At 43.6% G+C, this 72,089-nt stretch overlaps 1 protein-coding gene across 1 annotated transcript; it reads right to left on the bottom strand.

Moving 5' to 3' along the window:
* Positions 1 to 41,894: 41,894 nt before the first annotated feature.
* On the bottom strand, positions 41,895 to 67,651 carry LOC138521594 (keratin, type I cytoskeletal 47 kDa-like). Its single transcript, XM_069634541.1, has 7 exons — positions 66,709 to 67,651; positions 62,580 to 62,662; positions 59,074 to 59,230; positions 57,023 to 57,184; positions 56,151 to 56,276; positions 50,165 to 50,379; positions 41,895 to 43,676 (listed from the first exon to the last, which is right to left on the bottom strand). The coding sequence occupies exons 1-7, from the start codon at positions 67,513 to 67,515 to the stop codon at positions 43,172 to 43,174; spliced, it is 2,055 nt and encodes a 684-aa protein (XP_069490642.1). The 5' UTR covers positions 67,516 to 67,651; the 3' UTR covers positions 41,895 to 43,171.
* Positions 67,652 to 72,089: the final 4,438 nt, after the last annotated feature.

Below are 72,089 nucleotides of genomic sequence, written 5' to 3'. Positions count from 1 at the left end.
TAGATATCACTAATTTTTTGTGACCTACGTTTTGGTTGTTTAAAAAAAAACTACTGGACAGATTTTGACTGAATTTACAAAAGCACACTTTGGGGACCAAGCCGCTGCTCCTGCCGTAAATTTGGTGAAAATCCATCCAGCGGTTTGTGCTTTAGGCATGAGCCAAGTTCTTTCCCCATTCAGTCTATGGGAAAAAAATCAATTTTGGGACCCCCCTATAACTTTGCCCCCCCTCTACCAAACCTCACCAAACTTTGCAAAACAAATCCAAATGGGCCATATACTTGATTTGCAAAGTCTGGTGTGGATTAGTTTTGGGGGAGCGAAGTTATAAGCCGCCCAAAAAGTGCTATTCATATGGGATTAGCAATTTAACCATAACTACACGCCCACTAACGTGGCCGTGTAATTTAGTGAAAAAACTTTGCTAAAGGGACGTTATGGTTATTTGTTAAAGGAATGTTCTGATTACAAGTAAAATTGAGAAAAAAAAGAAATTTGTCAGTTATAGTAAGGTAAGCAACCATAACTCATGTCAACACTGCGCACTGCTAAGACTAACACCCAATATAATGTAAGCACCAAGCATAAAGCTTAACCGTACACCTAATAGTATCACCTTGGAGGAACCTTGCTAACACACTGACAAGCAGCTGGCAGTTATTTCAGAAGAACCCCTTTCTTTCTGTAATATTACCATTTATTACATATTCATAACGTGTAAGAAATATCACTATTGTTTTCTTTGAACAAAAATGGCAAGCACACTGGAATGGTTGGAAGAACATTTCCCCATTGACGAAATGAGTGAAGAAAACAGCTGTAATGGTACAGAATGCATTTTTTAAAGCAGAAAAGGTGATGTAATTTGTTCAAATATCACTATAACATGGTTTTCTTTTTAACAGTACCTAGTGGGAATGAGGAAACCAGGCCCGAATTACATTTGAGTGAACCTAAAAATGCGCACAGGCAGCCCCTAACTCCAAATGCACAGAACGAACTGAAGAAGTTATGAGCAAAAATGGATGAACTAAATATTAATGTTATGAAATTGATGACATTTGTAAAAAATCATGTGAAGTAACATGTTTGATATTACTTCCCGACTTGTACCTGTATCCATTCACCTTGTCCCAACCAATCATCCCCATCAAATTCCCTAAATTAAAGACGCTATGATGAAACCTCAATCCCTTCCTCCCCTCATGAACAATGTGTAGAAAATCCCAATTCTCCTATTAATGTTTCTCATTCCAATTCCCCATCTCTTTCCTCATCAAATGTAAGTTTTTGTTTTCATTAAATATGTGTGTGTGTGTACTATTGCTGCTTTTTTTTTAAAGCCTAATTTTGAGTCTGAGTACTGCGCGGCTGGCTGGGCTGTCCGTAACCAAAATGGAGGTGCCCCTGGACACTGCACCTCTCTGGGCATGTCTGCTTTGTTGAGGCACATTTTTTATTAGTTCGGGGAATCCGCCTCTGTCCTGCAGACACGGGCACGCATGCGCACCTGATCTCACTATGCCCCCGGACATCGCGCCCATCCGCACATGTCCGCTCAAACGTGTCACACTTTTAATTAGTTCAGGGACTCCACCCCTGTCTTGCGGACACTGGCACGTATGCGTACATCATCTCCTGCCCAATAGGTGTCTGCAGTACAGCTGCCGTGTCCCCAGACGTCATTATGTGACTGCACCCTCGCAGCATGATGGAAGGGTTTGCGGACAGTGTCTGTACCCCTGGACAGGGTAAAACTGCATTTTTAGCAAATCTAGGGTGTTTCAAGCTGAAACATTACCCTTGCAGAGCTCCGATACCATGTCTTAGTAGATCCGGCAACTTTTAATATCTTTTTAAGAGCCTTTTCTGTCACAATAGTTCGCAGACAGTCGCGTGGTCAGCTGACAGCCCAGGAGCGTGTGAGACACATAAAATCTGGGGTGGACAGGAGACACCTTGGGGACTTTGCTTTTTTAATTTATTTAGTGTGTTTTAGTCAAAGAACATAACTTTTCACTGAGCTCTGATTTACCGCTCCCCCACCCCCCTTTAGATGGATGAACTCGACACTGCGATTAGCAGCCATATGAGCTGGCAGGATAGCTAAGGGGCAACACATTTGTTTCGAAGCAAGATAACGGAGAGCAACACAGATTTGAATCCCAGTCCCATTCTTAGAGACTGGTCTCTGGTATTGAGCATTTATGTATGTATTGGATATTTATTAGGCACTTATACAACAAAAACAGTGGCCGGGGAGATACAGGGATAGCCACAGCATGGCCATGGGCAGGGGATGGGTGGGCTTATAACCAAACAACACCTATACACTGGGTGTCCCTCGTCATATGCCCTTCTTCCCTAGCTGTACAAATCTGTACACAAATGCAATAGTTTGGGTATCATAGGTGTCACAAACGGCACCCAATAGCCCAAACTAATGTTTACACTGGCTTTCATCAAGCTTTAGATCATAATTCAAAGTGGTCCATATTAGCAGCAAGGCAGCCACCAGTGTACACCCTATCTATAATAAAACCTCAAAGTTTCTGCTCCTGCTTCATGACCTCTAACCAAGAATCCTACGGCACTTACCCCTGGACCCTTTATCCTAAAAAATAGCACTTCCTCCACTATCCTGTTCCAATATCATGCTTTGCTGCCTTGTCCCTGGTACATGTTTCTACCTGCCCTGCATCATCTGGTCTTACAGACACATCCTCTCACCCATTGTTATGGAAGTGGTGCTCTGCTCTGTAAATCAATGTTAAAAAGTTGTGTAAGCATTTTTGTGAACAAAATCTGGAAATACAGATAGTTAGATTCCATGCTCCTGAGGCATACAACTGTACAGAGAGATGTGGATAGGAAAAGCTGGGAAAGGAACATCTCCCCAACATGCACAACAGAGGAAGAACTTGAGTGTGTCACTTACTGTGTATTTATTTAGCAGTACCAGCCCAATCCACTTTTTCCATCTCTTAAAGTTTATGTGCTTTTAGTTGAAGGAGATCACATCCATCTTTTCCGGTGAAATTACATTTCTCCCCTGTAATGTTTTGTACGTCTGATGAATTAGTAACAGCCCAGTAAACAGCAGCAAGCCGTCCTTTACAGCCACCTTAGAAAAGACGCTAATGCTTTCTAATGCAAAAATAAAGCAATGCCTTGAGAGACGTGGGTAGGCGAGCGAGCTCTTTAAGCACTTTAAACCTCAAATCAGTGTCATTGCTCCTGTTTCTGTCAAAAAGTAAACAGTCCACTACTTTTTCATTTCCCTGGGATTTTTAAATCTTGCAGCCTTAAAATCTTAAAACCTGTTCAGATCCACCCCTCATTAACTTTTTCTTGGGTTCAACCCCCACTGCACCATTCCTTTCACACTGAACGCACCCCACATCAACACCACCCTAACATCATTTCAATGCACCCCAACACTGTGTCTCCCCACCTACATAACTATCCCTCCATCTGCTTCAAAAACAGGATGACCTTTTTAAGCTTTGCATAAGATATTTATTTGAATTATTTCATTAAATAGAGTTTGTGAAAAAGTTATTTCGGTAATGAGTAAAAAGAGAGTGCAACATAGCACCCCATTACTGCCTAAGAGAAACACTGCATACACGGCATCGGATTGACATTAGAATTGAGGTTCTCAGATCCACGAGATGACCCCCAAAGGTTTTTCCAAACCCCCCAACTTATCCACATGGACCTTCCCAACCCCAAAAGTAGGATGAGAAAAGTTTTCAAACATCCGGAAAATAACACACACAATGGCACCACCTATGCGTATTTTAAAACTGTCGACATTATCACAGATCCTTCCCATCACTTGGAATAACCTGCCATCCCCCAATTCTATTCTTTACTGAAGTATCAGTCTCTATTCCCATAGAATCAAGATCTCTTATTGAACGAGTAACACCTGATTGAACCCTAATACAGCTTCGCAACACCCATTCACAGGGTCAATAATCTTCAGTATGATGTTCTGTTGATAAGCAAATCATGGCTGAAGCCCTGCTCTCGCTCAATGATAGACGAATAGAACCAGGCTGGCCCCGGAATGTTGAGAACCATTCACCTTATGTATGCATCAGGGTGCAGGTGACGCTGCTATGTGAAGAGCACTGCTCTGCAAATACATTATGCAGATTATTCCTAGGATCTTCCACTTTATATCAATCCCTCGGAAAACTTCATCAATTTCACACGTCATTTTAATCTCGTATACGTCGCCGCCCACTCTTAAAACATAGCTTCTGAACATTTTCTTTGAGTTATTTAAGCACTACAGTTCTAAAATGCTGTCAGCATGTGTGTAGGTGCTTGCTCAAAGATACTCCTTTACATCTTTCCACTGTCACTGACATATGCAGTAGATTGTGCAGGATCTTACTCAAATGTATGGACATATTGTTTTTGTCTTCCACCTCAGTTGGTCTGATAATCCATTTCACTTCTTGTGTTTCTCCAGGTCTCCCAGCGATGGACCTTTAGAGGGATCTTTTATAATACTCTCACCTGCGCTTTAAGTGCACATGCTTTATGGAGTTTCACCAACCCATCCTATCCTATTCCACTTGAACCCTCAACGATGGAACATGAGTGTGCCCCTTTACAACAGTGTATGAGCTGCAATCATACCTCGGCACCAGGGTATTCACTGGATTTACATGGATAGCGGAAAAACAAGTGCTGTTGTGAATCTCAAGGCTCTCCTTTATTTTTTTCTGGGTCACCCAGAAGGCTCATGGTGACCTCTAAAACTTGTCTACAACTCATAATTCAGCTGGTGGTGGGTACCAACAATGCTGTTGCATCCCTATTTTAAAACAAGCTTTGGCAATGCCAACAGTTTGTGCTTTTACTTTAGGCATGGAAAAGGCTCTTGCCAGGCACCACCATAGTGGTATTAGGTACCCACTGATGGTAGCAGCTGCAAAATGGTGCAATTACCTGGACATTTAAGAGCAGTGCCTGGCAAATGCCCAATACGTATACACAAGCAAACACTTGCCAATGCTGTTTTTTAGCAGGACTTCAGTGAAGGAAATGCATAGTGCTAATAGAGTGGCTGAAGGCAGCCCTGGATAAGACATTTGTATTACACCAGTAGTATGTTCCCAGCTCCAATTAAGTTATTAACTACACAGGGCTTTGTAGTAAACATGCCTAAGTCAATGGCTTTATCTAAACCAGAACTGGCACTTTCTATGCCCTTTAAAGATCAATCGATTGTTTTTTTAAAAGAATAGGTTATGGTGTAAAATGAGTCAGCGGCCTGCGTGGCGTCCATCAAGGATTTATAAAATAAATGATCTTTTTATACACAGACACAGCAATAGGGAATAAATAATGTGGCACTCTATGCTCACCAAATCAACACCAAAATAGTGCTACTGCAGGGTTGTTTGTTTGGCGCACATCCTTTTAATTTATATATGGTTGACAGACTGACAAGACATTTTAACTCTCGAATGAACAGTGCCACCCTTCCCTTACGGTGTGAGCCAGACAAATGCTGCTGTTTTATAAGCAGACATTTACCATTTCTCCAAGAGACATATGGTAGGCACCAGCCGAGAGGTCACAGCAATGGGGACTGGGAATTTAACGCTGGGCTCTCCTAATAGACGGCAGGAACGCTTCCCGCTTGGCATATTTCTCTGCAGCTTTCCTCAGATAAGAGTATTCATTTTGTGCCCTATTTCAGCTTTGCATCAGCTGTGAGGTTAGTGATCAAGAGCCTTTGGATCATGTAAGCGAAAAGGACCCATTTATCATGCACACTGTGCAACATCGGCCGGTAAATCGAATGCATGAAAGTCAGCTGTGCTAGTGGGATACCTCTGTAGCCCGAGGAGGAAGCAACACATGTGGTTTTCCAGGACCTGGGAAGCATGAATGCAAAAGGCATCAGGATTCACAGAGCCGCGCATGCTCAGAGCAAGAGGAAATTAAGATAAATCAAGCTCAGCCACACAGGGCGGTGCCTGGTGCAAAAATAAAGAGCATTTATTGGTTTGCCTTCTATCTCACCGTCAGCCCCAGCTGATCACTCTGACCCGCCAAGGGTTAAATCTCTTAAATATGTACCTCGTGCCGCTGCCGCAACGTTCACTGATGTGTGTGCACCCATAGTCAGTCAGGCGCCCGTATTGCCTTCTCTAGGATCTGCTGCGAAATCTACCGTAATACGTTTTGATATGCCTGTTACGTTGTCAGTATTGCATGCGCCTTTGTGTAGTCAGGCACTTGAACCTCCTACTACTTACTGCAAATACCACTTACACCCATGATGTACACCCTGTTGTGTTGCCTGCCTTACATGCTCCATTGGCCAGCCAGGCCATTGAATTACCTACCGCAGTGTCCATTGAATTGTATGGGGCTCTGCTTGCTGCATTGCCTGTTCTACATACACCTCTGTCTAGACATATAATTGAACTACCCACTCAATTACCCATTGAAATGTGTGATGTACTGCCTATGATGTTGCCTATTTTACATGTGCCCCTGCCCAGCAATGCCACTGAATTACTTAGCTGAACTGTATGAGGCTCTGCTGCTGCACGGCCTGTTTTACATACGCCTCTGTCTAGCAATATATTTGAAATGCCTATTCAACTACCTACTGAAATCTGTAATGTATTGCCTGTGATGTTGTCATCCTGACCTGCGCTATCTACCCAACCACCTATGGCTGTGCCTACAGTAACGTATGCGGCATTGCCTGTGGCATTGATTGATCTACATGCACCTCTGCCTAACCATACTACTGAACCACCCACCCAATTTCCAACCACACTGCCCAGCGCACTGAAAGCTGCACAGCCAAACCTACCACACATGGAACCTCCCGTCAAAGCACCTGCTTCCACACACAGACACACTGCAATCAAGCCTAGACCTCTGCCCCCCATCCCAACTGCTCAGTTGCGCCCTCATCAATGCCCGGTCACTCACAGTCCATGCCCTTGACATTCAAGACCCTATCACCACAAATAACCTCAACATCCTGTCTATCAGTGAAACCTGGCTCTATGAAGCCTCTGGCCCAGCACTAGACCTTCCTCCTGGCTACATCATCTTTAGGTAAGATTGCCCCACCTCAAAGGTGGTGGAGTCGTCCTCATAGCAAAAGAATCTATCCGCATCAGAAAGGATGACAAGACAACTGAAACAAATAGTGACCACCTACTCCTTAAACTTAACCCCTCACCTTATTGCACCATCTCCCTCCATGTCGTCTACTGCCCCCCTGGGCCCAAAATAGACTTTTAAGCTGCCTTGACCCACCTCCTCGCAGACAACCAAAATAAATCCACCAATGCCATCCTCCTAGGAGACATTAACCTCGGCATAAAAAATAAGAAAGATCCCTCAGCCTCCTCTCTAGACAAATCCTTAGGAACCCTAGGGTTCCAACAAGCCATCGCTGACTCCACCCACATCAAGAGCTGCACCCTAGACTGGATAGCCCATCACTACTGCCCTGTCACCATCTTGGCTAAGAAAACCCCTGCACTGTACTGACCACCATGTCATTCTCTTCGATATCCCTACGGCTAAACAGGTCCACAAACCGACGACATGCCCCCCGCCTTCCCTAAACAGGAGTGCACATCAGCTCACCAAGGAGAGACTCCTACCTCATCTCACTGCCCCAGACCTCAGGCCACCCTTCTCCAAACACCCAGAATCCTTATTTCAAACATTCAACCCAACCATCTCCCAAGCTATAGAGTCTATTGCCCCACTCACCATTAGAAAAGCCAAACGGACTAAGCGTTCCAATGCATGGTTCACCCCTGAGCTTCTCCAAATTTGCACCGAAAAGAGGGAAGCACTTTTCACCTGGAAAGCCAACCCTTGTGACTTTACTAAAAGTGAGTTCAACAAGATAGCTAAAGAATATAAACTCACCATCATCAAAGCCAAAGCCACCTCCTTTAACACCAGGGTTGACTCAGCTAACTCAAACACTAAACAGATCTTGTCAATCTGTAGGTAGCTAGAAACCCCTACACCCCCTCCTCAAATCATCACAAAAGATGATGCATGGTGCAACAGCATTCAATAGGCTATGCTTAGTAAACTGGACACACTACATAACAAAATTCAAGTGCACCAACAGTCACTGAATCTTCAAACGCCTCACACCCTTATGAGTGTTGATGAAAATGTACCCTCTCTTTCTCCTTTAAAGAAGTCACCAAAATCAAAGTCCTAATACTCCTAAACACCATCAAGCCATCAAATTGCAAAGGAGACACCTCAGCTATGCTAAACAACAAATACACCACCACCCTGGTCCCCTTCCTCATGGCATTTATTAATGCCTCCTTTTCAACAGGGCTTGTCCCAGCAAGCTTGAAAGAAACCTAGGTCCACCCTCTCTTAAAGAAACCCACGCTAGACCCAACCGCACCAGGTAACTACATGCCCATCACCATGGTACCCTTTCTACCAAATATACTAGAAAAAGCAGCCTATCTGCAAGTCCAAAAGTTCCTAGAGGCTAACAATATCCTCAGTTTCCACCAATCTGGATTTTGCCCAGGTCATGGAACCGAAAAAGCACTCTTAGACCTTAAGATCCAAATGGATGACATCAGAGACTCTGGTAAACCAGCCCGACTACTTCTCCTTGACCTCTCGGCTGCCTTTGATCTCATCGACCATAAAACCCTATGCCAACATCCCTCAACCATTGCACACATCTCACCCAAAGCGACAGCATGGATCACGTCGTTCCTCCAAGGCAGAGCCATGAAAATCTTTTCAGACCTAGCATGTGCAACCCCAGCACGATCCAATGTGGAGTCCCCCAGGGCTCCTGCATCTCGCCAACCTTGTATAACATCTTTACAAGGGCTCTCTTCAGCATCCTTGACGCACTAGGCATCACGTATACCAACTATGATGATGAAACACAGAGTCTCCTAACATTCTCTGGCAACTACATCGTTGACTCCAAAGCCTTAAATGCATCTACTCCACAATCCAAACTTGTATGGCACAGAACTGGCTTTGTCTAAATGGAGACAAAACAGAACTCCTGCTGATTGGGTCACCAGAAACTCTAACGAAACTTGACAAACAATACGATGCCTTCACCATTATAGATAACATACCAATCAAAGTCTCCCAAGCTGTTAAAACCCTGGGAGTCGACCTATACTCCAAACTGTCTATGACTAGGCTGCATACTTAGCAGCCTACCATTCCAAACTCCTCCCTGCAGCTAGACCATTCCTTACACAACAAAACTGCCTAACAATAGCTACAGCTATCATTGGCACCTGACTAGATTACTGTAATGCCCTTCTGGCCGGAACCTCCCTAAAAAACATGGACAAACTACAAATTGTCAAAAATAATGCACTTTCGGCGGCCACGGGTATCCCTAGAAGAGAACATATATCAGCTGCCAGAAAACAAGCACATTGACTACCCGTCAAAGAACCCTGGCTCTCATCCATAAATGCATCCACCACCAAGCACCACCATACCTTTCACAGAGAATCACCATACCTTCGACAGTTAGACCTACTAAACCCCCATACACAAACCTACTTTCGGTGCCCAAGGTCAACAGAGCGCAAGACGGAGGTGCAAGCTTCGCTTTCCTCGCGCAACGGAATGGAATTCCCTTCCAACCAACCTCAGGGGAATCTCCTTGCACCTAGCTTTCCGCAAATAAATCAAAACACACCTATTCATTTGAACTCTCACCAATTACTCCCAAATCACACTCTAAGCACTGAACTGTTCTGTATGTACCATCGTAGTAACAAAGTCATGTTGTAATTAAGTGGTGCTGTTGGTTTGGAGCTTATAGGAACTGTGGATCTCTGCGCTATTTTGTGAATCTCTGTGTTTGCTTAAGGTTGGTTTTACTAGTTATCTCCTGCTGCCAGTATCTTGGTTTCCAAAAGGACAGATCTCCTGCATTCCTAGTTTTGAGTTTGTTTTTGTTGCTTGGATTGGAACCCTTTGATACGTTGGCGCTGAATATGGTAATAACCCTTTGTCATATGTCAATACAATATTTTCTTCTTCAATAATGTAGGGCACTTGTAGTGTTAGGTACAGATGTTGATTTTATTTGGTTGTATCCTTATGTGACAAACGTTCACTGTTGACCTTGGTTGTCACTGTTGTGACATCCATCCTAGTGCGTACGTTGTTCAATATGCAAGTCATGAAGCTACATGTTTAGGATTTTAGGGTGCCGACACATGTTTTTACCAAAGGATTCTTTCAAGGGAGTAAGTTGTAAAGGAAGGTCCTGGTGAATCCTTTATGGGGTGTATACAGGTGGTCGGCTCAGTAGCATCTGTAACTGGTTGGGTTATTTGCACTCCGAAGGTCTTGCAGCGATCTGCTTGTATAACCCAACTAACTAACTAACCCAACCAGGCACGGATGCTACTCAGCCGACCACCTGTATACACCCCATAAAGGATTCGCCAGGAAAATGGAAACGATTTGTGAATCATTTGGAAATAACTCTCAGTGGGCCCATTACAAGTTTGGCGGTAGCCTTGCCGGTAAAACCGACAGGCTGCCGGCAAATTTGTGAATTTTTCTGGCCACTGGCAATTGGGAAACAAAGGACCATTACAACCCTGGCGGACCCTGTTTTTCCCCATTGCCAGGGGCCAGAACTTTTACTCCCCGTTCCCATTGAGCCCTGTAGCCTGTAGGGCTCAATGGGAATGGGGAGGCCGGTAGCTACCGGCAGTGTCGGCTCGCGTGTGCCGGTATGCCCGCCAGGTCAGACCTGGCAGGTGGAAAGGCACCCACAAGCAGAACTCGTAGTTTGCCGGTCCGGTAACAACGGTACCGGCAAGCTTACCGGTACCATTGTTACCTGACCAAAAAACTTGTAATGACTGTCAGTGTGTGCAATTGTATTAACTTTAACTTACATGCATACTTGTTAACATTCCCCTTTCTAATCTGTATGTGCTTATTGGCTCCTACCTTTTTCTCTGCATGCTGGGACTTGTAATGCACCTTTCAGAATGGAAAAAAGTGCAACCGCAATGCCCACAATACAAACAAAGGCACCAATACTTAATAAGCAACTACACTTTGGAATGCATCACCTTGGCAAGTATGTATGCACTGAGAACATAGTAAACATTCACACAAGTGCCACTTAAAAGTGTTGTACAAATGTTTTCCATCTCCACTTCTTTTTTTTAATGAAAAAGTCGCACACAGTGCTGCTATAAATCCACAACACAATTTTTCAACTTTCATGTACAGCCTCCCAAAAAGGACAGCTTTTAAAACACTCAGCATTTTCCATTTTGCATTCTATAAAAATGTCAAACTTTCTTGCTGCAGTCCTGTTAGGCATACTTATCATGGGACCAACAGCCCCATTACAGACAGAGTCAGTGCTCCCATGTCCCCATTCCCGTAGAGTCCTATGGAACTCCACGGAAATAGGGAGCAACAGTTTCCGGCACCATACATTCCAGACCAACAGGACTTGTAATTTCCTGTTGCACTAGGAAGCTAGGTACCAAAAAATGATTAGGAATCTGACGGCAACCCATCTGCAGCACCGCCAGGGTTACCACCAAACTCATAATGAGGGCCAATGTTATAAAGTCTTCTTTCCAAGAACTACTCCTACATTCATAAATAATGTCTTCCTGTGCTAAAACTACTTCACCACTACGATGTATAGCCACAAATTGTCTTCTTTCGCAATTACAGTGAACAACAACCTCCAGTAAGGTAGAAATCTGAATTAAAATACTCGTCACATACTACAAAGTAAGTGCATTACTGCAGTAAGATTATTTCTGTTACTCGTACAGTATAGTTTAGCTGCATAGTAGCCTACAAAATTCCTTTCAAAACAACAACACTTATTTGCTGTTGCTTACTACACCGCAACATGTACACTCTTTCTATGGTCACCTAAACACCATTATTATAACACCCACTATTATCCTGAAAACATTGTAATGTCCTCACTTATTCGTTGACACTACCACTGTCTTACGCGCTAACCAAAGCCCTTCACATATCTACACACACAGCTACTCTTACAACCTTCCCATCCACAAGTATCAATCCATTATACAGTCAGACAGCCCTCTAGTTGTGTCTGCCATCATACTCACACAGTCATTCACAATACACGCATATATATTCCACAACTTTCAAACCGACCCTTTCCTTTTTTTTCCAGCAGCCAGAACAGAATGCCTACTGAAAACCAACTACATAGAAAACAAAGAAAGAATCGAGCCAATAAAAATAAAAGCATGTCAAATACTCATCCACCACTAGAAGAATTTATAGCAAACATTGAAACAAAACTGCCAATACAATCAGTCAACAAAGGTAAACCAGCAACCACTAAAAAAAATGAGGGCCATCTTCAAAAAAAGGAAAACTAAAAAATGCAGAAAGAAGAAGAAAACTGCTAATGACCCTACCTCTATATCTAACAATGTTAACATAGCCAGAGTGAAGTATTCCAAAAAAGTAATTTTTCTAAAAATGTTACACCACAGGGTACTTCACAATCTTATGACGACAGCTGAGAAATCACACTCTACCCTTAAGAATGACTGCAAAAGACTAATACCAAAAGCTCTAATTGACAGTGCAATTCTGCTGAAAAGATTGCTGAAAAGAAAATGGTTTATATTAATTTTAAACAGAATGAAACCACTAACAAAATTAATCAGTAAACTAAAAAAAGTACCTATAAACATGTGCAATGTCAACATAGATAACTTTTCAAACTTCTGTGAAGGTGAATGGATTCACACAAGCAGCACACAACCATATTTCAATGAATTTCAATGAAGAGGCTTATAAACAAGAACAGAAAAACCCAATTGCCATACATAATAATGGCTGAGGATATGAAATGGTAGAAAACACCATTATGGCATAAGAAACCCTTATCAAAAACAAGTCCCCAACAAACTTTAAATCAACTGTTCCTTTCACGCAACAAATCCTTTCAGTTTACAAATGGCCATGCAGCTCAATGTGTAACGTACGCCAACAATCCTTCTAATCTTTACAATTCCTCAATCACTACATGAAGTGAAAGACAAAATTAGAATAACAACTTTACACACGATGGACTCCTGTCCAGTGTGCAAATACACTGGACTGCGAGGACATTCATTAGCCTGCATTTCGGGAACTGCTTGCAAAAGCACCTTCCACCACATGAAAATGTTAGGTAAACACCATTCCACTATACGGAATCTACAGCAGAGACTGTAATATGTAAAAACTCCTGCTTTACAATTGCACCATTTTAATAACATTCTCCTACATGGAACAGCCAAAGAACTCCTTCAACAAATAAAACACATCCAAAGTAAATATTTTGAAAGTGAAGATGACTTAGAACATTCAGTAACTTTAGAGAACATTAGCAAAAATCGTACAAACACCAATCTTCTAACAAACACATACATTAAAAAAAACGCAAAATTTAAAGCACATCTGCTGAAGTACCAAACCAAGTATGTGTGTGTTGTCGCAGAACATTTTATAAAAGGAGCACAAAAATTGTAGATATGACTTAAAAAATAGAGGACAACAAGGAATCCCAATGGTTTCAATTAGCTTTATATCTTATAACAGAAAATAAATACAAAATAACTTACCCCTCAATACTTTGCACATACTGCAATACAAAGCTTGATAATAACCAAATGCCATCACGTACTGTCACTAATACTTGTAAATATTCCCACTTCCAAAACCACTCCAACAGCTTAATTTATATGAGAGAATTATAATCCAGACAGTACACCCATTTCAAGCTATAATACGCCTTCAACCCAAAACAGTCAAATTGCCTCCTTCTGAATTAGTAAAAGGCATTTGTGGCAAAGTAGTATATTTTCCATTAGATCTGTAGAAACTCTAGGAGTGCAATGGCCAATAGATCAATCTTTGATTATTCTAGTTAATGGTGTGCCAACAAAAGACAAAACAGTTTGGCAACAACTTGTAGACTTAAGCAAAGTCTAGAAGAGTGTAGAAGCACATGCCTTTCCTCTACTCTTTACTACAGAAAAAGAAGGAAGATATGAAGAAAGATCCACACAAATAACAGTATCAGAATATCACTCTTTGCAAATGTATTCTGAAGAACCTAGATTCAGAGAAAATGTAGAATACAAATGTACCTCCTGTTCGAAAGTGAACTGGCAACTCTGTGTTACATAGTTGCACACACATTAAAAAGGCTCCTAATTTTTTAAACATGTCTGCTATCCAACGGCTTCAAAAGATGAAAGACAAATATTAAGTTTTGCAGTCAAGTATCACAAATCTCTTGGTAAACATGCGTGGCACAAAAGAATACTGGTTCCCACATCATGCTGATGTACGGTGTATGCTAAGGAATCTCAGCCCACCCACATGGTTTGTTAGTTGGAGTTGTGCAGAAAATATGCATGGGATGACCTGCACAACTTCTTACGCATAGCAAACAAAAATAAAGAAGAACTGGACATAAACACACCAGGAGAACTCTGTTCTATTGACCCTGTAACTGTATCAAGATACTTTCACCACCACTTTATTACCATGCTGCACTTCATACGTAATAAAAGTATCCCTCCCCTCAAACAAGTGGAACACTTCTTTTGGAGAAAAGAATATCAATCCAGAGGAGCACCACACATCCACATGCTTTTGTGGAGAAAGGATGCTCCTAAATTTGGTCATGACACTGATGCCACTGTTTTGCAAGTCATTCACAAATACAAATCCTGCTACATCCCTTCAGAAACCACCCATACTGAGCTACATAAACAAATGTTACGCTTCCAAAAACATAAGTGTGTTAAATACTGCTGACACAGATATAAAAACAAAGGTAAATACTACACCAAATGCCACTTTCATTTCTCTAGACCAGTTTCAACAAAAGGACACGTAAACAGCTTGATGTCTTCTGTTAGACACGGTGTGAAAGGCAAATCACCTAAAACACATACAACATTAAAAGAAACAAACTTTTAAAGTATATCAATGATTGCAATGCAATCATTGCCCTCTTGTGGAATGCATAGATATACAATCTATTGCAGACAAGTCCACTGCTGTTGCAAGCTATGTCACAGCCTATGACACCAAAGCTGATAAAACAGAGCTAAAAGACCTCTGGGATGACATATCATCTGACAAATCACTGTCACATTAATTGCACAGTTTTTGCAGATGCTACAAAGCTGCATACCGTTTAACAGGCACAGCAAATTAACATAGTATAACACATGTCAATTTCAAGCAATACAAAAACATGTTGGCCAATGAACGCCAACAAGGGGAAGATGTTAAACACAAGTAGATGAAGACACTCCTGAAGGCAGTCAACCTTCTCTTACAGGAAGCCAAGAACCATTGGGAGAGCCACTCATTGTGAACAAAGCAGAAATAGCCATGAATGAAGTAGAAAACTCCATGTATTAATATTAACTATCAGAAGAAAACCTGTCAGTGCTGAAATCACAGCTAAATGATGAGCAACTTAGTATTTACCTAGAAATGATGGAAGAAATTGAACATGGTTTGAAGCATGAAAGTAAAACTTGTAGCTGTCAAAATTATAAACCTCTGTTCCTCTATGTAAGTGGTGAAGCTGGTTCTGGAAAAACATTCTCAATTCAAATCATCAGCAAGTTCCTCCAAAACTTAACAAACAACCTTTCAGCTGTTGTAGCAGCCCCCACGGGTTTAGCTGCCTACAACATCGGAGGTGTTACTTTACACAGACTACTGTTCCTTCCAGTAGAACACCAAAACAAATTAGAGTACTACAAATTATCAGCAGAAGCTGCTACTGAAGCACGCAGAATTCTGAAACAAATAAAAATGCTCCTGATAGATGAGATAAGCATGGTTTTCATCCTAATGTTGGCTTAAATTCACCTCAGATTTAAAGAAGTCCTTAAAATGGACTACGAAGAACTCTTTGGAAGGAAAACAGTTTTTTGTTTTTGGAGATCTCCTACAATTAACACTAGTGAAAAGTGAACCTATGTTTAAAAAGTGAGGACACAAACAGCACCGCAACACACATGGCAGCATAGAAAATGTAAATTTCTGGCAATATATCCAATACAAAGAACTTACTCAAAACATGTGTCAGTGTGCAGACCTCACCTATGCTAACATTTTAAAAAGCAGTAAAACTGGTCTTCTTTCTAAAGATACATAATCTGTCTTAAATAGTAGACTCATCCATGAGCTATAGGTGCATATCTTCTCCTGATGTCATGGAAAAATGAGCACAAAGAAAAGTATAATGTAAGTCCTTAATGCCAATCGTAGCAAGCTGTACTCAATACAACGAGACAATGTTAAAAAAAGAAATGCAACCAATAGTGCATATTATCTCGACAAACTGGACGTGCACGACATGACACCCCCTATGTGTCAACAAGCACCAGCATGACTAAATATCTGAGAAAAATGTATCTACAACACAGCTGATTTGGAGAAAATGCTAATGTTGTGTTTAAACTACAGAGCAATTCTAAAATGTAACCTGGATGTGGAGCAAGGTTTAGTCAATGGAGCAATTGGTACAGTTGTTAGCTTCCAGATGTATTCACATGACGACAACATTCAGTTTGTCAACATCCATTTTGACAAACTTTCACAAGGCAAAAGGATAGGATGTGCAACAGGACAATTCCGTCTTTTCAAGGACATGTATGCATGCAGAGAACAATTCTCTCTGTCTCTTGCATATGCAGTCACTATTCACATTTCGTAAGGTCTAACCCTAGATCAGGAATTGATCGACATTGGCAGCACAGTCTTTAAAGAAGGTATGAGTTATGTAGCACTTTCACGTCTACATACACTTGAAGGACTATTTCTAGTCAATTTTTATGCAAACAAAGTCAAGGCTGACATGCCTTAGATCCTAGAGTACAACAAACTATGTGCACTCTATACAGCCCATCTAGCTATGTACCCTGTTCCTCAAAAAGGTACAGTTTTAAAAAGAAAATGAATGCAAACAGAACTTATCAGTGATCTCCCAACAGTACCACCAAAGAAACAAAAAACAACTGCTACTCCATCAAGCAGTGCAGCCACAAAAGTATCTAGGGTAAAAACAACAGCACATTCATTAGCAGATATACAGAGAAACATTTCTTCTACAAAAAAAAGTGGAGCTCCTGCAAATGACACAGAGACAGAACTCTCTGGTCCATTTACATTTTCCAACACAACCAGTGTAAATTGCTATTCAAATGTGCAATCAATCTTCTGTTCCAATTGCCACCAATTGTTCAAAACATTTACTTGAATGGCTCATAACAGTTGTGTTTGTAAATGCCTGTCCTTCATAGAAATGCCACAAATAATCTGGATAACACTTACAGGGCCTCATTACGAGTAGGGCGGTAAGGGATACCGGGCACCGGTAGGGACACCAGTGCCGGTAATCCCTTACCATCCTACTACGAGTTCCCTTAGCGGGTCCCTCCTTTAATGCCCGGTCTGACCAGGCGTTATGGACGGGACCTGTTAAGGGACTTCAGAGCTAATAACGGTACCACAATTTGCGATACCGTTATTATTGACTTCCCCATTCCCATTTGAGCCCTATAGGGGCTCAAATGGGAATGGGGAATGGCTTTTTCAATGGGGACTTACCGGTCCCGCAAAGGTCGGACTACACCGGTAAGTCCCTATTGAACCATACTGGTGCCGGACCCGTTAATGCGCCATGACTACCTCCAATCTCGGAATGAGGCCCACAGTGTCTCAGGAATAAGGCAAGAATTGGACTACTGTGCAGGAATGGTAGAATTCACCATAAACACACAGGAAGATCCACAGGAATTTCTAATGTACTCACTGCAATTACTGAAAACCAAAAACATACCTATGAATGAAATCTTATAGATTTCATACATGTGGAAACATACATGCACTCTCTGCAACCATGTTTCACAAGTGCACATCCCTAATGAACAATTTGTGTATGTATTTGTACCAAATTGTGAATCTATTCCATTTCATCAGCTGGTGAAAAATGCAAATCATGCCATATCATGCACTTTGTGCAATTCAGACAATCGTTCCACATTGCACATAAACTCACATAGCCAATATCTGATATTAATGATTTTAAGGTACAGCGTAGATTGTACCAAAAACAACTGCAAGCTTACTAGCTTCACACACAGGCACATATCTCTTGGCAAGAAAAGCTTCACAACAGTAGGCATAATCTACCACACTGGTTCCACAACCACTGCAGGTCACTATTCTGTATACATTAAACAATGATGCGGTTGTTTTGAATGCAACGACACTTCAGTTACTTTAAACAGAGATTACCAGCAAATCTAACAAATGCCTACTTAATATTCCTTAAACCTAAATTTAGTCACTGACCTGTGAAACTATCAATAGTAAGTGCACTTTAAGCAGTCCCTTAAGTACTGCACACTTCAAACAAACAAACTGTGAAAGTTAAACTCATATAAATGTAGTACATTTAACTTATGTGTGAACGGGATGAGGGCGTGGAAAGGCAGGGGAATCACCTCCATGAGGAAGGAAGACCGCTGGGGAGCCACAGAGAGGTGAAAGAGCAACGCGCCTTCCAGGGCTGAACCCAGCATCACATGGAGCCAAGGAGACGGATTGTAATGACCCGGCGGTTCCCGCTCCCTGGTCGCGTGGAGCCGAATTGATGACAGAGACAAACAGTAATGACCCAGCAGTTCCCACTCCCTTCATTCACAACTGGTCATTTTTTTCCGAAATGGACACGGCTGACAGGGAACCAACGCGTGTAACTGCGAGTTCCGACCGGAAGGAACGTCAGGCAAGGGAATACAGTCTCTTACACACACCCGTCTCCCGTTCAGCCATGAACCACATGGCTTCCCTCACAACCAAACAAAATCAAGTAACAGAAGCCGCCACGATAAGGAACGTGTCCCGCTGTCCATTCTCCACATTTTACTCATCTGCCTGTTTGAAAAACAACGCTCTGGAAAGTTTATGTGTGTCAGCTTGCAAGTAGGCAGAGGGACTCCGCAAGTTTCCGGTGTTGACGGGAGAGGCTGGATGGCGAACCGCAGGCAAAGAGAAAGGGGGCGGGGTTTCGCTGAATATTTATAGAAAAAGAGCCCAGAGCAGCCCTGATTGGTCCAAACAGCCCCAACCCCTATATAGGGGTGAAACTGATGTCAGACTGTTTGTGTCTTTCCGAATCTCTTTCAGAACACCGGAGGAAAGAGAGAGAACTGCACCTGAGACGCTCTGGGCATACGAGGACTAGGCGTCACCTTTTCATTGTTCATCCATATCACAGAGGAAGAAAGAAGGTTAATTGAGAATCTTGAGCCATCATTTATTTATTTTTTATCCTGAATATAGGCTATTTAAGTTCCTTCAACCCAGCTGCTGTCTGCTTCATCATTACATTATGTTTAGTTTTTTTTTTCCAATGGCCCAATGATTATGCAGAAACACAAACTGTGCAGAACACACAGTAGTGTTGTTTCAAACATAGTACTTACAATGTACTGATTATGAGGGTCTACAAAGTTTAGTCACTGACCTGTAGAACTATCAACAGTTAGAATACGCCAACTCAGAACTAACTGTATCCATACTACTGCAATGCTACTTTTGAATAGCAAAATAGTTAGAATGCACCAACAGGTTTCAAACTGCTTCAAAAAATGCCCTTCAAAACTATAAAACTATCAACAGTTAAAATACACCAACTGGTATTTTACTGCATCCATAATACTGTAATGTCACTTTTGAAGTGCACAATAGTTAAAACACGCCAACAGGTATCTAACTGCAACCATAGTACTGCAATGCTACTTTTGAATAGCAAAATAGTTAGAATACACCAACAGGTATCAAGCTGCTTCAAACAATACCCTTCAAAACTATGAAACTATGAACAGTTATAATACATCAACTGGTATCTAACTGTTGCCAAAAATACCCTTCAAAACTATCAAACTATCAACAGTTAGAGTATGCCAACTGGTATCTAACTGCATCCATAACACTGCAATGCTACTTTTGAATATCAAAATAGTTAGACTAGACCAACAGGTATCTAACTGTTTCAACATATACCCTTCAAAACTACAAAGCTATGGACAGTTAGAATACACCAACTGGTATCTAAGTACTTCAAAAATATCCTTCATTATACTTCATTGCAAAAACGCCATTATGATTCTTCCTACTGCAACACTGCTTGTAACAACAAATATACTTATTTCTGCACTTTAACCTTCCCTTAAGTACTGCACACTTCAAAAAACAATACTGTGAAAGTTAAAGTCACATAAATGTAGTAGGGATTTTTAATCCTGTATGGATATTTCTTTCTCACAATGACCCAATGACTATGCAAACAGAAACAGCAACTGTGCAGAACACACAGTCATGTTGTTTCAAACATAGCACTTGGAATGTACTAATTATGAGGGTCTTAAAAGTACATGTATATGTGACATTGAATGCAATGAGACATTGTACACTATCCTGCCTAACAGATTATACTTTGTTTGTTTCGCACATAAAAATGCAAATAATTCCCCTTCATTACGATGTACAACAAACTCAACCTGTACCGCCAATGGTACAGAAATCATATGTACTATTTGCACTTCAGTTGTATTATGTCACCATGTTACAAAAACTGTATGCTGCCTGTACACTATCTGTAATTACTAAACACATATTATTATAATGGTTGCATCCAGTGGCCAGATTCAATTTCTGTATGCATATTATTATAATAGGTGTGGCCAGTGGCCAGATGGCCAAGCACACAAGAATCTAGCTACCAGCCCCAAGCACCACAGCATAATACGACCATGCACCCAAGAATCTGGCAACTGGCCAAAACCACCACACCACAATTCGCCCTGAACCTCCCAATTCAATGGATGTCTGCAGACATTGAAATGGACCAACAACCCTATTTTACCAATGAAAATATCCCCATATTTTCTAGATTCCACTCCCCTTCCCTGACCAAGCCCTCGTTCAGTCACAAAATGACCACAAATATGTGTTTCAAGCTGTCTGCCCAAGCCCTCTTTTAGTCACCAAATAACCCAAGCTGTCCACCCAAGCCCTCTTTCAGTCACCAAACAGCCCCAAATGTGTATCTCAAGCTGGCCGGTCAAGACTCTGTCAGTGGACTAGTGCTTTGTCTGCCGCACCGCCCATACGCTCTTCTTCCACCTAAACAAAGAGCCCAATATCATATTTTTTCCAGTTCCACACCCTTCCCAGTCCCTCTATCCAACACCAAATGACCCAAAATGTTTTTCTAGACTTTTCCCCCACTGATCCGTCCACGGTCAGTTGCGGCTGTCAGTTGATCCAACATGGCTGGTTTTTCGGAAAATATTACGCACCTCACGCTTTTCACCAACCAATCAGCAGGTGCATTCGATGATCGCGGACCTCATGTCGAAATGAACAGGGAAGTGGGTCTGCTGACTGAATCCAGATATCACTGATTGTTTCTGACCAATTTTTGGCCCATTTTAAAGAAAACTACTGGACAGATGTACACCAAATTGGCAAAAGCATGCTTTTTGGGACCAAGCTGCCGCTCCTGCCACAAATTTGAGTAAAATCTGTCCATAGGTTTGGGCTGTAGACGTGTGCAAAAATCTGTTTCCATTGCGTCTATGGAAAAAACAGACCCCCCTTGATGAAACATCACTGAACTTCACAGAATCAATCTGACGTGGCTATATGCTTTCTTTGCAAAATTTGGTAAGGATTTGTCCAGGTGAGGCAAAGTTACAAGCTGCCCAAAAAGTGCTCTTCCTATTAGTTGAGCAACTTAACCACTACTACAAGGCCGCTACCGCAGGCCCTGTAATGTATATACTATCTTAAGTACCTGGCTTCACCTGGGATGTCCATCCTCATATTCTTTTTCAAATTACACTGAAAAAGATGAACAAATATTGTTGTTTGCCACAAAGCAAACATGTGATACATGTTAGTTTCACTAATAAATTTAACACCAAATTTTCATTCATCTCCAATTTAAATTCTTACATAAATTTCATATTTGTATACTTACTCTAATTATTTGCAGTGTTGTGAGCAGTGGTGGCCATTTTCGTTGCTAAACACACACTGTAAATAATCAGAGTAAGCATACAAATATAATATTCATGTGAGAATTTAAATCAGAGGTAAATAAAAATGTGGTGTTCAATTAATTAGTGAAATTAACATGCATCGAGTTAATTGCAAAACAAATCAATGAAAAGAAAGAAAGACTAACTCTCTCCTAAAAAGATTTGGATACAAAAAAAACACAAGACCGGTTTAGCACAGAAAGTGCACTAATGAGTACTTTCTACAAATTACATGTAGATGGCGTGTGGCACACCACAAAACGTAATGCTGAAAAACCAAAAAAAGTGAGTTATCTCGGGAACGGGATGACCTATTGAGCTAGAAATATTTGCATTAATTCAGCAATAAAATAAAGCATATTCCATGCTAAATACCACACCAGACATCAGTGTTCACGGGGAGTAATGTCCCCAAAATCAAAGCCATATACAAGCCCACAAACAAACACAACTTTCTTTACATATAGATATATATTGTTATAATTATATAATATTAATAATGCTTAGACCTTGAACTATTGCAGTTCTCAAAACACACAGGATCGGGTTGTTTATGGGCGGTTTAACTTCCACTGCTGCACCCAATGAAATGTCCATTCATACTGAATCAGAATGAAAATAACAACATCCTTTTCTCTGACACATGCAGATGTTAGAGGGTTCCTTCCTCTAGTGTATACAGATCGCTATAATCCATTTGAGCCTCGGTGTACGTGACTTAACAGGGAAAACTTGTACATCCATTAGAATAGGAAACAGAACCTTGCAGCGTTGTTTCTTACGTCGTCAGGAGCAGGGGGAACACAAGTGCATGTAAGTTAAAATGCATGGAATAATGAAAAGTCATTAATGCTTCATATTAACAGGATGGAAATACATGGGGCCTCATTACGACCCAAGCGGAGGACCATGGTGCTAATAGCACCATGGTCCATGCCGGTAATTTACCGACTCCGCCATGGAGAAAGGGGGAATTACCACCCCATTACAAGGTTGGCGGGGCGGTAATTCCCCCTTCCTCCATGGCCCTTCCCCATTCCCCTTTTTGCCCCATAGGGCTCAATGGGAATGGGGAAGGCGCTAAGTACGGTGCCGCAAACCAGCCGTTAAGGTCGGGTCCCGCAAAGGGACCTCGTAATTAGGCGCTAATAGGTTAACGGCGCCGCAGCCTTTTACGGCGCCGTTAACCCATTAGCGCCTGGGTCGTAATGAGGCCCATGGACTTTACAAAAGAAGAACTGCCTTTCAGAGCAGCAGAATGGCTGTGTAGTTTTGGATGATGTTAAGGAAAGTTTATTTTTATTTTTTAATGGAAACAATGACATGGCACTACACATTTTACTTATTAGGAATGCTTCATATTGATAAAAAATTCTTTAGATTTGAGAGCAGGTAATATGGCTAGGAACTATTTATGTGTAGCTGTATGTAGGTTAGGTGTGGGTAGGTCTATATAGACATGTATAAATGGTTTATGTAGAAAACGCATTTCTATGTCTGCAGATCCTGATTACTGAATATGGCTGCTACAACTCCAATGAGTTGGGGAGAGAGGGTCCGACACTTTTGCAGACCCTCACAGTGTTCCTGTGGGGAGATACATGTCATATGGCGCTAGCCTCGTATACTACAGGCTAAGTAAGGATATTGGTGTAGCGGGTTGTTGAAGGGGACTGAGGCATGCATTCTTACTTAGAAGGGGGATATCCAGCCACAGGCACCAAGGCATCGGCTGTAGAGGAAAAGAAGAGGCAGAACATTGCCATGATTGCGGACTGTGTGGATCAGAAAGGCATTGGCAGCAGCCACTTCTATTCTGTTAAAGAAGACGAGGAATGAAGGCTTCCAAATACAGTAGGCACTATTATGTATGTGAGCGATTGATTGTAATGATTAATGCATAATTGTTATTAGTAGTGTTAACTACACAGGAAGCATCTACAGCTCCGGTATTGCTCTAGTCAATGAAGGGTGCCTCAATGTGCCTGATTTTGAGCTGCATCACTTGGCATTTTCAGTCATTCCTTTTCGGCCATTTCTTTGTGAGTCACCTAGCGAATGGGTAATATCTGAGTCAAATAAGACCGGACCAACTGAACCCAGAGCCCTACTCACAATGGTGACAAAGTATACTGACTTCCGTGAGTTTTTAAGATGGTGCTCGAGGGAATTCTCCCAAAGACGCTAAACCCATATTTAGTGGAATTTGGCTTCACTATGGTTTAATCCTAAAATATCTAAAAATAGGAAACGCGTATATATTGGCCGTGTTGGCATTAAGCAGGCGTTGACTGGATAGATGTATTTTAGGATAGCAAGTGGATTTTGAGATATTAAAGAAAGCGGGGGGGGGGGGCACATCTATGCCCCCCCCCCGGACATTGTTTGGTCTGTATAGAACGATAAAGAATCTTGTTACAGGTGTGTTCTGGAAGACATGCAGACTCGTCAGCATACTCTTTACTGCAGAATTCAGCACAGTTGGACACAGGATTGAAATCTAACTGATCTGAGGTGCTAGATTTGTGAAGGTGATTAGTCTAAATGTTGTGGGTTTATTGCACTGTGTTCTCTACACTTAGGGGATAGAGCCTGTCAGATTAACTAAAACATTTAATAGAATTGTTTGGACACAAGCTACAATGTAACCCTATAGTCCCCCTACCTGCACTTTTGGACACCTGCCGTCTGCACTTACCCTTGCACGTGCCACCTGCTGGCTGCAATTCTTGTTATTGTTTTGACCTCATGTACAGCACTGCCCCCCCCCTTCCCTTTGGCCTGGAACTTATCCCCTTCCCCCTCAGCTGCACTTGTGCAATCCCAGTGTCACTTGGCTTAGTAAGATCGTTGTCTCTGTCCTCTCTCTGTTCCCCTTCCTTGCCTTGTCGCACCTTGAAACACTTCTTTATAGGCGCGTTACAAAGGCCATATCATATAATATCAATTCTTGAAAGAGGATTGTGTGATTCAAAAATATGATGGGGTTGTAAACATAGAATAGACACATTGGAATACATGCTCTGGGATTGTTCCCAGATCAGCAATTTCTGGCTAGGGGTAACAGGTGATATCAATACGTTGTTATGCACTGACCTAGATTTCACATTTGAAACACTTATAGCAGGTGGGGAAACACAACTTGATGATTAGTCCTTCACACAGAAATGCTGTTTTGTTTACAGCCGCTATGGTGGCAAAAAAGTTGAATGGGGTCAGGAGCTGCAAAGGGTGTCTTTAGTTGAAAGAGGGGAGGATAGCACAGGGGCAACGCACTGGTTGTGGAAGCAAGACCATGCAGGTCAACAGAGGTTCAAGTCCCGGATCCGTGCTTCGAAACAATATTAGGTGCGTTTAAAAAAAAAACTATTCAAAAAATAAATATTGTGGAAAACTCGTGAGAAGCTGAACCTTTTTAAGGATGTGTGGTCTTGATTCTTGGAGCTTGACCTGTGAGATGGGAGGGGGGACGGGTTATAGCCGGTGAGGTTTTGCTAATATTTCCACTTATATAATTATGTACATTGTTTTTATACGTAAAATTAAATATGTTAATTAAAAACATTTAAAAAGATGTCGCTAGAGAAATCTCAAGAAAACCTATCAGGAGTGTTGCACCATCTATGCATGAAAGACCATTGCCAGTGCTGGATCGCTTTTGAGGATCCGCTCCCTGTATGATAAATCAAGTCATTCCTAAATCTTATTGGTATGTCTTTTGAGGGGGAGATTGAAGGGTGGGCTCGTCTAGAAACCAATCAACTCCGACTGTTTCCTCTGCAAAAAGTCTGCATCTTCAGATTAAAGTTTCTATTTAAAAGACAGATCCTTTGTAATCTTTTCATTCCCATTTGACCTCACCTTAGAGCATGATGATGAGGATGGTGTATTTCCCAAAGATTCACAGCGAGACACAGGTGGTCTTTCAGACGTCCTTCCTTTTGCAGATGCGTCCCCTTCTCCACACCATTCTGACGCAATAACCTTTACTACATGCAGTAACCTGGAACATTCATCCCATTAAAAGAACCTCAATGGAACACTGGTAGCAGGTGCGGGGTCTTTGAAATATGCAGACTGCGTTTGTTACTATTTAAACAAACAAAAAAAAATAATTCCATCCCTGTTTTGAGGACCAAAATGCGTTGTGTCCAGTAGCAGACTAAACTGCTACTGTCCATTATAGTCTTCGTCACAGAAGTGTCACTTTTGACTCTTTTCTGCGTAACACTGTGAAGAGGGTGAGACAATGGCCCTCATTACATGTTTGCTGATCCGGAAACAACGGTGCTGGTAAGCTTACCGGCATCATTGTTTCCGGACGGGCAAACTACGAGTCTAAGGGCAGGTGCCGTACTGCCCGCCAGGGTCAGACCTGGCAGGCGGAACAGCACCGGGCCGCAAACTTTCACAGAAGCGCCGGCATCATTATTGATAGATGGGAATGGGGATCAACATTTTACCAGCGCCTGACTTACCGTAATGCCCCTGTGCTTCCGGCAAGTCAGGCGGTGGTAAATCATTATGGGTCCGGCGGCTACCTGCCAGTTTTACCGGCACGGTTTCCGCTGGTCAGGTGGGTGGTAAAAAAGCAGGCAGCATTTGCAAGTACAACATGTTTTTGCCATTACTGTCAACCTCTTAATGAAGACAGGACAATGGGGATGGCCATGAGAAAATCCTTCCATTACATAGCTGATATAATAAATTAATAAATATTGTCAAATGTTGTGCCTAAAAGTACTACACAAACAGGATCATGAACTAAGTGATTTGATTCAAAAATGATCTCTTGTTGGGATGGGCTGCACCAAATTGTTTTCAATTTGAGCCAATCCTTATTGCAGTCTCTAATGCTGAGATGCACCAATGCTCTGAGTTTGGCTGCCTTGTAATAGTCTTTATAGTCTGGACATGCATCTCCACCGTGTCCTTTGTGGAGGGCTGGGATGTTTGGAGATATTATTGATCGGCAGAGCTGTCAGTTTCAGATGCACGTGGCCTTTGGGAGATTCTGGAAGAGTGTCTGCAGAATTTTTACTGTGAACCTTTTGGATATGACAGATGAGCACAATGAGAGATGGGGATAATTGATCAGTGCTGGGCATAGTCGCAACTCCCGCTTCTCCTAGGTCATCGCAGTTGGCTATAGCATGGTTCTACCAATACAGGACAACATTTGATGTGGATGTGATTGCTGTATAAGTGTGTGCATACGTCCAAGAATCTATAATATCAAATTATTTGTTAATCTGTGTCAAGTGCCTTGTTCTAGAGATTGAGAGTGTTATTATACAGTAAAGAGAGTATCGGGCAACCTGATGCAGAACTATAACCTCAAAGACATGTGGCATATTTAGAGATATTGAACTCACACCACTGCAAGATGGTGCTCTGCACGTAAAAATCACCATTTTTCGAACATCAGTGGAAAAATGGTTAAAAGTGTGCAAAGTGTTCTTATTGCCGGGCAACATTGTGTTGCTACTGGTTTTGCTTCACTTTGGCCGAGTACCCCTCACCCATGTGCTGTCCGTCGTTCACCCTCCCAGATCCTTTCCCTCAATTTCGCGTTGTTCCTCACCCTCATTGGCCTGTGCACTCTAGAGCACCATTGGCACTGTCTATCCCCATGCACTGTGCATTCCTGCACAACATTAGTACTTAGTCTCATCCATTTCCCTTTGGAACACAGTGCCCTATTACCAGGGCAAGCTGCTTCCATCTGATGGCTTATAGGGCTTCCAAATTGTTTGAGTTTTACTCACAAAAGTCGGAGTGTTCATTAAGCACGGCTGGGAGATATTCAACATAGTTTCTGGGGCCATTATGTATTCAACTCCTCCACCGAGTTCTAAAGAAGTAGAGGGCTAACATTCTATCAGAAATTGAGTTAGCCCTTAGAGATAAAGCAGTAATCCAATCCTCAAATTCCGGGGCTAGCAGCTTTTGCTACCACAATGGCCCTCCTTTGTGTTATCACTAGTTTTAAGAGAAACCTGACAAAAATTACATTTAATTTCATTTATGAGTTGTGGGCATTAGAATGTTTTCCAATCTGTGTGTATTTTTCCCTACCTTTTTGCCAAGAGATGACACCAGAGGTTTTAGAAGAACATCTGGTTCACTGTGAGGTTAAAACCTCTTATCGGTGGTATGTGAACTGCAGCAGGGGATCATATATTTTTATTCTATTCGAATTTCTGCACAGAGCTGGCCCTAAACAGATTTTGAATTGAACGTAGAATTTGCACTGCAGATTTCACAAACATTTTGCAAGCCTACAGAAGGGCATGACATAGAAAGTGAAGAGCCACATCTTATTGGTAGCTGTAACTCAGTGCCTGACGTAAGTCAGAGCCCATTGGAAGTGCACCGCGGCGATCCGGCGGCGAGCTATATTCCAGAGCTTGACTGCGTCCAGACGTCATCAATGGGTGAAGATTCGTTGCTAGCCTCCTGCTATTATTTGCTGCAACTGTGATTGATGAAGAACTGTGGTTAGCTGTCTAAGGCATATTACTGGGATCCTGGCAGTAGCCAATGAACAGTAGAGAAGAAGACACATGAGCCTGTTATAGGCTCAAGCCTAGGTGGGAATCCTTGATTGGTAGATGAGAATAATTTCATTCTGCCAAGCAACCTTTCAGGGGGAGAAATGTCTGCTAGTAATACTGTAAGTTACCCCCTATAGTAAGGGTGAAGAATACATTCTTGTTGGTATGTGCGTGTTCCAACAACCTTGAAGAGCATAGGAAGTTTCCCGATAGCCAGAGAGTAACAATATCCAAACCAAGGAGTGACGCAGAAGGAACCACAAAGCAGAGCTGGACGCTGTACGCCATGAACTTTGGGGCTTGCATATTAGGTCCTACTGAAGACTTGTGGACAAGCACTTGAACATAAGAGAATCTGAACTGCAAAACCGGTACTTCCTCCCGTATTCTTGGTGAATACTATTTCTTAAGAGCCTAACAAAACAAACTGAAATTCCTTAATCATCTGTCCTTTGTGGACATAGTACAAACATAATAATCGCCATTCTGACATTTGCTCACAGCTTCATTGAGCAAACCCCATATCGAACCAATTTGCATTAGATATTCGGGGCTTAAAGAAATGAAGGGGGTTTGAACTAAGCCACTCCTCTCATGAGGAATCCTGTGAGGAGAAATATATGCTTTGACAACTACCCTTGTACATTTCCCTAGTCCTTTCTTACAAACATCAGCCATTCTGCAGGGCCGCCTCACTCCTCCCTTGCAATGTTGCGGAACATGCAATTCATTCTCAATCTCATTTTTGAGTCTCATTCAAAAATAATCTGTATTGAGTTCTTCTGCCTTAGTTGGTTTCAGCGGCTATGGAACTCCCCAGATCCCTGCTAAAATCACAGAGACCCCTTTTCCATGGATCAATCGACGCGCGTCCTTGAGCACCTGCGCCACCTTGCATTTATTCACTATTTTGATGGCACATCTCTCGCTTCTGTCAAGCTGCCTGTATCCCTTTTCAATTGAAGCCTCCAAAGATTGCCGCTTGTTCTGGTACAACTGTTCACGGAATTTGTGTTCCAGATGTCCTTTTCTTGCTTAATTGCACCTGCTCTCCTCCCATGTTCCCCTCATGCCCCCCCCAGCCGATGAACATCTTCCTTTACACCTTGTTGACTTTTTGCAGTTTTCAGGGACTTTTTTGCACATTTTCAGACCTTTTTGCTGTCTTTGGACACCAACCTGCCTATCATTTTGAATATGTTGACTTTTTAATTTGTGTAATAAATACTTTTTCTAACATTGTTAGAGGGAGTTTGCCGTAACCATTAAATATTGCTTGCAATAGTGGGCAGAGAACCTTAGAGTATCCCCAAACCCTGCTAGTGGGTCAGGGGGTAGTAAAACAGATTTTTTAGAGAAGTGGGGTGAAAGAAAGTAAAGGGGCAGTAGAAAGTGGCTATGGTGGCCAGGTACCACATAGAAGAGCCTATGGAAAATGCCTTGAAATGCCCTGATTGCTAAACTGGGGTAGATCCAAACAGGCCACATTCTCCCTAGCAGGAAGTAAGAGACTATTACCTGCTGCTTTATTTATTTATTTTATTTATTTAGAAATTAGTATAGCGCACCCAACCCGGAGGCATCTGGATGACATGTGTCCCCAAACAATCATAGGGCCCATCAAGCTTTTGAAGTTTGGACTCCAAACATTTGATGTTACCTGGGTTCTACACTGTTGAAATATCTCTCAAAGGAACGTTGTGTGCTTCAAAAGTGAATTAAGGGGCGTTCTAGAAAGGCAATATATCATTGCACTGCTCACATTGTCATATTCATTGGGCAAGTTATGTGAACTGGCCCCAGTTCCCTGTGGGTAGATGCCCGAGTCTTATGTAAGCCTCTTGCTCACAGAAGCAGACAGGTATGGGAACGTGAGGGAGTGGTTCACTTCGGAAAACAAACGATGTCTTAAATCAAGAGGCCTTTTCAGTGACTGTGCCTTTTCCTGCCAATTCCGGTGCGTTCTGACTCGCTCAAGTGCAACACTAGCATACCTGGCAGGCACGGAACTGCACGAGCAGCCGATACAAAAGGCTTTAAGCTAGTGGCAACTACCAATTCTTCCCTGTGTCTGCACAGCCCGCCTGACAAGCAGCCATGTTCCATAAATATGCAGGCTAGGGGTATTGTCCAAGCTCCTGAGAAAGAAAGCTGGAGTTTCCCTGCAGCTTTGAGGTGCTGCACAAACTCGGAAAAGCCAAACATCCCAACAATCGCGAGCAAATGTATCTAAATAATAAAAGTGTTCTTTTCCACAAAAAAAAATTAATGTGGAGGGGAGGGGGTGGGGGGGTGTTTTGCTTTCTTCCTATAATATCAAGGTGTGTACCTTGGCAATATTTCGCTGGGTCTTGGTGGAGCCTTCCAATTAGCTGAACCCCCCTACATGGCCTTGATGACTGGACTCAGGGTCCAGTGTGAACAATGTCATGGAACGCTGTGCCTACTGCCAGACACGTCTTGTGCCACTTGTGCCACCCTTTCTTAAATCATAACAACATCGTGGTGCAAAGGTCAGAGAAAAAGGACGTGGATACTGTCTATGTGCTATGCTGGTTACATGCAGTGATAATGGCGGGTGGCTGCTATGTCTCCACTGCGAGACTCCGATGTGGTTAGCAGACTTCGAGTAACACTAGTCAAAAGATGTTGGACGACTCTACACCCTTATGCGCAAGACACTTTTATAAGTGAATGCCACTTTGGCGAGACATGTTTCAAGTATGTTCAAGGCTTTGGAAATTAGTGACTGATATGTAACCAATAGGGTAACTGGTTGGATACTGAGAAATTACTTTTGCTTGGGCGACTAGAACTGCATTACATCTCTTCTGCTATATATTTCTGTGCAAACATTGAACACCAGCCACGAAGTCCTTAGTAAAACAAAAAATCATATGCTATATAACTTTAATTGAAGGAAGAGAGACTCTATGCTGAGTTACATTTGTAATGAGACATCTTTATATTTGCCATTGAAATAGCAGCTTTGGCGTTCATCAGTGCAAAGGTGGAATGTAGGGGTGTGTGGCCAAGATGGCAACCATATTGGAGCAGAGCTTGTAAGCTCCCGTAACCAGTGCACAGGGACATACCCGTCCTACCCCACAACGTTGAGCAAGATCTGGTGTAACTCGGGGCTGGGATCCTGGCAACGCAAATGATGCGATTTGGGTGGGTGACTTGCCCCCTGTTGCGCTAGAAACGCTGATGTAGTCCGAGAAAGCTTGGCTGCCTGGGCCCAAAATGGCGGACGATGGTACAGCCGGGCGTTAGGGTGTGATTGCGACCCGCTTTCGGGAAGAATCACTGTGGAGAGAACGACAATAGACTGGGTCCACCCTTGCGAGTCTGGCCATTTAATCTGAGCGCTAATCGTTGCAGCTCAAAGCTGGGGATCTAAGTCCTGGACACGAGGCCTGTGGGCAAGCTTGCGAACCGACTGCAGTGCTTGGCGCAAGTATACCCAGCAGTGGCAAATCAGGGTGACTGGTGCTAACGGCGACATCGGAGTCAGCATGGCCACATTGATGTGCCCCTTCTAGGCATGGGATATACAGGAACCACCTACACACTTTGTGATAACTGGACAGCCTACATCCTCATTGGGGGAGACACAGGATTTGGACCAGGCAATCAGAAGTGTGCACTCCTCACATATATTTCCATAAGGACAGGAGTCCAACATTGGCTGCCGGGAGAAGCAAGAAAAAGGGCAAAATAGGGGATTTGGATTTCTTCACACCACACGGCTCGGAAAGCCGACAATCTAGTCAGGACGCCTCTAATCCAACATCACCCGTGGCGATGGCCACACTGAGCAGCATCGAGAAATCGATGTCACGCCTAGAGGGCAAATTCGATAGACTGAATGAAATGGTGGCCCAACTAGGATTCTAGGACTACGTTGTTGGAGCAAAAAAACTAGAGCTAAAGCAGCACTGGGCCCAGACGGTCCCAGCAGTGAAGAGGTTAGGAACAGAGGTGAAATCAGTGATTCAAGGGAACAAGGCCATAGAGAAGAGATTGGAGTATCTGGAAAATGTCATGAGGGCTAAGCCGATAAGAGTGACTGGTCTCCCAACAGGAGAGGAGGGAGACCATCCAATTTCCTTTGCTTCCACCCGGCTCCTGGAGATGTTGCCCATCAACACCGGAGATGACCCTATCTACATTGAAAGATGCTATAGAATTAAGATGCATGTCGCAGATAAACTTCTACTGTGGGACCAACACTACTTATTAGGCTCTCGGACGTCCGAGATAGGGACAGGATTTTGAAGGCTACAAGCAGCAAAAATGCCCCCAGAATATCAGCACCACAGAGTAATGCTCTTCCCAAGTGTTGCACCTGCAACGGAAAAGAGGAGAAAGAAAATGAACACCTTGAAAAGGTTATTTTTGGTGCGTGGTGTGAAAGCAGGCCTTTTGCGGCCTGCCAAGCTGCGATTCACCTCGAATGGCAAAGACTATATATTCCGGACACAGAGAGGTCAGAGGATCTTTTGAAGGCGGTACCTGCACCGGATACAGAGAATGGCTGAAGAGATGAGGGACTTTTCCTAGTACTAAATAAACGGGTCATGACTTGTTTTTTGATGAGTTGGTTGGGGGCTACGTTGGTAGGTGTTGAGGACTTTCCTGATACACCGGTGTTGGCCTGGGTCTCTGAAGTGTGAGTACTGGTTGGTTTCCAGTTATACGATTAGAGGATGCTTTGCGTTTGTATGATTGAAGATGTTCATGATATGATATGATATTTTATTTATATCACGATCGTACACAAATGTTTCAGAGCGCGACCAAGCAAAGGAGAGGAACAGCGCTGAGCAAAACATTGATCTTACTAGCCCCATGTCATTGAGAACGTGCAAGTGCATGGGAGAGGGGAACGTGAATGGGTGAGGAGGATAGAAAAGTTTGGAGAAAAGGCGAAAAACAGATCAATCATAATAAGTAAATAATAAAGACAACAAAGCATGGAAGTGCAGCAAGCAAGAGCAAATGCTGCGCGAAGGTGACAGACACGGTATGCCTGATAAGTGCTATTTCACACTGAGTAGAGAAGGACCTTGACGATTGCCCAAACATCTATACCAGAGAGGGCCTAGAGCATAGAGGGAATAGTCATTGGGCCTCATTCCGAGTTTGGCGCAAAGGGATACCGGGCACCGGTAAGGACACCGGTGCCGGTAATCCCTTTGCACCCTATTCCGAGTTCCCTTAGCGGGTTTGGGGCTTAAAGAGTTGGCAATAAGAGGGAGACACGAGAAGGGTGTCCCACGATGTAGTGGTGTGGTTTGTGAAGTTATGGTTGTGGTTAAAATGTATTTTTGTATTGAATTTATTGAAGAACGGGGTGTCATATTGAACATACATGACTTACAAAGTAGATAGTGGCAGAGCGCGGTGGCAGTAATAGGGTATGAGGTCTTTACATATGTTGTTTGTATTGTTTGATTGAGTTACATATACCAGCCGGTGAAGGGCTAAGAGTGAGAACATATATCAGGTAAAGGGACTTGAGGACATAACCACATTGGTGTACTTTGACAGCCTGGCGGCAGTATTTACACGTTTACAGTGACAGAGTGGTCCTGAGGCAGAATGCAGAAGAGATGGGTCAAGCTGTTGGTTTGAATAGAATGGTAAATGGGTTTGCTGGAAGATGGAGTTTCAGCTGCATTTTGAAGAGTTCCACTGAAGCGATGGCTTTGTTGGTTGGGGGTGAGGTTTGCAGTGGAGTCGGGAGAAATAGGGAGAAAGAGTGAATCAGGAGAAGGCACGGGGTAGAGGACTTATCGGTTGTGAAGATATCAGGAGCAGAGAGCTTAAGAGAGCGAGTAAAGTGAGAGGCAATCAGTGTGGTCCTGTGGGAAAGACCATGGATTTTAGATGAGGAGCATGCATTTAGGCAGGGAGCCATTTTGCATGGCGAGCCATCCAGAGTGGTGACAGTAGGTGAAGGTGGAGGAAGGATCTGAGCAGGTTGGATATGGTGTGTGTGTCACAAAGTTGAGGACTTTGTTGAGATAAGAAAAAGAGTAGTGGGTTAGACCCACATGTCGTCTCATGCAGAAGTTCACTTTGCTGACCAGAAGAGTAGAGACGTATGTTTTAGTTGAATAGTGTGTGAGGTGTGGGCAGATTTCTTGAATGCTTGGGAAGTCGCGTCTACCTGCAGTGGAAGTGGCCGTGATGAACTGGAGTTTCAGGATGCCATCAAAGAGAACCCGAAAGTTGCAAGCCTTTGGTGAGTAGGTCAGGGGTTAAGAGAAGGCAGAAGGGAGAGTAGGGTTGGCATTAGATGAAGGGAGAACAATGATTTCTGTCTTTGAGGAGTTCAGCATGATCATAGCATATGGCCATCCAGTGGTAGATGGCGGTTAGGCAGTTGGTTAATCATTCACAGATTGTACGGTTAAGAAAGGGAAGGAGAGAATGATCTTAGTATAGTCAGCATATAGTCGCTAGATTAAGACATAGGCAAAGGAGTGAATGAGTTTGTCGAGGAAGAAGGTGTATTGGATGAAAAGAAGTGGGTCCATGGCTGATTTTTGTGGAATGTCAACTGGAAGGGGAGTCCAGGAGGTGGTTGCTGAGTACCAAGCGATGGGGAAGGAATGGGCCAGTGAAAGGAGAACACCCAATCAGGTTAAATATTTAAATGGCAAGGAGGGGAATAGTTTGAAGGGGGGGGGGGTGAGCCACAGTTTCAAATGCGGCCTACAGGTCTAGAAGGATGAGAATGGAGGAGAGACAGAGTGGTTGGTAGTGTTAATAGAATTGGCAAAGAGGATGCAAGCAGTCTCAGAGGAGTGTTTGGATCAGAATCGAGATGGGACAGAGCCAGGAAGTGAGAGTACTGTTGGGTAGCTGACTATACAGTTCAAGTCAACTTTCTGCAGGATTTTAGGGTATTAGAAAGGGGAGAGACATATTTGTAGAATGAGAGCTTGTCGGGGTCAGCACTTTGTTTCTTCAGGAGAGGTATGACAGTGTCTGTTTTATAACAGGCTCTGAGGATTCCAGTTGAGAGATAGAGAGAAGGATGTGCCCCTATCCCACCGGGCCACAGTGTGGACACCCAGACCGAGACTGCATTGATTGCAGTAGCCAGGAAACACCACCAATATGGCTGACAGCGTTTCTCGTTCTGCCTGTTCCCCTTTCCCTGCCTGGAGAAGCACACTGGAGGAAGCAGCACTCTGATTGGCTGCCTGATGCAACAAATCGGCGGTGCCATTGGAGCCGGGAGGCGACGCCAATCCTACACCAAGGGTCCCAAGCAAGGGTCCTGTCTTTCCCTGTCTTACCGGGATGCCGGTCCAACCCCATCTATACTACCGTGATCCTGTTTCCTCTACCATGTCGCAGGTACTTTATAACATAACACATGTCCTTTCCACTCCTACCACCAATATGGCTGACAGCGTTTCTCGTTCTGCCTGACCCCCTTTCCCTGCCTGAAGAAGCACACTGGAGGAAGCAGCACTCTGATTGGCTGCCTGATGCAACAAAACGGCGGTGCCATTGGAGCCGGGAGGCGACGCCGATCCTACACCAAGGGTCCCAAGCAAGGGTCCTGTCTTTCCCTGTCTTACCGGGATGCCGGTCCAACCCCATCTATACTACCGTGATCCTGTTTCCGCTACCATGTCGTAGGTACTTTATAACGTAACACGTGTCCTTTCCACTCCTTTCATACGAGTACCCAGCTATTCGTTACCAGGGTTACTTACAACCTGCCCTCCGATACATTACCACTGACCATTATTGCCTCGTTGTGTGTAATCCATATTATCTTCATTCTGTAATATCTTCAATGTAATATTAGGAATCCCGCCTCAGCCGGGCCCTGTCTCATGATGTAGTAGCGTGTGCTCCCTTACTGTCTTATGTGCACCCACTTATTAGCCTGCATGTTGCGTGATGTCCCCTACCCCTCAATCGCCTCTATGTGGTGCATATGTCTCCCTCACCCCCCTGTTTTCCTGCATGTGATGCGTGAATCTCCCCCCACCCCTTGGTCGTCTGTTAGTAGTGCAAATCCACCCCCCATCACCAGTATGTGGTACGTATGCCTCCCCAACCACCCTTTGCCTGCATGTGATGTGTGAATCTCCCCCCACTCTCCTTGGTTGTCTGTGAGTAGTGCAAGTCTCCCCCTCGGTCGTATGCTTGTAGTGCAAGTGTCTCCCCCACCCCATCGGTCGCTTCTATGTGGTGTGTATGTCTCCCCCACCCCCTGTTTGCCTGCATGTGATGTATGAATCTCCCCCCACCCTATTGGTCATCTGTTAGTAGTGCAAATACCCCCCCAGTCGCCTGCTTCTAGTGCAAGTCTCCCCCCCGCACCCCCTCGGTCACCTGTATGTGGTGTGTATGTCTCCCCCTCCCCCCTGCTTGAGTTCATGTGGTGTGTGAATCTCCCCCCACCCCCTTGGTCATCTGTTAGTAGTGCAAATACCCCCCCCCAGTCGCCTGCTTCTAGTGCAAGTCTCCCCCCCACCCCCTCGGTCACCTGTATGTGGTGTGTATGTATGTCTCCCCCACCCCCCTGCTTGCGTGCCTGTGGTGTGTGAATCCCTCCAACCCCCTTGGTTGGAGGGATTCTGTTAGTAGTGCAAGTCTTCCCCCACCCCTTCGGTCGTCTGTATGTGGTGCGTATGTCTCCCACACACCCCTGTTTTTCCTGCATGTGGTGTGTGAAGCTTCCCCCACACCCTTGGTCACCTGTTGGCTACAATATTTGTTTTCAAGCATGCACATGATACTGGATCTGACCTTTATGTCTGGTATGCGCCACCGCCCTCAACATAGGATTAGGCTGCCTATCTGGGCCACCCACACTCTTGGTGCTAATTATTGCTGCCACCTTTCAAGAGGGATCTGGCCTCCATGCCTCCACCACTGGCTTGTCTTTTGTACCAAGGTGACACCTCCCTCAACACAGGGCTAGGCTGCCTGCCTGTGCCACCTACTCTGACTCTTGCATTACTTGCTGCCGCCAACTTCAAGATAGGGCCGGCCATCGTGTCTATGCCACCGGTCTGACATTATGCACTGGATATGCCGCTGCCCGCAACATAGGGTTAGGCTGCTATCTGTGCCACCTACACTGACTCTTGCTTTACCGGATGCCACCCTTCAAGATAGGGCTGGTCATCTTGTTCAATGTCACCGGATTTGACTATATGCAATGTTTGTGCCGCTGCCCTGCAAGATGGGGGTTAGGCTACATGTACATGTACCTCATAAGCACTTATGTAACTAAAGTAAGCCTTCTTAACAGCGCTGCGATGCCCGAGGACAGTTGTGCACTTTACAAATGTGAATAAATAAATAAATACATACATAAATAAATAAATAAATAAATAAATAAATAAATAAATAAATAAATACAAAGAGGTTGAGTAAGGCAGGGAGGTGAACATTCCTTAAGAATTTGTGGTGCAATGGGGTCAGCTGGAGGGCAGTGTGGATTGTAAAAACACAGGAAGGGTAGATGTTTAGTGGGAGAGGTAGATGAGAAGTGAGATCAAGAGGAGAATATGGGAAGATGGGAAGGATAGGAGTGAGGGAGCTATAGGAGAGATAGAACAGGGGCCAGGATATCTCCTAATTTTGTGATTTTAGTGGAGAAGTAGGAGGAAATGGCATCGCCAGAGAGAATAGAAAACAAAGTTATTCTTGGGGGTGGAGGCTCGGCCCAGTGGCTCCTGGATAGTTTGCATGAGTGTGAGCAGAGACTAAAAAGAAGATTCATAGAGTATGAGGTCTGGTCCTGGCTGTGATTGGATCTGTGTTCAGGACCTTTAGAGAGTCCTTGTAGACTAGACAGTGAGGAGATGGGGGATCATTATTTGCACCTGTGGCGCATACCGTCATGCATGGTTGTCCTCTGCATCTCCATTTCTTTGGGGCTCTTTTTGAGGACATGGGCAGGAGTGGGTATTGATGTAGGTGGGGCAGTGAGCATTGAAAGGGGTGGCCATGCAGAATTGAATTCAGTAAAGGAGATGTCAGTTGTGGAGGCAAGTGGAAGAGAGGTACTTAGAATGGAGCAAGGTGTTCTCATGGTTCAGGTAGGGGATAGATGAGGGAGGGGGAGGATGAGTGGGAGAGGAATAGAGATGGTGAATTGAATGAGAAAGTGGTCAGAAGGGGAGATGAAGGGGTCACTTGTGGAAGCAGAGGAGGCCATGGTGGAAGAAATGAATATGACGTTGAGAGAGGTTCATTGGATGTAGGTTCAAAGGTTAAGTAGGTTGACTCATAAATTGTCGGAAACAGTGGGGTCAAGTTGGAGCTTTTGTGCCTTAGACACATTGGAGAGGTTGAGGTTGCCCATTATGATGGCACAGACCTCAGCTGCTAGTGTTTTCAATAAGATGTCAAGATCAGAGAAGAGACCGAGTGTGCGTGGTAAGCGTCAGATGAGGATTATAGAAAGAGGATTGGGGGGAGGAATTGGACTGAGGTGTGCTTAAAGGAGGAGGGAGGGACATCAGAGAGGGGGCAGAGTGCCAATTGTGTGTCCTTGCTGAAAAAAAGGGATATAAGGGTCTATTATTATGCAACCCCTTAAGTGCCAAGGACGAGGTATCTCGTCTTTGGGATTACCTCCCCAGTGCCAAAGACGAGATAGCTCATCCTTGGCACTTTAGGGGTTAATGGAGGAGAAAATGTTAGAAGGCTTTGAATGGTGAAATACCAAAATCACCAAAAACGGCCTTGGCACTGGGGGGGACAACCCATGGCAGTTAAAATTAAGGTATGGGGGTTAGAGGTTGGTTGCAAAACCAGACTTCACATGTAGGTGTGTTAAACTGTTGAACAGCACAGGTTAATTCTAGTAGTTCACCTAACTACATGTTTGTTTTACATTGTAGTTCGATATTATCGGGACACTTTTCCATCAAACCATTTTTCCATTTAATCACATAAATGCATAATTAAAGTTTGCAAAACATTGTTAACTGGTAAACACGATTCAGTGTTATTTTAGGGGAAACAAGGAAAATAAGAAATGTTGGTGTCAACTGTATGAATCCACGAAAGAAGGAGGCTTTCGAGAGGAGGATTTCCATCTGACCACTGGATGACCAGCTTTTCTACTCCCGCATGTTGGCCTCCTCTGAGCGCTGAGGCGTGTGTTTTTGCCTCGTCTCTCATTTGCATCTGACAAACACCTGACACATAGGTTCTAACACCCATTTTAGAGGTGTGTCATGTGTGTGTGTGTGTATCTGTGTACAACTTTCATTTGGCAGTCCTGCATCGCAACAGCATCAGCTCAGCCTTTCATTCTTAAAACACTGATCAAATATGCACTAACGTACCATGTATTAATATCTTCTCTTCTTCTCTCCATTTATTCCAACCCGATTCGTAAAGATCACTTCACTGAACCACTTTGCTACTGTTGTTGCATAATGCATGTGCTTCAGAATCCTGGGGCGATCTATCAGTGGAGGAGTCTCTGCCCTACGATACTCTAGAAACCTCACACTCAAATGAGTCTTCCCTCCGATTCCACAGAGGGATGTAAAGGTACAAGTTCAAGCTCTTGTATAGGCTGCTGGCCGCATACAGGTCTGATGCACAGCAGATCTGGATCACCTTATGCCACGTTGTCAGCAAAATCTGGCTACAAGTGAACTGGCCCTATCAATGCCAAATGTGCAATATTATAAGTGGCCATTTAGCTACTGCCTTACCTGGCAATCCCCCATTTTCCATGAATCACCCTGGCTGTGAGATACCATAATACTGTCTTACCTTTGCATAGCAGGAAGGATTATCAGTGGAATTTTAGCCACACTTGTTCCACCTTCATCTTTTACCACACTTCTTTTCCTGATCCCACAGCAAGGCTGGATAATCCATACGTAGGAATAGAGATTTTTGGGATTATCGATACATAAAAAAGTCAGAACCTTGTGATGTGCGGATGAGCAAAGCTTTATTTGGAGAAAGAGGGTAAACAGATGAACGCAGTGCTTCCTGGATGGGTCAGGCCATCTTTTGGTTAATTTTGTTTGGCATATAATAGTACTACCTGACCTGGAGCAAGACAACCACGCCTTTCACTATTGGAGAAATTGGAGACTATTTTGGGGTGATCTAGATGAAGTGCTGGAAGCTATTTTTTTGTTACCCATATGATCATTCTTTTGGAGATGACGTGAGGACTAATCGCCAGCAGGTCATCTTTCCAGGGCAGATTCAATGATGGACTCTCAATGAGGGAAGCCAAGGTGTGGCAGTGGTTTGCTAAACACTTTGAATCAGAAAAAGGGATGAGTAGCGGTATGGGAGAATTTAGATATGGTACCTGCTATAATGAGAATGTTAATTTACATCTACGGAAATAAAGCATTATTGGAGGCAGCAATACCACCATATAAGATCAGTGCCTCAAACCCCACACTTAAAACTGGAGTTGGCCTTCTCCGAGACATTGTAAAGAAACCTTGTCCTCTCAATTCTAAACTCCAGAGGGGACTTTATAGAGAATATCTTTTGCATCTTGATATAGTGACAAAGTGAACCAGGCAGCTATGTAGGTTTTAGCTCCAAATGATCTACATTAGATATTTGGATGCCTTTCTATTATAAGTATAGATAGGGAGACCCGACAGTACAATGGAGTCATGGATTATCATGTTTCTAGTCCTTTTCTTTTGAAAGGCATTGCAAACGTTTACGGTCAATTGATGGGATGCAAGACAATGACTCACAGAGGCATTCATTTGGTAGGTGGCATTTCACTGCAGGAAACACAGTATTGAGTAATATGGAGTCGTACGGTCACCCTACATATGGCACAACAAATATTGAGATTCAGAGATATGCAGAATTTTATTCCATTTTGGTAAGTAATACATTTCGAAACCTCTAAGCATTGCTGTAGGTATCCATTGATTGTAACAAAGATTTTTTATTCAAGGTATTTTTACTGAAATTTCTTTACAGACAAAATACCGCATTTCTTTTTAAATATATATTTATATGGGTCTGGCGTAAGGGGTTAAACAGGTGGGCAGGAGTTAAACACATGAGGACACGGGAGGATTTGGGGGAGAGCTCACCAAAATAATCTTCGATAAAATCACATAGACCATTGTATGCGCATAAAGATTCATTTATTAAATTGGAATTTAGAACAAAAAGTCCAAAAGACCAGTTAGCAAATTAGCAATGACACAAGAAATCAACAATTGGAGTTCACAGACACATTTTGAACAATTTAAACATTGAAAAGGCAAATCTCCTGCTGCATATATGTATGGCAATAACTAAAGAAATACATTTAGCTGAAGGTTCTTTTCCTTTATAAGTCAAGAATAAAAGCAATTGTATTACAGGATTATCCTGTCTCCAAATTGTAGACAATTTTACACACTCCATTCCTTTTTTTGTAACTAAGTAATTGGTGTAATTTGGTAATGGGAGCTCTGTCTCCAATGGTAGGATGGGCACTTGGGGAGTTTAAGGGAGCTCTATGGAAGTACACTTCAGTTATTAGGGCTGTCACCACTAATAACTCTAGTTTTTAAGACCCGCAAACATTCGGGGGCATCTGAGGCTGTAGGAGAAAATCCCTGAAGTTTGCATTTACCATAAAGTACTCGTATCTTTGAATCTCCTTCACTAAAATACTCTCCCAGTATTCAAGGCTCTTACACTAAAGTGTCCCAGTGTTTTAAGGTGAACTTCTCCGGTACCCGGGGTCTTATGAGAACCTACTCTGGTGTCAGGGACTCTTATAGTGAAGAATTCCTTATGTGGGGTTTTTATGGTTAAGTGTGTATCTGGGGCACTCATGGTAAAACTCCCCAGTTTTCTTACCCTAAAGTACCTAGAATATGTGGTTCTTACAATGACATATTCCATCATCTGATCGAAGCGTCTTAGTAAATTAGTCCTACCTTGGTTTCACTCTTGGTGAAGTGCTATGGTATTGTTGTCTTATTTACACTAGTACTTCCTTAATTGGGGGACTCTTAATGAAGAAGATTGCATTGAGAACATTTTATGATCAGTCTTCTTTACAATAGGCATTGTTATTGGATCGCTCTACTATGCTAAATATTAGAAGTGTAATACCTGGGTGTTTCAGTGAAGTAACCGAGTATAATTGGCCATATTAGTAAAACAACTTGCTTTTCACGTTTCTTGGGCTAATTTGGTTTACCTTATTTGTGTATTAGTCTGTTTTGGGGAGGAACCGGGGACATTGCGAATGCATGTATACAACTTCAGTATCTGAGTCTGTTTTGGTAATGTTCTAGGTGTGCTGGGATATTTTGCTGTAGTTTAATATTGGGGTTACTTTTAGATAGGCATTGTGGGGTCTGCACCAGTGGAATCTCTGTGAAATTAAAGGATTTTTATGGATTACCAGAAGGCTCGGCCCCCTCTTTTAGCCTCCATTGAGGACGAAGCGGACCTTGACTGGGAACCACCAGACATTGAAGCCATTCCGGAGGAATATCGGGACTGTGATTGTGAGCCTGACTGGGATGTCCCTCCAGAAGAGAATCTGGCTTGAGAGCTCGACATCCCAGAGGAGGACTTGGAGACCTCCATCGATGAGTTTGCAGACATGGACATGGATTGCCCAACTTCCATCACCATAGCCTCAGACGATGATGAGCTGGACTGCGACGCGTCCATTACCAAAGCACCCCCAGAAGACTTGGCCTGGGCAACACCGGCTGAGTACGACTTAGACTGTGAGCCACCAAAGGAGACAACGCCAGAAGAAAATTTGGATTGTGACTCTTCCAGTGAAACCGACCCAGACTGGGACGCCGACATGGACTCGCTCACAGACAGGGAAGATGACATTGATGCCTCTCCGGCAGAGGACTCCTGTGAGTTCTCAATTGACACGCCTCCCCTGCAAGAAAAACACATGTACACCACTTGTTAGATCACTTTGTAGAATACAAACTCCCTTGAGACCCAACCAATCACAAACCTCCTTCACTTATAGTTGACTTGTGACTCTGTTCTCTATACATTGTTCCTAATATTGTGTGTTATACATCATCAGAAATAATAAAAATAAAGCAATAATGTAATGTTATTGGGGATCATTCGTAGTGCCATTCCCATTTAGCCTGTGCAGTCCTTCTCAAAATGTGCAATTTTGACATCACTGCTGGATATGTCTTACTTTTAGCAGCAGGAAAAAGAATTTCCTCTGAATTTTATTAGCTCCTTATCCTCTTTGTCACACCAGCCCTTACTTTAATGTGGTGTGCCCACATTACAAGATAGGCAGCCCCTCACTTTAGCTAAACACAAATTCAACTGAAGCCTGTGTACTGAAAGCCATGGCAGGCCACCTCGCCCACAGTTACTCCTGGCTTTTGGCTGTCTCACAATTTATCTCATGAATATTTATGAGGGGTATGCTGAAAACCCAACATGGATCCAACCCTCGAGGCCGGGAGTTGGACAACCCTGCACTAGAGAGACACCCAACAGGCCGCTGGCATTGCCATACTCTTAATTCATAGCAGAAGCTGCAGATGCACATATGAGCCATGTAAGTAAAATGTTTCTCAAGGCAGAGCACACAGCAGCTCCTGGGTCTCTGCTGAGCTTGGTCCTGGTGTGTTTGCAAATGTCTGTAAAATCCTTACCTTGATGTCATCTCTGGCCTTTCAAAAGAGTTTCAAGCTTCAGGGAGGTAATGCTGTGCTAGCAATAGTGCCCCAGGCACTATGATGGGTTGAGCAGAAGGGCTATGTGTCTTGGAGTGCAGGAGGACAGCGGGCAGGTCTGCAACTCTAGGAGTATCCTGATTGTGCTAATATAACATGCATTCCAGTGCCTGGACCACCTCTGCTGCCACTAGAGACTTCCGGAACAGATGGTCAGGGAGGATCATCAGGGCTTGTCCCATACCGCAAGCCATGGCTGGTGGATGTAGCACTGTCTGAACAGCATTCAAACAGACCTCATTATGAGTTCAGCAGTGTTTTTTGGCAGTAATGGAATTTCCACCGCTTTTATTGTACCAACCAATTCCAAGTTTGACCTTGAAGTGAAGGATTTACTTCCAATATGATGGAGATAAATCCTCAATTTTAGGCACAGAAATTGGTGGATTTACTGCGTGGTTTTATCAATAAGGGTATATCCACCAAAAAAAACATGACCCCCCCCCACTCCAGTTAACTGGGGGCCGAGAGGGACCTGATTCGTTGGAGTTCTGGCAATGTATAATTTCCTAACACCCTGAAAGACATGTGTTTGGAGGCAAGGTCTTAGTTATGGGGTCTCCTACGTTGCAGTTGAGCATGCATCCCCTTCTGATGTTGAAGCACTGAGCATCTCTGCTTGCTCTTCCAATATTTGCAGTGTGTTCAGGTGTGCAGATTTGCTTGCCTGTGATTAAGGTGAGTGCGCTTTACTCAGCTGTGCTCGCTTGTCTAATTTCTTGTTGTACTTGCTCTCTCATGATACATAAGGGGGCATTGAGATTTGAATCCCGTACGCCACCTCTGACAGCCTTTGTGTGGGTGGCGACCCACTTACAAAATGCACAATGAGGGCCATCGGGCTTGTGTTATCGGGGTGCTCTGGGGATCCCTCTCCCTTTTCAGTATTTTAGCAGAGCTGGGGGTGCAAAGTCTCTGGGACTGGCTACCTTTAGGCTATGCTACTAGGTATCTCCAGCCCCACCTAGTAAAGCAGGCTGGCTTGCAGCTCATTATTTAATATCTTCGCTTGGCCCAGCTGATTTGATTTTTCTCGGTTTAGGTCTCCAGCTCCTTAGAATGCCATCTTGGGGGGACCCAAGGTTGCTTTATCTCTCCATCTGCCATTGTTCTAATAATAGACAATGAATGCCTTTGGCGAAACAACCCGTAATGCACCCATTCATGTTGGTTCTGTGCAGCCAGGTGGGTGCGGGCCTGCTCCGTGCTTGGGTGCGAGTTTGCCTGAGAATACCAGGTGCTGGATGCTTTGAAGTAGAAAAGAGTTCTCAGCATACTGTCTCTGATTTTGTCATTGTGTCCCCTATTTTTTTGTGATGAGGGTGACTTCCTTCCCAGGGAGATTAAGGGAACTTTTTTTTGCAGTCCCGCCATTAGCTTCATCTGGTAAAAACGGGTTTGCAGGTCTTGGTTTGGTGCCTGGGAGGGTTTTCTTGCACGATTGCTGACAGAAGACAGTGTTACATGGCGCTATCACTATGATATGTGTGTGGTTATGTGGTTTTCAGGGCTCCTGTGCTTTCAGAAGAGTCTCCAATGGGGTTCCACTGCTGGAATAATGATCTTTCTAAGAAATCTACAAGAAGACCTTTTCATTTTCCCAGTTTCTCATGTTCAGACCGCCTCCTTTGAGTTGCTGGGTTTAGACTGGATGTATACTGCTTCTTGGTAAAGCCAAACCTTCAACCCAGTGCCAGGTTTTCCTCCAGGATCATTGGCCTTCTAGCAGGAAGGGTTTGGGGATGCCTATCGACACCTTGTTTGGAGTGAGGCATTGGATACAAGATAGCTCTTGTATTAATCAGTGAGATCCATTACATTATCCCTGGGCCAGCAGGATAGTACAGGGGCAAAGCGTTTGACTTGGAAGCAAGACAATGCAGAGCAACACCGGTATGCATAACCTGCGCTTTGCGCTTAGAGACTGGTCTATTGTATTAAGTGTGTTATAAAAGATTAAGTAATGAATCCTTACAGGGGTTGCCAAGAACTTTCCTAGCCACCTAATTTACTCAGATCAGGAGCCTCAAGAAGTAATTGTTGTTTGTCAGTTTGTATATATATTGTATGAAATAATATTGTAATTTTCTGAAATAAGCTTGAATTGACTTGAGTAAATCCGCACAACATCTTTTCTGCTATTAATTAGATGCGTTGTTCAATATTAATGTCGATAGGCAGTTGTTCTCTCTCACTCTCTTCTCTTAGTAATTAGATATTGGGAAGCAAACTTATTGCTTTGAGGTCTTTCCGTAGCCCTTTTCTGGTATACCATGCATTATATGGGTGGTCTTCAAACTGGGGGGGCTGGCCCTAACTGGGGAGTGCTGGAAGATATTATGAGTTTGGGGGGCAAAACTTCATGAATTCATTCATTCATTCATTCATTTTGTCATTTATCATAGCGCCTTTCACCATAATTATGGTCTCAACATGCTGTTGGTTGAACACTCTTGGATGGACAAAGCTCTTCTAAAAGTGATTACGGTGAATACTTTCAATAGGAAAAGTAAGCTGTTCTGGCATTTGGGTGTAGGGGGCTCATTAGAAATAGGTTTGGACACCACTGCATTTGATGCCTCTTTTCATTTGGCAGTGTGGTAGTGGCAGATTTCAATATTGAAATCCAGTCTACGGAGGTGGGTAGGTGAGCTTGTCATGCAATGAGTCCGGCTTGGATGCTTCCTGGAAGGGGCATGTTTTTCTATTCAGGCCACGTGTCATCGAGCTGGAGTTCAGTTTCACCGTGGGCTTTCCTCTTCAAGTCCACTGGTGGACGTGTACTCCCGATTCCCTCCGGTCCATGTGTGACCTGCCGTCACGTGTTCCGGTTCCAGTGGGGCATTTCCCCTTCCTCATCTCTGCAGGTAGGGGACTGAGTGCTGTTGAGTTGGGTTACAATAATACTTTGCATCAGCCGGCTGGAGACTACAGTCTGTGTCGTGCTGAGTGTGCTTGGTTTCTTGTTGTTTGTAGGGTGCTCCTCCTAACACTCCTGTTCCGGCCACTCCCTGTGTCTGGTTTCAGTTTACCGGCAATCATTTCTCCCGGGGTGTAGCCTCAATCCATGTGCAGGGACTGTGGCTTGTGACTCTGAGTTTGCTTCTCTTTGTTTTTCACTCATTAATGTGGGGAGAGGGTTACTACAAGAGAGAACATTTGAAGGAAGCGCTTCTCCATTCGTGTAGTGGGTGAGAGGTTTCCATCCACTGGAGAGTAGAGTACACGTGGTCTGCTAAAGTCTGACGTTCCACCAGAGAATGTATTCCTCCTGAGTCTTCCTCTGGCTTTTCAGATTGACCTTATTGTCCTGGTCTGGGAGGCCTAACAGAGTTACTTTAAGAAATAAATAAAGAATAAACCCTAAATAAGCAAATTGCTGCAATCACAAAGACAAGTGATTTCCTTTATAGAAAAATCAGTCATCTTCTGCCCTATGTAACCTTTACTCATGTAGTAATGGTAACTAATTCATGTGTTTCCCCTAGACTGGACAACAACAAAAGTATTTGCCTGGGACTGCCAAACATCACGATCACCAGACACAGGGCATTCATAAAATGTCAGCTAGATCCTTGACGATACTCAAGAAATTTGATCACGTGTCTCCGGCACTACAGAGACTGCACTGGTAACCAATACAAATGCAAATCATGTTCAAATGTCCTTGCATTGCCTTCAAAAGCTTGAAATCCCCCATAGACGTGGCAATGAAGGGTCTCTTCCCCCTAAACGCATCAAGTCCGCTGGATCTGACACATTATCAGAACTGCCCTCGTATATGTTATTCATAGCAACTAGGGTGGTAGTAGGGCTTTATCCATTGGATTCTTTCAGTTTTCCAAATGGTTGGAAGAACGGGTTCCAAGAGGTAGGTTTCATTCATTTGAGTGTCGTAAGATATCTATAGCCGGTAAAATAGCTATGTGGGTTGAGCGCTCACTGCTGTGATGTGTGTGTGATCTGTAAGTGTTCGGATCTTGGTAAGGACAACACAGCCTTTCATCCTTCTGAGGTCGATAAATGAATACCAAGACAGGTTGGGTGATATTGTATGTATATTTGTTCTATATAAAGCGCTTAAGCATAAGTGCTATATAATAACACATCATTTTCATTTGGCCTTGGACGTTTGCTTGCATTTACAGTAGTATGGTCCTATACACACTTATATTAACGATACATATGGTGACTAATTATTGTATTACAGTGATATTGTAACCATATTTTAGATAGTGTACCTAGGAACAATGCTACGTGATGCCACTTCCTTTTTTGTCAAAGGGTGAAAGGTTGTGTTCCATTGCTTCCCGTGATGTCATTTCGGGGTGGGGTTCAAATGACATCACTTCTGGTGATGTCATCAGAGATCAAGGGTCGTGTGACATCACTTCCGCTACCCCAAGCATTTTGGTGAAATGACGTCCCTGGCAGAACACCCAACTAGGCTGAGAGAAGGTGAATATTTTTCAAATAATGGATTTGAATGGGGTGGAGGGTTTCAGTGAGGCTGGGTCCCTTTTTGGGTGTAATGTTTCCTTGATGTGTGAACATTGGTGACACCTTTCCTGAGCCGGCTAACATGTAATCCTGCCAAGCGGCAATCGTGGTAATCTGATGTGAGCTGATTTAAGAAGATTTTCATTGAAAAAACTTCACCTCAGTTTCAAATCTCAGTTTCAAATCTCAAAGTGAGCAAACATTGGATTGAATGAGAGCGGCTATGAACATTTATAAATTATTATGTGTAAGTGAGAAAATGGAACACAAGAAAGACATGCCCTTCCACTCAAAACGTATTGGGCCTCATTACGGGTTCGGCGGTGTGGCCAAAAACAGTGGTAATGCAGTGTTAAAATAGTTACCACTGCATCGCCTCCACATTACCACACCACTGAACTACGTGTTTGGAGGTTAAGCAGAGGACAAACCTCCAGCAGAATGCTGGAGGTAATTCCTTGCTTTACAACCAAAGAAATTCCAAATCGGCAGAATTACCGCCATTGGTAATTCTGCCAAAATCCCCATGGAGTCCATGGACTCCTATAAATGGGGACTGACACTGCCTACCACCACCTGTAATCCAGCAGTAATCCCGCCAGACCAAGTGGTGGTAACAGTGAATCCGTTTGGTGGTATCTCATTGGATTTACCACCCATTGGGCCTCATTCCGAGATTGGAGGTAGTCATGGCGCTATTTGCACCATGATTGCCTCCAATAACGGTACTGGCACTGGTCTCGTTCAATGGGGACTTACCGGTATAGACTGACCTTTGCAGGTCGGGTAAGTCCCCATTGAAAAAAACATTCCCCATTCCCATTTGAGCCCCCATAGGGCTCAATGGGAAGGGGGAAGTAGCTAATAACGGTACCTTATTGGCTCTGATTTCCCTTAACGGGTCCCGTCTATAACGCCTGGCCAGACCAGGCATTAAAGGAGGGAGCCGCTAAGGGAACTCGTAGTAGGGCGGTAAGGGATTACCGGCACCGGTCTCCTTACAGGTGCCCGGTATCCCTTACCGCCCCACTCGGAATGAGGCCCATTGTTTTGAATTAAGTCTTTTAACTGTTAGCTGAGGTTTGGGGAGAAGAAGCAATGTGCATAAACCCGTAATTAGCCTTAATATTCCCTGTAACCCTGCGCATGTTCTTACCCTTCTTCGTCTAGCAGGCGGCGGTACGTCTCAATCTCCATTTCCAGTCGCACTTTGATGTCGAGGAGCTGCTGGTACTCAGACCGCTGGCGCTCCATGTCGCCCCGCACCTGCCCCAGCTGTTCCTCTGTGGTGGAGATGATCAGCTGGATCTGCATCAGCTGCACCCCATAGCGGTTTTCTGTCTCAATCAATGAGTCTTCGATGGATTTTTTCTGGGAGTCGATAAAAGACCCATGTTAGCCAGTGACGTGCATATGGATAGATTGCATAGCATACAAAATGGAAAATAGAGGGAAAAGACCAACACAAGCAAAACCAACAATGTTTGTGTACACCCTGATGGCCCTCCCACATAAACAAATTAACCAAAAGGTGTAAGGACCCAATGGCAGTGCGGTGACACTGAGAAGTAGGGCTGTGTGAATGAGTTTGGTTTGACTTCACAGAAAATTTATATCAAATTAAATTAAAAATTAAGAAAAAATACAACTATTTTGACGAACAGGAAAATTGGGGTTAATTTACTGGCAGATTTGGTTCTGTTTTTCAGAATTAGAGACTGATTCTCAATTATTGCAAATTATTTAACAAGACAAAAATTGGCCTCATTATAAATTTGCCTGTCTGGAATTAAAGTGCTGATAATAAGATCGACCAGCTAGAGGTATATCAGGCAGCCCAGTGGCAAAAAAAAAAACAGCCCGGTTTATCGGTACTACTATTATCAGTGCCGGTAATACAGACATTCCCTCTAAGGAGTCCTACGGACTCCATGTAATGGGGAATTCATTATGGTTGCCATCACATTTAATCTGCTGATAATACCGGCAGATCAGGTAATGGAAATACTGTTTGCCGGTTTTCCTGGTGGTATTGCCACCAGGACACCGGCAAACATGGAATGAGGCTGAATCACTATTCTAAGCCAATAACTGAATGTTTTTTAAAATTTAAATTCTTTTTTCTAAGAAATGCTGATTTGAGCAAATTGGCTAAAAAGCAGATTTTCACCAAATTGGTTTCTAATTTTTAAAAACCCTCTTTTTTGATGAGGATGGTGATTGTGTGCTGGAAAGCACGTGAATAACACTATATGGGCCTCATTACGAGGTAGGTGGTAAGGGATTCCCGGCACCGGTAAGGGCACCGGTGCTGGTAATCCCTTACTGCCCTACTACGAGGTCCCTTATCAGGTCCCTCCGCCAAATGCCTGGTTTTACCAGGCGTTAAGGAAGGGACCTGCTAAGGGACTTCTGAGCTAATAACGGTACCGTTATTAGCTCCTTCCCCATTCCCATTGAGCCCTATGGGGGCTCAAATGGGAATGGGGAGTGGTTCCCGGGATGGGAACTTACCGGGTCCACCAAGGTTGGAATGACCAGGTAAGTCCCTATTCCGGGAACACGGACCGGAATACGGTAAGGGGGTAGCCATGGCGCTAATAGAGCCATGTTTTACTGCGTACCGTGTAATGAGGCCCTATGTCTGCTAAGTGAATTTCATGATTAAAACGTACAAATGAACTTGTGGGTGAATATAATTTGCCCATCACTAATGCATAGTCTGTGGGACGAGAAACATCAGGGCAGGTTAAGGGCAGCACTACTGCCCAATTTCTATTGTGTACATTGGCCTACTTGTTTTCTGAAATGCTGCAATTCAGAAGGTGCTGTCATGTGAAATAGTCCAGTTTCAGCAGCATTATCTTTTGGGTGGATAAGGCAAGCAACTGAACTCCCTGTGTTTCTGCTTGCAATCTCTATTGTCTACACTGCAATCGCTGTGATTTCACTGACCATCGGTTTGCAACCTGCAGCTCTCCAGATGTTTTGCGCTACAACTCCCATGATCCCTTACCATTAAGCAAGCTGACCGGGGATGATATGAGTTGTAGTCCAGAACATCTGGAGAGCCACAGATTGCAGGCTCCTCCATTAGACCAATCCGACTGCTGACGTGGGATTCTGACGTGAGGGAAGCCTTCACTTTGAAGGTTTAAGTTCTGTGGCAGGGCCGGCTTTGCCTTTTATCCGTCTGAGGTTGATAAATCAACTACCATCAAAACGAACTAATCAAAACTGTGATTAAAACAATTAGAAGCTGGTTGACCTACATAGATATCTTGAGTTGACCAGATTTAATGGAAAAGAGAAAAACTTATAATTCAGGGAATGTGGAAATTCATAATCAGCTTATCTCGGCTGTTCCCATTGATGTCCCCCATAATGCCATGCCCCTCATACTGCCATTTTGAATGTCACTGTGAATCCCTTCTCTTATAATATGTGTTCAATGGCTTTGCAAAGGGAATGCGCCAAATTAAGCTGCTCATGACTTCCCTCATCGGCTGAATTTTAAGTGTTCTGTTGCATTAAATCTGGTCAGCTTAACTGCACTTTAAAGTTTTTTCAGTGAATTCCAAGTATTTTTTTATCCATATTTCTTTTACGGGAACCTAGCCACGGTCTTTGGTCATGTCCACATCTATATGTTGCCCCAATATGTTTCTTCTGCACCCTATAGGTGGCCATGGCCTTTGGCCGGGGCCACAATACATATATTTTAGGCACACTAGCCAGAGGCTTCTGCCCTGGCCACTATGCACGGCCTTCGACCGTGCCCACTGTATATTTTAAAACACTACTGGGACACTAGCCATGGTCTTTGGTGGTGCACACTGTACATGTTCCCTCAACATGTTTCCTTTGGACCCACTAGGTGGCCACTGCCACATGATTCAAACCATTATTAATGGCTTTTAAATGTGATTACGAATTGTTCCAAAAATGTCAAGTTTGGGGTGGTACATGACAATCCCTTGGTTTTGAAAATGTCATCCAAATCCATCCAGCAAGTCAAAAGTTATTAGCCTCTCTGACCTTCTTTGTTGCAGGGCACCAATACGATATAAAGGTGTTTAGGCGCAGGGGGCACCCTGATCTTGGGAGAGTATGTGGATACGAATAGACTATCATTTGAAGCCATTATATTCTGACAATCCAATTTTAGTTGATTGAGGACAGGAAATGGTGGAGGACGTCCAAGAGACCAGAGAAGGCAAAGCATTTGGAGTGCGGAAGATATTGGTTGACTACAGCAACCAGAATTCCCTGAGGCCATAACTGGTACTAACCATTAACACCTGAACAGACTGCTACCTGAAGACAGCAAGAGGTATGAAAGCGCTTGGAGGAGAAGATCTACTGGACTGTGGAAAGGTTAGGTGTGCTTGCTCATTATAGCACCCTTGGTGACTACTGACTCCATCTTTATTTACTGAAGACGGACGTGTTTTCCTTTCCACCCAACTCTTCGGACAAGTTCTACCTGGAGCATTTCACTACTAAGCATTTTCAGAAGCGTGACCCAGGTGCGCTCTACCTTTTTCTTTCTACTTGGCTGCATTGTTACACAGCGTACGAAGTTCAATAGGTTTGGAAAAGTAGCCTTCTACGGACTGCACTCCGTTCTTTAATCTATACTGGGGTGATACTATCAACTCACCTCCATCCTGCCCTGAGGAAGGCTCTGACTACTGATGCCAGTTTGGCATGCCGAAACGTGATTTATATATATGTTGTTCCCTTTAGGAACAAACTTTTGATTCTTTCCCACACGTTGGCAGATTAAATATACAAACTCAGCTAAAATAATATTCTTTTTACATACCTACCAGGGTAATTTTTTATACACCCTGGTAGGCCTTATGTTGCAGGAACTATGGGTAGCCTGTAATAATTGTTTTATCTTGATGTGATTAATATGTTATCCCTTCTTTTGCACTTGATATATTTGTGATGAATGTTCTGTTTTTCTTTATTTTTTCAATTGCTCTATTCTACTTATTTTTTGCTTTAGAAATTGTGTAAAATCTCAAAAAAAACTATGCTTTCAACAATAAATGTATGGTTAGCACTTCTCAGACTGCTCCCTTGGTGTATCCCCAGTGATTTGCCTCGCAAACACTAGCCTTTAAATTACTATGGAGATTTAATTTGAATGTCGGACAGAATCTAGGACTGTCTCGAGTGTGAGTACCCATTGTCGGGTTTTGTAAATTCAACCCAATTTTAAGGCAGTCCAAAGCAGTATAGGCTATATATGGGTACATGATACTAACATGTTAACACTAGGGTGAATGTCGTGAAAAATGCATTGAGCACCAGCTCCAGTGTGCAATATGTACTTTTTGATTCAAGCATACATCTCTTTTATCACAAACATATATAATTGTCAAATATAAAGATCTGTGATCATTCCTATGTCGCAAAATGCTCTTTGATTTTATGCAAAACAAACTGTAAACCTCACTGGTGTTATGTGCCTTCTTCCCCTTGCTTATACAGCTATTTCAAAAGAGTAAAATAAGACAGTACTATTCTGTCCCTCTTGGAATGATGCATTTATATCAGAAAATAATGTTGGCTTTCATAATGTGCCTTGCTCAGTAAATAAGTGTAATGTTTTTATCATGAATAAACCGAGTACTGGAAGTGATCCTTAGAAGTTAACATTGCAACATTATAAAAAAAGGGTTTACAATCTAAGCACAATTTAAAACATGTTTTTTAATAGCTCCTTTTTAAAATAAAAAACAGCTTTCAGCAACTCAAGATAGATTTTTTGGCCTGTGGTTGTGTAGCTGATTGACCAGCTGTCAACAACAGCTGGGGTGGCTTTAACAAAAACGTCCCTGACAATACAGCTCTTTTCCACACAGAAAAAAACAGAGGGGGTCATTACGAGTTTGGAGGTAGCAAACCCGGGACCGGGTCCAGTCTCACTGAATGGGGACTTACCGGGACATTCCGACCTGTGCGGACCCGGTAAGTCCCCATTCAGTGAACCATTCCCCATTCCCATTTGAGCCCCCATAGTGATCAATGGCAATGGGGAAGGCGCTAATAACAGGCCCACAAATTGCGGGCCTGTTATTAGCTCCAAGGTCCCTTAACTGGTCGGTCAGACCAGCCGTTCCTTCTGGGACCCGCTAACGGACCTCGGAATAGGGCGGTAAGGGTTTACCGGCACCGGCATCTTACCGGTGCCCGTAAACCCTTACCGCCCAACTCGGAATGTCCCCTAGAGTTGCAGAGAGAGAGAGAGAAAAAAAGAGAAAGAGAGAGAGAAAGACTGAAATAGAGATAAAGAGAAAAGGAGTTCAGAAAGAGAGAAAGATAGATCTGCGTATTATACACCAGGAACAGGTCGTCATTTGAATTCACAGTTCATTGGTAGGTGGCCGATTCTAGTCTTTAGTAAAGATTATCTAAAAAGAAAAGAGTGGTCTTCCATTGAAACAAAAGTTGGGGTCTTAATGCATGTAGTGCCACTTCTACCTCTATAGTTTTCATGGTATAGCACCACTGAATATTTCACTAAATCCTATTCTTTGTACCTTAACATTAGCCTCTCCGAAGGAGCTACACGCCTTCTAGCAAGGGCTAAAAATGTGCTCATCACTGACTCTGACCATGAATTTTGCATGACGTTTTTTTAGCTGTGATCCTAGAAGCCAAAGAAAAGAGTCCTTAAGACCCAGAGGACTTAAAAATGTGAACCAGGCAAGGAAAACTCCCAGCAGGGCTCTCCAACTCCACGCCTAGAGGGCCGGCAACCTGGCACACTTTCAGGATATCTCGCATTAATAGTCACAAGAACAAATTTGCATATATTTAGAATCATAGTATGCAAATGTATCTCACAAATATTAATGAGGGATATCCTCTAAACCCACCTGGATTCCATCCCTCGAGGCCTGGAGTTGGATAACCCTGGTTTAACATAAACTGATGATAAACACATTGCGCGGGCAAAACATGAGTCTAACATGGTCATACCGAGGAATTCACTACCATCCTGGCATGCACACAAAAGCTGACCAACTGGAAAGTACCTAAACGCAAGAGTGATAGAAGACATGCACAGGTAGGCTGTTAGGTTTTGCCATAGACCTAGTGTGCGCCACTAGCCATGCCCATACCATAGCCAGCTGAGACTGCATCTCGGTCTCCACACTCTGAGCCAGGCGCCTTTGCTCGGACACTTCCGTGGTGGTTGTCTGCACCTCTTCCACACCCTTGGTCATCTCCCTTTTTAATTCCATGCTCTAAGGGTAGGAAGAAAAGAGCGCCACAATTAGCGAACAAAGACAAAATGACCCAACCTTTACTTCAACAGAAATTCTGGCAGCAGGCCTCATTCTATTTGTGCAATCAATGTTCTCCTTTTCTTATTTTCTAAATTCTTTTTTATTTCTGCCTCTCCTTTGTGAATTGTTTTACATTTTCCCTCTTGCTTCATCATTTACATTTGTGTAACTGTTTTGCTAGCCTCCTTAATTACATATATTTCCTTCCGTAACTTTTTGTGTTCTGAAATTCTTTCTCGCTTACTCCCTTATTTCTCCGTTGCATCTTCCTCCACATCTTCATACACTCACACACTTATGTCCTCCCATTCTTTCATCCAACACGTCTCCACTTTTTCAATTCTTTCACTCTTTCCTTACATCCTCCTTTGCTCCTTCCCATCTTTCTTTAGTACTGCATTCTATAATATTTATGAATTTCTTTCTTTCTTCCTAGTTTTAATTCCTTACTCCCTCTTTCCTCACTTTAAATTCCTATACTCCTTTCCTTCCTGCACCCTTCCTTTGTCCCTCCTTTATTTCTTCAATATGTTGACTCATTTATCTTTTCCATAACTCCTTTACTTGCTCTTTCCATTGTCCATTATTTTTTTCATTTTATCTTTTCCTCCCTCTCATATTCCTTCTTTCCCTCCTATTCTTCCATATTCCTTGGGAAAGAGTCACAAATGAAGAGAAAAGTACATTAGAGCCATCCCTTTTACCTTCTGGATAAACCACTGCTCAGCTTCCATGCGGTTCCTTTCAGTGAGGGCCTCGTAGTCGGTCCTCATGTCTTTCAGGCGCTTGGTCAGTGCCACTCCAGGGGCAGCGTCTATCTCCACGTTGACTTGCCCGGCCGCCTGTCCCTGGAGAGCCTGCAGCTCCTATAACCACAATAAGTAAATACAAATGAAAGTCTGGACTATATGTAGAAACTAAGCGAAGGCTCTTAAGCTCACCCCAAGACACCATGAGGCAAGTGGATTGAGTTAGTGAGTTAGTGATGCATCATTGGGTACTCAGCAACCATCTGTATTTATCCAGAAGATCAGCCTTTTTAACTGCCAAAATATGACAAAATAAGTGCCATATCAATATTCATTATTAGTGGTAAGAGGCATTGTATAGGTCTTTCAGATATGGAAAAATCTCATTGGTGGACAATGAAAACAAATACGACTAGACAAAGTCCTTCAAGTCAATAAAGCAGCCTCTGGCATAGGGTGTGCCTTCGTTTTTTTTTTAGTTTTTTTTTTTAGCAAAGTCAATACTCTGATGCTCTAAATCTATAACGTTGGGGATTTCCTGCAAGCCTGAAGATACAGTTATCCTGGTTTAAACCACAATTGCTGTCCAACATATGATTCCCTCTGCCAAGCCTAGCCTCCCAGCAGTATTTCTTACAATCTGCCTTGAAGTCAATCTGCAGCTTTGCCTCGACCCAGGAAGAGCCTTCTTGAAGACGCAATTCACATAGCTGTTAGTTTTGTAAAGACCTTGAAAGTCGTCTCTACTAAGACGGTTTCTTTTGGTGCGTCATATCACTGCTTCTCATTGTTCTCTCTCTCTGACATGTGAAAGTGCGTGGATGCCAAGAAAGCAGAAGAAACCTGTAAGGATCTGTCTTCTCCTGCATCCTAGTGGAATCTGGAGTAAGTGTTATGAGTGACATTGGAATGTTACTGGATGGAATGTTTGTGTATGACTGGTGTTCTCTGGAGGGGAGTTGAAGATGTAAGCCTGAGAGAGAGGATGCCGGTGCTTGCCTATGTGAACTGGAATCTACTATCTGATTCATATGACTCTAGAAACTGGATGTTATGCTTGGCAACATAATAAAGAAGTCACTCATCCATACCATGATGTCAGAGTCATTCTACCTGAACCCAGATTTCCACATAACCCCTTCAAAACTCGCTTATGGACATAAATTTGCCTTCTATCCAGAAGCACACCAAAGAAACGTCTCACGTGCTGTAGGGTGGCACAAACTTTGCTTCTCTACAAAATGTATTTCCTCTCCTAAATCCCTATAGGTGAGTAGTGTCTTTCATTGAGATGGTGGTGCCATCAAACTGGCTCCTGCCCATATTCTCACGCAATAGGGATTGGGGTTGAAACACAGAGGAAGGAAGGTTCGAGGGAGAAAAGATCAAACATAATTTTTCGAAATAACCTTTGGTCTTTTCTCCCCTGAACATTTATGACTTGGCCCACACCCCTAGCCACACCCCCACCCACACCCCTACCCTTACCCCACTACTTACCTTTCTCCCAACTCGCTGGGTCCTGCCATGCCTGTTTCCTTTCACTTTTGTGATTGGGAACCAGTGTCGCAGGGTGCTTTCCCTTTTTAATTCATTTTTTTTTTGGGGGGGGGGACAGCGGCAGAGGTGTCCCCCCGCTCACAATATAGTGAGCAGGGGTGCGGGAGACACCCCTGCAGCCCTTTTTTTGGGATTGCTGCAGGGGACACCCCCACAGCCCCCGCTCACAATACAGCCCCCAGTTCCGAATGCGTTATTTGGTCGAATCTTTCAGCCCTTCGGATTTTTTGAACAGCCACAATTTGGCCAAATCATGCATTCAGTATTTTTTCAGAAGCCCGCAATTTCACACATACACCAATTATTGGGTGAAGCTCATGAATTTCTGAGCTTAGAGCCAGCCAATTGAAATATACAATCTTGACGACTAAGTAAGCAATTGACTTGTATTTGTTGGCAGCCGAGCCTTAGAGGTCCTGATGGACCACAGCAGTCGTATACTGTACCTCCTCATGGTTCGTCTTGAGGTAGGTCAGCTCCTCGGTCATAGTCTCAATCTGGACCTCCAGTTCCGCCCTGGACATGTTCTGCTCTTCCAAGACCCTTTTCAGGCCACTGATGTCAGCCTCTATTGACTGGCGGAAATAGAGCTCATTCTCGTACCTGCCCAAAAAACAAGAACGAAGACGCTATCATGGAAGAGCAATTAAGCAGAACGTGGTACAACCCTAATTCCACACTCCAGGAATTTTATGGGACCTGTGCAAAGGAATGAAAGTGATTTGAAGATCAGGCAGCTTTTGGTTGTATGAAGATGCTCTTTCCTTAACATGCTCTTCTCCTTGGATATCAGATGGTTTCTTCATCAGCAGCTGCACGCATACCTTTCTAAAGAGTCTTGCTTGGTAACATGGTGTGGTAGTTACTCTCCCATGTTATTCCTCATTTTTGCCGTTTCCCAAAAGAAATTGTATGTGGTTTGCTTCTTTCTCCCTTGTTTTGTCCAATGTATCCTAGTGCAGCGTTTCCCAACCTTTAAGTAAGTGCCTCGACAGTCATTTTGTCACCCAATGCTACCCCTTCTAAACTAAGATACTTTCTTTACCACTGCTCCCATGCACCCCCCTCTGACTACCCGCTTCACCCAGCTAACATCTGTGATCTGTAGCTTTGGTTGCTTGTATGTACGGCCTGCATATACCCCACCACAACTAGCCGGGAAAGAGTGAACCATTGTGCATACGGGATGCACTAAGGAAGTCACAAATAAGGGTGCAAGGGTATCCGAATCACTAGGATGTATAGGTACCACGTAGCGGGGGACAGTATTTCTTGTATTTACTGTCTCACTCAACAATGTAAGCCTTTAAACATTTAAGTGGGTAGCAAAATCCATCCCTTCATCATCTTCCTTCCCATAAACCCCTTACTCCAAGAGTCTCATTACGTGTGTGGCTGTGTGGTTAAATAGTGGCGGCACAGTGTTTGTCCCCCCCAACCCCAACGTTTGTGGCACACCGTCTTGTCCCACTCATTTGGCAGGAGCCCCTTTCATTGAGATGTCATGTCCACCCCAATATGTTCAGCCAAGCTACTCCACCGCTTTCTGCGATGTCCCGTAGGGAGGCAGAGCCCATGATGTACGTGCCACAGGGAGTGAAAGGCTCTGAGTCACGTTTTCAAGAGAAGTGGTGGTGCATGTGGACACTTTGGAACAGAGTGAGGCTAGTCATTTCTAGTATGTCTCATGGGGAGATGGGCCATGCAGGCTATTTTCCATAAGGATGCACGGCCTGTAGATTACTTTCCATGGAGGGAGATGGCCATGTTAGGTATTTGCAAAAGAGTTTCATAATCTGAGTGTGGATTATTTGTGAGAGAAGGGTCCTGTGCATTGTTTCTCATGGCGAGAGGACCTTTAATTTCCAATGGTGTATGGGGGTTCCAAATGAAATATGTCAGATAGTGGGTAGTGCTCTCCCTGGAATATCGATGATAGAGTCAACTGCCCCCGGCGGTGCTCTCAGTGAACTATCCCTGAAAGTAGACAGTGTTCTCTGTGGACCATTCCTGGATAGTGTTCAATGTCCTCTATGGACTACGCCTCATAGTGGCCAGTGCTCGGCATGAACTGTGCTTGATGGTGAGGAGTGTTCTTCATGAACTATGCTTGATGGAGGGGAGTGATCTCCATGAACTATGCTTGATAGTGGGGAGTAGTCTCCATGAACTATGCTTGAAAGTGGGGAGTAGTCTCCATGAACTATGCTTGATGGTGGGGAGTACTCTCCATGAACTATGCTTGATGGTGGGGAGTGCTAGTCATGAACTATGCTTGATAGTGGGAAGTGTTCTTCATGAACTATGATTGATAGTGGGGAGTGCTCTTCATGAACTATGCTTGATGGTGGGGAGTGCTCTCTATGACATATGCTTGACAGTGGGGAGTGGTCTCCATGGACTATGCCCGATAGAGGTCAATGCTCTTAGTGGACTATGCCTGATAGTGGGGTGTGCCCTCATTTTACTGTGCACAATATTGGGAAGTGGTCTCCCTGTATATGCCTGATAATACTGAATGTTTTCTTTTGATTATGCCTGATAGTGGGGAGTGCTCTCCATGGATTATGCATGATAGTGGAGAGTGCTCTCCATGAACAATGCTTGATAGTGAGGGGTGCTCTCCATGGACTATGCACAATAGTGGGAAGTGTTTTGTGGGACTATGTCTGATACTGGTGAATGCTGTCTGTGGATCATGCTTGATAGTGGGAAGTGCTCTCCATGAACTATGCCTGACCGTTGGAATTGTTCTCTGTGGATTTTGCCTGATTGAGGCAAATTCTCTCTGTGTGCTATGCTTGATAGTGGGGTGTGCTTTCCGTGACTATGCATGATGGTGGTGTGTGCCCTCTGTGTACTGTATCTGATAGTGAGGTATGCTCACCAGGGATGATGTCATTAAGCGGAACATTGTTCCGCTGATGGATATGTCTGATAGGGAGAGATCGATCTTTGGACCGTATTTCAGAGGTAGAGTTTTTTTCCTTTACCCCATGATGCCGAGGGCCTTCTGAGAGTAAAGCACAACAAGAAGGGCGGGCATGTCTTGTGTCACATAAGAGAACGTGTGTGCTTGTCTATGACCCATAGGGCATTGCGAGACAGATTCCGGAGAGTCTGTCTCAAATGAGGGGTTGTGAATCCCTATGGAATATGACATCCAGGCCCGGAGACAGCTGAGGAGATGGTCCTATAAGTAGGGCTGGGTCTTGTGAACTATGTACCCTGAGATGGGATTATATTTGTAGACTATGGCCCTTTAGGAGGGATGGTCTCGCTATACTTATCCCATAAGGAGAGGTGAACACAATTGACTGTGCTGAATAAAATGTTTCATGCAGAGACAACCCCTTTCAGGTACCACTGTTCTGCAAAAGGGGCTTACTTTAAATGCTGACATGTCTCTTTTTTACCCTAGTCTCCTACAAGTAGAAGAACATTCCTAGAAGTGGCATCATTCTGCCACCATCAACCCCACTCACACACGTACCACCACCCGCCATCCGATTGTCACACACACACCACCCACCACCCCACTCACACAACCACCTGCCACCCTATTCCCACACACACCACCCGCCACCCCCTCACACCACCACCTGCCACCCCATTCACACACAAACCACCTGCCACCCTCACACCACCACCTGCCACCCCATTCCCACACACACCACCCGCCACTCCACCCCACTCACACCACCACTTGCCACCCCATTCCCACACACACCAACCGACAACCCACCACACCACCACCTGCCACCCCATTCACACACACACTACCAGCCACCCCCTCCCACCACCATCTGCCACCCCAACCCCACACACACCACCTACCACCCTCCTCACACCACCACCTGCCACCCCTTCACACACACACACCACCTGCCACCCTCTTCACACCACCACCTGCCACCCCATTCCCATACACACCACGCGCGACCCCACTCACTTGAGCCTGAAGTCATCGGCTGCCAGTCTGGCATTGTCGATTTGCAGGACCATCCGTGCATTGTCCACAGAGGGTGACTTTATCTGCAAGACAGCGCATCACAAACCCTTTTATTGTTGTGCTGTTTACAATGGAAAGTGAATGAATGAATACAATAATGAATGAACGAATGAATGAACACAGGTATTGTTTTCCAGCTCCCCAGGGGGACATGCTTCTCGGTGCTGATCCGAGCACAGTTGCACGCTCTTCCCAGCAGTCTCCCAGGCTGACTTTTTATTTTATTTCACACAGGCGTATCAGAGGCCCAAGGCAGAAGAGAGAATGTTTAGGGCAGCAACCATTATTGTGTCTGCAGCAGGTGTTACAAAAATAACTCTTTCACTCACTCATTTCAGGTGGGATCGGCTTCCCTCATATAGCACCAAAACTCTGGAACACACTCCCCAATGCACTTAGAGCCGAGACCTCCCTCCCAGCGTTCAGGAAAGCTCTTAAAACCACACTATTCAACTAACACATCCCTTTCCTCTCCCAACCCCTCCCCTACCTTCTCCCCTCCTCACGACGGTGCCCTGCTTGTTGTAACTAAGATTGCTTTTGTAACTAAGTATATTGTCTTGTAACAGCACTACGATGCCTACGGGCTGCTGTGCGTTTTATAAATGTTTATAAATAGATAGGAACTTGGGAGAAAAAATGTATTTAAAAACATTAAGTGCACAGATGGAACCATTTTAACGAAGGGCAGGGCGCTGCATTATACATTTCAAATTCATGTAATCTGTGTTAAAGTATTGTGTGTACCGCTTTAAAAAAAAGAAGCAAAAGAAAATATAAAAACACATACAGTCTGTTGTTTATTGATAACAAACTGAATACAGGGACTTTTAGGAGTGTGGAGTCCCCCATGACTACCCTCTCTTTCCCAGCAGAATGGCCCTTTGCCACCCTATCACACGGGAAGCAGAATTCAAACTGTTTGGTGAGACGTTGTATATAGCCTTATAGGCAAAAGGAGTCATTATCACGGGATAAAGACATTCTTTCAAGTTATGGCCCGGAGAGAAGCAGAGGACCATCATTTAGGGTCAGGTCATGATCCCGAGCGATAATGACCCCTCCAGCTATTATCCTATACTGGTATACCAACAAAGGTCTTGCAGTTTACCAGTGACTAAAGTACACACAAAGTATTAGTACATTACACGTGGATTTGTTTTGCTATAACGAAATAAGTACGTTTTCTTTATAAAGTAATCATTTGAATTCTAAATAAGTTGAACAAACAGTTTCAGCATGAGCTTACATTAGCTTCAATATTAAGGTGAATGTTGTTTTCTTTACAAAAGATGCATGTTGTAGCTTGTATTCCCAAAGAGGAGCATCTTTTGAAAGAAATCTTGCTTAGACAATGCACTGCTCTATCTGGACATGAACGCAGACATACGCTTTCTGTTGTTTCCCTGGCTGCTTCTGAAGTGGCAGTATCTGGAATGGAGTCCATATCAGTAGTTATTGACTGCATTCTGATCCAATGTCTCAGAGAAGAGATGGGTCTTTAACTCCATACAGAACTTAATCAGGCAGGGGGGCACATGTGTGAGTTGGAGGGATGAAGGCAGGGCAAGCATGTCTGTTTGAGCAGTAGCTGCACTACAGTAGCAGGAATAGGTTGTTCTTAAATACGGTAAAACAGAAACGTTGATGTCATAATCAAAACAAGCCAAGCTTCATCATGTTTGGCAGCCAAGGGTATTTTTCTCTGGTACATTGAAAACTGGAGTGCATTGGACATACTAAACAGAACTGCAGAAACCCCCTCAGTAAACATCTGCTCTTCTGTTCATCCCACTGGGAATAAATAGGGTTTGAGAACCACGGCTAATAATAGAAAGGGGGTGTTAAAATGTATGTATGCGATGCAGGAGTTGCCTACCTACCCACGTGGACCACGTACCCACCTAGAGTGATACAGTGGCCCAAAGGAGTCCCTGCAGAGGAATCCTAGTTCTTAATGTCTATACCCACAATTAGTGCTGAGAAGGTGCAGCTGGCCAGCAAAGCACAAAGATACGAGTGTTCAACTAATTGTTTAGCGGTGATGCTAGCAAACCAATAACTGCAGCGCAACGGGCCCAAAGTCTGTTCCCATGTACTGTAAGCTCGTCTTGGATGGCACTTCTCTGCAAAGTAGCTTTGGTGGTGGATGATGGGCACCTCCAGCCTGGACTCATGAACACTCCAGGTTTTCACCTGTCACACATGGCATCCCCCTTTTTCTTGTAAATCCACTACCAAAGATAGCACTCCTTCCGGAGTCAGATCACTGCTTGCAAACCTGGTGCACACGGAACGAAACAGGAAACAGGCCATCTCTTGCTACTCCCCTGCCTTCTGGCACACCACCCTGGCGGCAAACAGACGCCCAGCCATGCTCTTGCAGTTCCAGAAGTTAACCAAGACATTACTCCTCAATCAGTGCCCATGTGCCGCCTAGGCTCCTTGTTGTGTTTTATAAAACCCAAATACAAACAGTGTGTATTTCATAGACATGCAGCTCGTTTTAGACTAAGATGGGGCTGTCGCTTTCTTTCACACTCTCGTGGAATATATATAAAACCAACCTGTACCATTTCCTCTATCATTAACAACATATTCTGATGTCAAATAAAAATACAGACCCCTAACGTATTACTCTTCTCTTCTTTGGATCCCTAGGGCTCCTAACTTGGACTAAGGTTAGGACGTCGTCTTCCTCAGAGCTCCTGAGAGAAATGGCTCTGCGTAATGCAACATCGTTGATGGAACGTCGAGCAGTGACACCATCACTCCTCTGTCTCTTTTAGTTGTGGCTAAAAGGCGGTGCTGAAAGCATTGTCTAGAAACTGAAAATATTGGCATGGGAAGTGAAGATACGAGGGAGGCGGGATGGGAAGAGGGACACACAGCCTGTAGGAGTTGTTTGGCTTTTTACTCACCCACTGACGACACTTTGCCAGGTTTGTTCCTATGGCTATTCCCACCTACCCATCCAAAACAACCTCTGCAAGATATCTTTGAGCTAACTGTGGGCTCTTGAGAGAATACAATGGTATTTCTAAACAGTCTTCTGAAAGGTAATGGCTTAATTCCAGTGGTAAACCACTGCCTAACCTGGTGTTATAAAAATGTCTTCATTAAGTGTGCCTTCAGCCTTTTACTTTATAAGCAATATGAGTGTCCTTGCATATGTTCCTTGAACTAAATTCATGTTAAAAACACGCTTTGGCACAACCAACATTTTTTTTTTTTTGCCTGGATAGACCATAGGCATTTACCAGGCACTGCATTAATACCGTATTCCGGCTGTTGCCATTTTCTGACAGGTGGTATCATCACAGTAGTGCCTGAAAATGCATATCCCAAATCTTTGGCTTCACCAATGCTGTGGAGGGATGGCTAATGCTGTCTCACATTACTTGAATGGGAAAATCAGAAATTCAAATTCATAAATGCATGTTCAGTGGCTATTTTACTGCCATTGCTTGGAATTTCATAAATCATGTCACCCATACCTTGGTTGGCAACTAATGCCCTTTGAACTTGATGACCTTTGGGAAGAAGCTTAGGCATTACCATTAAAGGGTTGGTCAGTAACCATCAAAGGTTCTCACACATTGTATTCCCAAAATATGGCCATGTCCAAGTAGAACACGAAGCCGCGTGCTGGCTTTGCCTCTACCTTGTTACCCTTCTTGCATAGTAGGATGTGCAATATTATATCTGAATTTCCACCTAGACTAGATTACAATGAGGTGACAGATATTGATGTTATTTTTGTTTATTTTAGTGTCTTTTTCTTTTATGTTGTATGTTATCCAATAGTCAGGATAATATTTTTGTATATACCTTTGAACCCCTTAAAAGGTTTTGTTATACTATTCTAAATTCACCGCCAAACTCACCCACAGTGTCTCATAATTTCATGACCAGAGGTATTGTAATGGAAACAAGAAAATAATAAAGTTGGATAGCACCTTAAAAACAATAAAACAAATAAAACAAAACAATACACTCAGGACAGCATGTGGTCAATTCCGTGGAAACAGCTGTTGTGTGCTTGTTGGGCGCTAGCACCGTTACTTACCTTGCTCCTCAGGTCATTAATGGTCTCAAAGAACTTGTTGTGGTCATGGTCAGGGCTGATGGTGCCGGAAGTGATCTGCTTTGCATACCAATCCCGGATTTTGATCTCAAGGTCAGCATTGGCCGTCTCCAGAGCACGCACCTTCTCAAGGTAGGAAGACAGGCGGTCATTTAGGTTCTGCATGGTTTGCTTTTCATTGCCTGGAAAAAGGCCTTCAGGTCCACCAAAATCCCCAGGGAAACCTGTGCCTGGCCCCCCGAAAAAGACACCGCCACCACCCACTGGTCCCTGGAAACCTGTGTCATAGCCGTCTCTTGGACCTGCGCCCAAGCTGCCCCCTTGCATTGGCACAATTCTACCTCCAGTGACCGGCCCACTCCTAAAACCTCCCCCAAGGGCACCCCCAAACCCTGCTGCCTGACCACTTGCAAAACTTACTACCTGGCCACCACCATACCCTGCTCCTCCTCCTCCCTGACCAACACCAAACCCTCCTCCCTGGCCACCAGCAAAACCTCCACCCTGGCCAACCCCAAAACTGCTCACGCTCCTTCCGTACCCCACACCCGCTAAGCTGCCGCCTCCACTATTCATGGCGTAGTTGCTGGCAATGCTTTGGGCATAGTTCCCGCTGCCACCGCCACCCAGGGTAAAGCCACTACCGCCTTGCCGGAAGCTCAGGGATGAGCCGCCGCTCAAGCTGCCCCCAAACCCTCCACCGCCACCTTCATATTTCTGAGCGGATATCCTGCTGTAACCGCCATCCCGCTGAACCGACATGGCTCTGGAATATTGCTGCGTCATCATTGCGGGTGGCAGGAGGTCCTGCCTCTCAAAGAACTGTCACAGATTGCAGAGTCCTGCTCATGCCTTCCACTTTATATATGAAAGTAGAGGGGTGTTTCAGTGCAGCACGCCCTCCCCCATGTTCTCATCACAAAAATGGTGCGTATTGTGTCAGCTCAGCATTTAATATACACATTAATGTGGTTATTTCTCTAGGAATAAATCGCATTAGGAATGTTTGCCTTATTCAAATGAGATAAAGGGTGGAGGACAGCAAAGTATGTTTGCATATACCACACACATGACTTCAGGGGCCTAAGAGAGTGGGAACTGTATGTAGAATTTACTGAATTGTTCACAGAGAAATCATGAAGGACTATTTGCCACGGGGCCCATCCCTCTACCTTGAGAAAGGGGCCCATGAAATTGACAGACCAGAGTGGTCAGTTGGGTCCCCAAAGAATATAATGAAATGGACAAAAATGTTGTTCATTGGGTAAGTTAAATTTGGCAGTGGTCGAAGTGAGCAGTAACTGTCGGGAGTGGCGTTCCACTACTTATATATTTTTTTACTGTTAACAGTTCCACTAATTTTTGTAACCATTTGAAGCATTCCAGAAATTATTTTTGAAAACTATTCTCAACTTTACCATCCAAGAGCTGTTAAGTCTAAACTGAAATCAACATGATTGACTGTCAACAAACAAGATGGCAACCGATGAAGGATGTGCTGCATGTTGCTCCCTTCCTGCCTACTCTGTCCCCCGCCGGGGACACAGATCCACTACTTTTTTTTGATACACTTGTACCACTGGAATTTCGTCTTTTCAAACAAGTTAACATGTAAATCTGACTTAATAGGAAAACGGGACCCAGACTTCAGCTTCTCGCTCACTGTAGACACAACCATATGTGGGGCAGGGACTCTAAGGCATCGCATGTGGAAGCTGTAATGCACGCTTGGCTACTTCAAGGTGGTGCCAGATTGACCCCAGTACATCTCCTGTAGGAAGGTGGGGTGCGGCGCGGGGTTGCTTGGCATGTGGTTGGCGTTCTAGCCTCCGCATACGGTGCATTGGGCTCTTTTCAGGGTATGCAGTGATAGAATTGCGGCAAAAATGTCCCCTATACTAAGAATCGCGGCATAAATGTTGTGGTTTGACCCGGTAAAGGTGAACTCCGTTGTACCATTTAAGGGGAGCGGGGGTTGCAGGGGTGTCCCTCGCTCCCCTTAAATGGTATAATGGGTCCGGGGGTTGTGGGGGTGTCCCCCGCATCTTTTACATGGATTGCGGCGGCAAAACCACAGCATTTTTTTACCACAATATGTGTAACCACAGCAATTTTTGCCGTGATTTTCACACATGGAACCCTTTTCAGGGCAGTCTTTACTTACTGTTGGGGGTGGTCTGCATATAGATATTCTAATTAAAGGTTTGTTCCTTGAGTTCTAGTTTAGTATCCAGAAGTGAATTTCTCACTGGGTCAACGTGCCTGCTGCAGAGATCCCTGTGCATCTTGCAAGCCAATGGCACACACTATGGCACCATTCCATCATACTTGCTCTTCCAAGTTCAAAAAGCGGAGTGAATAATCTGTGCGCACGCTTGGTATTTAGGTATGAAAGATCAATATCTCTTATGCGTGGGTTAACTAGCTGCAGAAACTGACCTACGACTATGGTTGTGCCGAATAGCATATTGAGTATTCGGCCGAATACCTAAGAAACCGAATAGTCACTTTATTTAATAAGTTATGCTCTAAACTTGAAAAACAAACGTAATAAAAAAATGCACCATTTAAAATGCATTCTATACTTTTATTTCTCTTCATTATAATTAATGCAGCATCTTTATGTAAAGTATAAAAGCCAGAAACAAGCAAATTTAACCAAAATGAAGGGAACAAATGTACAGAAGGTTGTTGCAGATTCAAAACCAGTGCCAGTCAAAGTAGGAGGCTTCACAAATGCAAATGAACAAAATGGATATTGCAATTTGCAACTGCCTTTGTAAATCAGACACATTGCATTCTCTATCCAGTTGCAAAGTCTCTGCAGTGGAGTTTAGAAACTTATTTGCAGCTCACATAGAAATGTATACAAGGGTTCATGTCAGCTCATGCAGGACAGAAGGCAAGAGGATTTCTGAAATGCCTGAACTCCATCTCACAACTATTCACCCCAGCCGTCATAGGCCACACAAAGGAGAGGACTCTCCCAGAAAGGCTGTTGGTGTTTGGTGAATGGGTAAGCACTTGTTCATTTATTACAATTGATTTTGCACATCATTGCATTAAAAAAAAGTATAAAACAATTCAGGATCATGCATAGGGGAAGTTTGTTTATGTAACTCTGATGGCCAGCAAAACAATTAAACAAATGAAAGCAGTACTAAAATATACTTTAACATTTACTGCATACTTGATCAAAATATAGCCCTATTCTAAACAATATATTTGTCGCAGTTTTACACCAAATTTTCGGTTGCTTTTATCAATTTCGTCTTTTTGCCTGTGTAGTGCTGTTTTGATTTTGTCTGATTTCTTTGGGTAATAAAAAAAAAGCTGCTTCGATAGTCTGGTGTGTTAAAGCAGCGGCGACCCTGAATAAATCTGAGTGGCTTACAGGTCTCACACGATTCAGCCTTTCATTCTTCAATGAGTAATTTCACAAGCATCACATTTTTACTACAAAGCAATATATATATAACACATAGACAGGTGTGCAAACATACAAGGACATCTGCCCCATATATTGAACTGCAGCCCTCTGGTGGCTTTGAGAGTGAGCTTTTCAAGATCGTCCTGTTTGCACTCCCTCGTCCAGTTGTGTTGATGCTGAAAGCTCCACAGTAGAGTTTGCACCCATTTCTTAAAAAAAAAGGCTGGTCTAACCTGGCACCTTCTCCTGAGTGCTGCCGGTATCCCTCTTGCCCCTGCATTCAAATGCTGTTAGAGGTGATTAAACAGCAATTATGACCGTCAACCATTTCTGAGTAAACCATGGTCTCCAATCACTCGTGCTGATGTAAAGTTGTTGTGCCTCAGCCTGGTCTGTTCCTTTGTCACCTTGGCAGTACCTAGACCAGCTGTTAATATGTTTGACAAAAGAACACAATGCTCATTTTGAGAAAAAGCATTCGAAGAGGCTTAACATTTAGGAGAGCCAACGCACATATCCAAATCCCTTTCATATGTTAACTAGCCAGAACGGCCCTAAATTCACATTCTTATGCGAGAATTGCTTTATGTCAGAGTTGAACCCACTGCTACTAGCCAAACCAAATTAAAAACACTTTAAAGGAAACATTTCAGAGGAATAGTGCGATGTTTTGCAGAACAAAAAGGCAATTTAATCACTACTACCTTATAGTTTATTTTTTGTATTCCTTAGTTAAAACAGAACCATTTTCTGGCTCTGGTTGCCTTCTTTGTCTGATTGCTCCGAGTAGGTGTAGGGTGTTGACTGACTGCGTGGTCTGGGGAGGTGCGAGGCCATGTAGAGATTTATGTTTATTAGGGATGGGCAAGCAGAATTCCAGGTAGGGGATTTGTGTTGTTGAGGTTGGAGGTGGAATGCCATTTATGGTATTTACATTAGGGGTGGCAGGCACCAAGTAGGACGTTTGTGGGGGTGTTGTGGAGGAATGATGCCAGTAATGGGGGTTAGAACTGTACGCTGGCAGAGTGTCAGCAATGATGTCTTTGGTTTCAAGACTTACATGCTAATTTTGCCGGTTCGGCCCATGTTTGCCACTTGGCGCCATGCCGAACTCTAAGGCAAGGCTCTCCCAACTCTACATCCTACAAATTCTACCAATAGAGCATAGCTCGCTGACTGTCTCATACAGATTCCTCACACCTATTTTTACCCGCTGTCACACACTGGCCTACTTTGGAACTGAAGAGATTACCCAAAATAATTCCTCCGAGAGGCCTTTTGGGTGGGGCATATTACTCTGCCTGACATCTCCTATCCCTGCTGGTCTCCACTACCTATTTTGAATTCTTAATGTTTCTTCATGGGCATGGCCATAGGAACAAATGCTACTCACTTTTCACTTATCCTCGCCAATGCACAAACATATGCACCCAATCCCTGCTAAAATATCAGATAATGTTAAACACAGGACTTAAGTCCTTAAAAACAGAAAAGGAGAACTATGACGTACACAATGTGAAGTGACATGACAGGAACTGAATGTATCCTAAAGTTAAATATGCACATTTCTTTCAGTTTGTCTTTTCCAACTGAAGAAAGTGCACATTGCATATAAACATTCACCAAAAGAAAAGATTTACCTGAATTGTTGCTGGCTAAGTATTAAAGGTGAGCACCTTTTATGTCTAAGAATCTGTAACAAAACATGCCCTAAATAGCAGATTACAATATAAGACTTTTTACAGCTGTGTGATAGCAATTTGTCTGGCCTTGTGGCTAAGTGTCTAGTCTAATTCTATTCAGTTTTGCAAACTGAAGTCTATATTTGCCTTCTGAGTTCTTGTTGTATTGTATTCGAATGAGAATGCCAAAGTATTCTGCGAGAGACGAATAGCAAGAAACTATTCGGTCGGAGCAGAATAGCTTTTTGTCA

This window comes from Ambystoma mexicanum, chromosome 13 (genome assembly GCF_040938575.1).
Source record: "Ambystoma mexicanum isolate Mex_15411 chromosome 13, UKY_AmexF1_1, whole genome shotgun sequence".
Classification (NCBI taxonomy): domain Eukaryota; kingdom Metazoa; phylum Chordata; class Amphibia; order Caudata; family Ambystomatidae; genus Ambystoma; species Ambystoma mexicanum.
This window is presented reverse-complemented; position numbering and strand designations above follow the sequence as displayed.

Excerpts from the sequence above, each read along its gene's own strand:
- LOC138521594 (XM_069634541.1), bottom strand. The coding sequence starts at position 67,515 with ATGATGACGCAGCAATATTCCAGAGCCATGTCGGTTCAGCGGGATGGC. Across the intron at positions 57,185-59,073 it reads TCAAGACGAACCATGAGGAG|GAGCTGCAGGCTCTCCAGGG; the intron begins GTACAGTATACG and ends TTGTGGTTATAG. Across the intron at positions 56,277-57,022 it reads AGCAGTGGTTTATCCAGAAG|AGCATGGAATTAAAAAGGGA; the intron begins GTAAAAGGGATG and ends TCCTACCCTTAG.